Here is a 72,089-nt window from a genome sequence, read left to right as displayed (position 1 = left end):
GGAGTGTGGCTTCTGAGATTAAGGTATATGGCTTTGACTTGATCTCTCTGTCTCTCTGTCTCTGTCCCCCTCCCCGTCTCTCCATCCCCTCCTCCCCAAAAGCAGCTTTAATAGGCAACCCTGTAAGGTCCATATGATAAAGAATCAAGGGAAGCTGAGGCCAGTAGGAAACAGAGGCCTTCTGCTCAAATGCTCATGAAGAATTGAGGCCTAACAAAAACCAAATTAGTGGGCTTGGAGCTGAAGCTAAGTGATACTGTTATTCCTAATATGCAGAAACTGTGACATAATAAATATGCGTTGTTTTGAAATACTGACTTTGGGGTAATTTTTCATGTAACTAATACAAGAATGAGATAAAGATAACAGAAATCTTAGTTAACTGAATCTTTTCTCACTTTAATGATTTAATCATTGGGTATCACAGTCCTAAAGGCAAGTTTTGGAATATTTTCTCCAGCACTGTTAAAAACAAGCTTCAAAATCACAAAATTTTAAAATTATCTCTTTTCCTCCTAAATTCATTGCTTGCCCCCACTTTAAAAACATGTCTTGGTAATGAAGGAAACCACCTGGGCACTAACTTCACTATAAAATATTTTAGACTTACCATATTTGGATGCAAGGTCTGGAATCGCTTGAAGGCATGGTGGAGTTGGTATTTTTTAGGGGTGACTCACTGTCTGGGTGAGAGTGCTTCTCTTCCCGGATGCTCCTCCCCAGCAGCTGGTCAGCTGTGGAAGACACTCAGGATTCCCTGCACATTTGCAGACATTCCATTGCTTAGTTGCAGAGCTGGAGATACGCCTGCAGAAGGCACGATAAAGTCTTATTTTATAATCACATTTAGAAAGGAAATATTTTCATATTCTTCCTCCTACTCACCCACCCAGCCGGTGATCAAGCTCAGCCTGAAAACTGGAGGCTTAGAGGCAAATAGAAATTGCTGGCTGTAGCAAGAATGGCAAATAGATGCCAGAATAATAGACTTGGTCTAAGGGTGTGAGCTGTGGAGTTTACAAAGTTAGGTTTTTTGGGAGTTTGGCAGATAAGAAAACTCTAAAATGTCACATAGCAGAAATGAAAAAGTAGCATCTCAGAAGCTGTGATCATTTGGGGTATCTATCAATGAAGACAAATAAGGGAAGCATAAGTCAAGCATTGTGACCAGGGAAGATTAATTGAATGTTGAAGGGTTTTATGATTGAAGAATCACTTGTTTATATCTGGGTACTGGGACAAAAGTCCAGCTGTTTTGGTTTTTGGTTTGTTTGTTTGTTGCTCCCATTTCAGGTTGCTAATTCCTTTTAAGAAAAGTGTGTAAGTCAACCTGTCTGAATAAATGAAAGAGGTCACTGCTTCATGAAGCATATAAAATCAGCACATTGTGGAATATTTCAGTATCTCATCTTTCTTTTGTCTAATTAGCTCTTCTTTTTCTCTCCTCTTTCTGCCCTCCCTCCCTTCCTCCTGCCCTTTCCCTTTCCTCTTCAAAAACATGGACCAGCCTTCTTCTCCAGCAGGCTTCTGTTGTATAATGGGGAAGCAATCAATATCTCAAAAAGGTGGGCTTGAAGATGGGCATGGTGGCCCATGCCTGTAACCTCAGCACTCTGAAAGGCCGAGGTAAGAAGATAGCAAATTTTAGACGAGCCTGGGCAATTTAAGGAGATCCTGTGTCAAAATTGAAAAGAGCTGGTGGTGTAGCTCAGGGCAAAAGTCCTGGGTTCAATCCCCAGTACTGAGAAAAAAAAGAAAAGAAAAGTAAAAAGGTAGGAATGTTGACCTGAGGTAGGACTGTCCCAAGAGGATGCCTTGCATCTGTCAACCTTTATACTAAGAACCATATTTGAACTATTTTTAAAAATTTAGAATCTAATTATTTCTAGACACAGACTTTTCACAATTTTATTTCCCTCTGATTAGTGTCAGACCACTAGACACATGTCCTTCATCATCAAGGAAGAGAATGTATATTTTTCAAAAGTATAACTTACTAATGACCCAGGGTAGCCTTTAAATATACACGTGCTACTGGAACCCTGCCATATGAAAGGAGTAGTCAAGATCCCTGTCCTAGCCAGCTGTAGACCTGTGATTGATTTCTGTAAAACTGAGAGAGAGAGAGAGAGAGAGAGAGAGAGAGAGAGAGAGAGAGACTAAAAGATAGTATAAGAAGTGAAATAAAATGAATACATACGTGCAATCATTATTTATAAAAGTATTCTCTGTATTACTTCATAGCACAGCTGTGTACACACAGCCCAACTCAAAAAAACTTTCCCTTTGCTTCTTCTTATTGGGATCTTATTAATTTCTGTCTAATGAAATACAAATGTTTGTGTGATTTTGAGGAGCACCATCTAGTTGGATGTTTGTTCAGCCCTAGGTGGCATGGCTCTTCCCACCTAATACAAATGTCTGTCAGCCTTTCAAAGGCCCTGACAGGGCATCTTTTGAGCATGCAAGTTGCCATGGTCACCAGTTTGCCCATTTGCAAGGAAAATTAGAAGCCATGCTCATTACGTCAAAAACTACATTCAGGGATAAAGAGAGCATGTTTGCTTCAAGAGTTGGCAGTTGGCTGTTTGTTATCCTCCCCGCCCACACACTTCCATCAAACAATGTCTCATTCAACTGCAGAAGTCAAAGTTTACAACTCCCTTCTTTCCAGCTGGAGTGGGTGGGGGGATGGGAATGCAAAATCATCACTCAGAATCACAGCACAGGGCCACAGATCAACCTGTTCTGGTGACTTGCAAGGACAATAAAGGCAGTCGGTTGGATGATGTAGGTGGAAATGATGACAATCTGTTTTCTGTGACTGTTTGGTGTGACTTAGATGGGGCTCTAACATTTTGGGTTACTTTTGGTATAAAATCAAATGCGTGAGAGAAATCATCCATGGAGTTCCTCTCATTTTCCAAATTATAAAAGGCCCTCTCTTTGCTTATTCATTTATATTGTGTATCCAAACACACGCACACACACACACACACACACACACACACCACAAAATACATACACATAGCTTTTCTTTTTAAAATATTAAATGTCTTAAGAATAAATTAAATACATTTTTAACTAAAGTGTGCATAGAGTCAACCTTTTCCCACAAAACAGTTGCTCAACCTGCAAACAGATTGGTGTAGCTACCATAATTTGAAAACTGACCTCAAAAAGCATTGATTTAACCATCTGTGATTATTTTTTCTTCACAATCACAATTGTAACCCACCCTGAGACAATCAAAATGCTTACTATTGTGCATTCTAAGGCTTATTTTTATTTCCTTTTGGTTATGTTACATGAAAAATTATGTCTGTGAGTAATTTTACAGTTTATTTTTCACAAATATACTTATGGTAATTATATACTACATACTATATATAAGTGTGTGTATGCATACATTTTATCATGTCAATAGCTGAGTATCTACTCTGTGTTGGATACTTTTCCATGATTTCTTTCATTTACCAACTCTGTGAAGTAGTATTGTCATTACTGTTTTAAAAAAGTAAAATCATGACCGGAGAAGGCTAAGGAATTCATTAATATCTCAAAGCTGAAAGGCAAAGCTTGGATTTAAATATGGATTTTTTTTTTCTGGTACTGGGAATCAAACTCAGGACCTTGCACTTGCAAGGCAGGAACGGTGCCACTGAACTAAATCCTTGGCTAAATATGGATCTTTAAATGTCAAAATGCATGCCTGCCTCTCTTCATCTTTTTGTTGTCTTCACTTAAAAAGTTGTGGAAATAGATGTGGCAACAGAAAGGATTGTTACAGAGGAGTAAATCCCGTTAAAACGTTGATGAGCTTGAATATAATTTTCCCAGAAAAACTAAAATTTTACTGATAAAAGGAGTGGGTATGTATATATATATAATGCTAGAGGGGAAGGTACCAGTCAAAAAATGCTAGAAGTTTATATTTTTGTCCTTATTTTATTGATTAAGCTACTTATATGAAACTTACTGGATTTTTAAAGTTTATATATTGTATCAGGAAATTAAACTTATCCATTGACACCTGTGATGAGAATGACCACATTATAGCTGCAAGTTTATATATTGTATCAGGAAATTAAACTTATCCATTGACACCTGTGATGAGAATGACCACATTACAGCTGCTTTAGAGGTAAAAGTAAGACTCAGGAGGCTACAACGACATTGCTTCAGATGAACTGAATGACAATTTCTTTTTTAGTATTTCTGGGGCTATTTTCCATTTTTAAGAATGAGAAGAGTTAATGGATATGAAATGAGTTGTAAAACAAAATACCTGATCAATATTAATTTCCATTAAAGAAATAGATATATATTCATTTTAATACTCACATAGGGCTTATTGTGTGCCAGAGACTTCCCTAAGAGGTATTTACTGCTATTCTCTCCATTGTGTAAATAAGGAAATTGAAGCCCACTGAATACTAATAATTGGATACAGTACAGCCCTCTCTGATCACGGTATAAAGGATAGTTACTAGCCTTTACAGATTCCTCTATGCAACTTGGAGTTGCCGTCAACAAATTTTTCAAAAGACTGACTAAATTGCACTAGTTTTATTCAATCTGCAAAATTTGTCTGGCTAGGAGAGGAAGTTTTGATTTCCATTCCTTCATTCAGATTCTAATTCCCTTCAAACATATATATTCTTCTGTATGCATTAGTCTGGTAGAGTCAGGAAATCTACTGCTTATGTGGAAAGCACCAGGATGCAGAAATACCCACCCCAAGGAGATTATAAAAAGACGGCAACAAGATAAATTTCCTTCCAGTGCTGTAACTTGGCCTAATTTAGGGTGCCTGATTTCATTCACCATTCTTAATTTCAGGTCTGGATGTTTGACAAAATGATGAATCCATGCTAACAAGGACATGATAGGAAGAGCAATCACTAATGTGTATATATTTTTACCTTTTTTGTTGTGGTAAGATTCACAAAGCCTAAAATTTATTATCTCAACCATTTTAAGTATATGGTTTGGTGGCATAAAATACATTCCTATTGTTATGAAATCACCACCACTATCTATTTCCAGAAAGTTTTTCACCCTCCAAAACTGGAACTCTGCACCAATGAAACAATAACTCTCTATTCCCTATCCTCCCCTAGCCCATGTTCACCACCTTTCTGACTTTTCTTTCCTATGAATTTGATTATGCTAAGTACATCATTTAAGTGGAATCATATAGTATTTGTCTTTTTGTGACTGGTTTATTTCATTTGGCATAACACCTTCAAGGTTCATTCCTGTCATACTATGTTCCAGAATATCCTTCCTTTTTAAGGCTGAATAATATTCATATATATATATATATATATATGTATAAATTTTGTTTATTTATCTACTGATGGATGTTCTGGTTGTATTCTTTTTGGCTAGTTCAAATAATACTGCTATAAATATTAGTATAAAATATCCATTTGAGTTCTTGCTTTTCAGTTCTTTTGGGTATATATACAGGCCATACATCATATGGCAATACATCATATGGCAATACATATGGCAATATCATATGGCAATTCTATTTTCATCTTTCATATGAACCATCAGACTATTTCCATAGTAGCTTCACTGTTATATCTTCTCACCAGAAGTGGGTAAGATTTCTGGTTCTCCATATCTTCTCTAAGATTTGTTATCTCCTATTTTTGGATAATAGCTATTCTAATAGATACCAAGTGGTCCAACATTGTTTTCCATTTCCCTAATGATTAGTATTTTTTCATGGTTTTTGGTCCTTTACATATCTTCTTTGGAGTCTGTACAAGTACTTCACCTATGTTCTAATTGGATTGTTTGTTTTGGTTATTGTCACTTAGCTATAGAAGATTTTTATATATTCTAGATATTAACTTTTAATCAGATATATGATTTGTGTCTTAGTTATTTACTTGTTGTTGGGACAAAATACCTCACACCCACAAGTTAAAGGAGGAGAAATTAATTTTGGTTCACAGTTTTTAGAGGTTTTAGTCCATAGTTGGATGGTTCCAAGGCAGGGAGACATGGCAGAAGAACATAAAAGAAGAAAAACAGTTCATGGGATGGCAGGCAGGAAGCAGAGAGTGGGATCAAGGGAGGAAGAGGGATATATATTGTTTTAGGTCATTCCCAAGGTTGGTCGGTCACTCACTTCTTCCCATCAGGCTTTACCTCCTAACATCACACCCAGTTCTAAACCCATCAGTGGACTAATCCAGTGATGAGTACAACACACCCATGATCCAGTCACTTCCCAAAAGCCCCACCTATGAGCACATGAAGATTTGGGGAGACATCTAGATATAAACATATCAATTTGCAAATATTTTCTTCAATTCCTTTGAATTGCCTTTTTTTTCTTTTTGGGGGGAGGGGTATTGGGGATCGAACTCGGGTCCTTGAGCTTGTGCAGCAGGCGGTGAAACCACTGAGCTAAAGCCCCAGCCCTGAATTGCCTTTTTACTCAATTCCCAATGAATTGCCTTTTTTTTCAATGTGGCATATTTTTTATTCCTTTATAATCCAATGAGTCCAATTTTTGATACACGTGCTTATTCTGCCTTCTTGGCTTTTACAATAACACATTTCCCTATACACCTTTGATATAAACATTCATTGTGGCTCAGATCTGGATCTTCTTACTTCTACATATCCTTTGCCACTAGACTGCCTTAAAATTACCAACATCCATTCTATAGATTGTCAGCCTCCTCATTGAATTGCCTTTTTATGCAATGTTTGCCTTTAAACTGGCTTTTTACTTTTACAGTGTTATATTATAAAATAGTTTCCTTCCTAGTCTCAAGATTTTCACTTCCAAAAGTATGTTTACTGAGACTAAATTGTGACACACAGAATTTGTGAAGTTGCTAATAGAGCTTAATGAATTAACCTTTAATCATGTGCATAGGATTCAATCAGGAGATAGAAACCACAACTTTAATAGTGGGTTTAATATAAGGAAACATTAAGCAGATGTCAAGAGGCCTGAAATAACAAAGGAGAGAGGGGTGGATAACATAGAGATAGTACCTGTAGGAAGTAGCTGCCATCCCCAGGGCTGGAAGAATAAAGGCAAGAAGTTGGGTTATCAAAATTTATAATGTGAGAAGAGGAGGTTGTGAGGTTAACTCAGGCAACTGCTATTGTGTCAGAGGTGGAAGTGAGATTGGATCTACAAGTGTTTACTGCAAGCAAATCACTGCTGCCAGGATGAAGCCTTTGTGGTGGTGATGATGACATTACATGAAGTAAGCAGAAACAAGAGCTTTTATCTCTTCTCCTTCCTTCACCCTTCCAGTCTCTCACTAGCATATCCATTGGCTGAGACTAGTAGGAGGCAACTGGCAAAGAACAGCACTTTTCTGGATGTCATTCCCAGTATCACCAGGTAGAATATAAAAGGATGGGTTTGCAGCTTAAAGACAATAACTTAATAACAAGTACAGCCACCAGGCCCTTTCAACTTCTTATACTCAGAAGCAAGGAAACTGCTCAGTTTTGTAACCTCAGCAACTAGCACAGGGCCAACATGTAGGGAACAGGGAAAGGAGACGTTACTAGAACCTCTGCAGTGAGTCCTAGTCTCCTGCGAGCCACAGCAGCACAGGTGAATTAACTTATTATATAGGAAAGGTAGAAAAATGAGACTTGGAGAAGAAGCTGAGCTTTGGGTCTGATCAGCGGTGCTCTGGGTGGCAAAAAAAAAGCCCCTGAGTTTGCCACACATTTTATTCAGCACATTGGGAGAAACAAATGTAACAAATGACTCAGGATGGAGAGTTCAGTACATTGGGATAAACAAAGTATAACAAATGACTGGGGGGCTGAGAAAATCCAAGAACAAGGAGGAACTGAGTAGATGATTTTGTTCCTCCCAGGATGTCTTCAGCTGGTGTAATCTTGTCCTGGAGCATCACAGAATCACCAGATCATTGAGGACTCAGTTGTGACCGGGGGCCAAAATGGAATTATGTCTCGAAATGCCACAGCTGGCCTGTAGGCAGGAGAACTAGGATTTTTCCCTAAAATTATGTAGCGTTGCTCCAGTAACCTCAAGTGCTCAAAATCCTTCACATAGTATTGATCTCCACTGGTAAAGACACTGAATAAAAACACCCTTTAGCTTTTTTTTCTCTCTTAACTGCTCTGTCAGAAAGCTCTCTCCAATCCCACAGGCCCGTGCATATAGAGCCTTTGCCCTAGAGTCTGTCTACGTACTTAATAATCTAGATTTACTTTCTCCCTTTCTTTTTCCCTCCATTTCCCCACCTCCCTCCTCCCTCCTCCCTCCCCTCCCTTCTCTCTCCTCCTCTTTCCCTCTTTTTTTCCCCCTTAACAGTTTCCATTAATGATTCACCGACAGGAACATTTAAGATGAAAAAAGAATTATTCACTGTGAAAAGCAACTAAACCTGCTATCTTGTAGCTCTTTATGTAGGAAGTTTGTGCCACCTTTTACTGAGAGTGACTCAGATCTGTAGGGTGCATTGTGAACCATTCTGAACCTCTAAAACAAGCTTTTGCAGTGCTGAATTTCATTCTCCCCTATGAGAAGGGTCTTAGAGTTCATACCTCAAGTCAGAAACTTGACCCTGGGGGGGCACTTGTTGTAAGTAATGCTTTATTAGGGCCCAACCTCACTCACCCGTCACTCACCTCTGCCAGCCATGCATATAGATTTCCTAATGTTTCGTTCTTCTAGTGTAAAGGGATGTCCATGTCAACTTTCTATCCATCTTTCATACAACCAAATTTCTGAATAGTTTTCGTGTATTTCTTGGCCATTTTTATTCATTTCCTTTTACCTTTTGCTTGTTTGACTGTGCTTGCCTTTTTCTTTTCAAATTGAAGTATTTACACATTACAGGAAAACGTTCAGTACGTACTTTCCAAGAATCAATATTTATCTATTAACTTTGGTGCATTTTTCCTACCATTATTTAAATTCCTTTATATTTTCATATCTGTTTTTCTTTGTTTTGCTTTTTACTTTATAGCTTTCATTTTAAGATTAATTTTATTGGTACATTTTAGGTATACAGTATAATGGCATTCATCATTGGAGATCTGTACCTTTATGTAATACACCTTGATTCTTATTTTTTCCCCATTCACCTGCCAACTTTATAGCTTTCTTTTTAGGAACTTGTCTCCAACCCTCATAAGCTCTTAATGAAGTGTAACCTCCTAAATAATTTTGTATTTATATTGTATTTTTTATTTAACTGCAACTGTTAAAAATATCCTTATGTGAATAACATTAACACTATTGTCTGTTTGCTTTTTTCCATCTACACATTCAGTTAATTAAATACTCTATTATTTTATGGATATATAGAATTACTAACCTGCAGCCATTAGAGTTAACTGGTTGCAGCAGGGTCTCTGTGGTCAACAAAGCCCAATATATTTCCTATCTGGCCCATTATAGGTAATTTAGTGGCTGCTGGTACATACAGACTGAGGATCTAATTGATTTCCAAACCACCTCATCAGTGTTTGCAACTGCTTCATCTGGGTGCTTTGGGATGGAAGATTTCTCTTCAGTCATCACACACATAAGGAAAACAGGGCTGCAAAACACACTAAATACAAACCCTAAACTTTGAAGCCTGAGTGTGGCTTCCTGTGTTAATCTTAGCATAGCCTTTCTCTCTCCAAGAAATATATACTCCTTGGGCAAGTGGAAGGTGTTGCCTGATCTTTTAAAGAATCTAAGTTGATTATTTATGTTATTTTAGAGTTTCTTTAAACATCACAAAAAGAGCAAGAGCCAAAGTCTTTGATTTCAAAGAGGATCATTCACACAGGAAAACAATGAAGTTTCTAAATGCTCTTGCACACACACACACAACAAATAGTTTCTAACACTGCTCTTTCATTGGTTCATTGATTGCATTCTTTTTCTTCCAGAGGATCTAATAACACAAATGTGTCTGTATACTACTATTTTTGTTCCAAAGTCTTAAAAATCTCATGTCTAAATGTCCCTGCTAATTCCATAATGACAAGCAATTTTAAGTAATATTAAAGAAATTGCTTTGGATATCTTCAGACAAAATAAATACTGCTTAAATTCACTTAATTGAGAAGAGTTACTCATGGAATTGTGTGGAAAGTAAACATCTGCATGTGAGATCATGATTTGAAGTGTTAGATAAAAAAATTTAAGGTCAAATATATAAAAAATAACAATAATACACTAAAAAACATACTATGTTTGATGATTAATATGCATGGTACATTTGACTCTCCTGTGGAAACACTAGAAGAAAAATGTAGAAAATAGACAAAGAACAATGAATTACTCTGCTTTTGCATTCTTGTTTAATTCATACCTTATTTAAATACCAGATTAATGCTTACTTTATTCTGGTCTCAACTGACAATACTATTTTTTATGATATTAATTGGGAAAGCACTGACCAAATATGAAATCATTTAAAACATACTGTAATTGTAGCTGTAGGAATTTTTTTACATTTTTATTTATGTATTTATACATTTTTTTATTCATTAGTTTTATTGAGACATTTTAGGTATACAATATGATGACATTCATCATTGGGAATTTGTACCTTTACATTACATATCTTGGTGCTTATTTTTTCCCCTTTCCCCTGCCCTCCCTCCCACCCCTGTACCCCTACCTATTTATAATAACTTTGTTTCCATTTTTTCCTTTTCTCATATTTATTACTTTTCCTTCTTTCCCCACCCCTCCAACTTCCCCTTCCACTTTGGACTTTTTCTTCCTATTTCACATTATCTATTATACATTTTGATCCTATTTACACTTTCAGTTTCTCACACCAAAGAAACTATTCGGTATTTATACATGTGTGTCTTATTTATTTCACTTAAGAGTATGGCCTCAACATGCATCCATTTAGCTATAAATGTCTCTAGTTTCTCATTCTTTATGGCTCCATTGTATAAAAAAAACCCAAAAACCCACATTTTCTTTATCCAGGCTCCAGTTGATGGGCAATTGGCCTGTTTCCAAGTTTCAGCTATTACAAATTGTGCCACTATGAACATGGGTGCACATATATTACTGTGGTATGAGGCTTTTATTTCTTTTGGGAAAGTATCCAGCAGGGAACAGCTGGGTCAAATGGGATATCCAGTCCTAGTTCTTTGAGCTGTCTCAATAATGATTTCCATAGTGGTTGTACCAGTCTACACTCCCACCAGCAGTGGAGCAGTGTTCCTCTTTCCCCACAACCCCGGCAGCATTTGTTCTTGGTTGATTTCATGATAGCAGCCATTTCTTCTGGGGTGAGGTGGAATCTCAGCATGGTTTTCATTTGCATCTCTCGAATGACCAGGGATGTTGAACATTTTTTCATTTGTTTAGTTGCTATTTCTACTTCTTTGTCTGAGAAATGTCTGTTCAATTCAGATTTTTGGATTAGGGCTTTAAATTTGGGAGGTCTGATTTTTGTAAGTTCTTTATATATTCGAAATAGTAGACCTTTGTCTGAGGAACAGCTGGTAAAAATGTTTTCCTGTATTGTGGGTTGTCTCTTCATGCTGCTAGTGGTTTTTCTTGCTGTTCAGACATTTTTTGATAAGATGAGACTCCAGTTGTTGATTCTTTGTGCTAGTTCATGTGCAACTGAAGGTTTGTTCATGAAATATTTTCCTCCACCAATGTCTTCAAGAGCTCTGCCTAACGTCTCTTTCAGCTGGTTTAGTGTTTCTGTTTTAATATTTAGATCTTTGATCCATTTTGATTTCAGTTTAGTGCTTGGTGAAAGACATAGGTCTAGTTTTAATCTTTGGAAAGTTGAAACCCAATTTTTCCAGCACCATTTATTAAAGAGGCTATTTTTTCTCCAGTGAGGATGTTTGGCTCCTTTGTCAAAAATGAGGTGACTGAGTGCTTCTAGAGTTGTTTCTGAGTCATCTAATTGGTTATACTGATTCTCGGGTCTGTTTCTTTGCCAGTACCATGCTATTTCTATAACAGTAACTTTGTAGTACAGTTTCAAGTTGGGGATTGTGATACCCCCTACCTTGTCTTTGTTGCCTAGAATTGCTTTTACTATTCTAGGTCTCTTCTGGTTCCAAGTGAATTTTTGGAGTTTTTTTCTCAAGCTCTCTGAAGTATGTTGCTGGAATTTCAATTGGGTTCACATTGAGTCTATATAGCAGTTTTGGAAGTATGGTCATTTTCACTATATTGGTTTTTCCTACACAGGGCCAAGGGATGTCTTTCCATCTTCTGATATCCCCTTCAATATCTTTTTTCAGACTGCTGTAGTTTTAAGAGTAGTGTTTTTTTATTTCTTTCATTAGGATTATTCCTAGGTATTTCATTTTTCTGGATGCTATTGTGAAAGGAGTTGTTTGTCCAGTTCCTCTTTCAGTGAGTCTGTTGTGCGTGTGCAGGAAGGCTATTGATTTTTGTGTGTTGACTTGTATCCAGATACTCTACTGAATTTTGTTATTAAGTCTAGAAAACTTTTGGTGGAGTTCTTGGGGTCTTCTATATAGAGCATCATGTCATCTGCAAATAATGATGATTTGACTTCTTTATTTCCTATCTTTATTCCTTTTATTTCTTTCTCTTGTCTAATTGCTGTGGCTAATGTTTCCAAAACTATATTGAACAGGAGTGGTGATAGTGGACATCCTTGTCTTTTTCTTGATTTTAGTGTGAAGCATTTCAGTTTTTGACCATTTAGTGTGATGTTGGTGGTTGGTTATTTATAGGTAGTTTTTATCAGGTTGAGGTAGAGATTGTCTATTCCAATTTCCTGTAGGATTTTTATCATGAATACATGTTGAATTTTATTGAATGCTTTATCTGCATCTATTGAGACAATCATATTCTTTTTGTCCTTCGCTCTGTTCATATAGTGTATTACGTTTATTGATCTGCATATGTTGAACCATACCTGCATGCCTGGGACGAATCCCACTTGGTCAGGGTGTATGATCTTCTTAAAGATATTCTGCATTGTGTTTGCTGGTATCTTATTGAAGATTTTTGCATCTATGTCCCTTAGGCAGATTGGCCTATAGTTATCTTTTTTTTGGTTGGATCTTTCTCTGCTTCAGGAATCAAGATCATGCTTCCTCCCAGGAATTAATTTGGGAGTATTGCTTCCCTTTCAATTTCATTCAAGAGTTTAAACAGTAGTGGCAATAGCTCATCTCTAAATTCAGCAGTGAAGCCATCAGGACCCGGGATTTTCATGGTTGGTAAAATTTTATTACATTTTCAATTTCATTGATTGATATTGGGTTGTTCAGGATTTTCAGGTCTTCTTCGTTCAACTTTGATAATTCATACTTATTTAGGAATCTGTCCATTTCTTCGGTGTTTCCTATTTTACTGGCGTATAGGTTCTTGAAGTAGGTATTGATGATCCTCTGCATTTCTACTGGGTCCATTGTAATTTCAACCTTTACATTCCTAATTACATGGTTTGAGCCTTTTCTTTCCTTTTTTTTTTTTGATAAGGTTGATAAGGATTTGTCAATTTTCTTTCTTCTTTCCAAGATCCAATTATTTACTTCATTAATTTTTTTGTATCATTCTCTTAGTCTCCATTTCATTGATTTCTGCTCTGATCTTTATAATTTCTTCCCTTGTGTGAGCTTTGGGTTTGTTCTGCTCTTCTTTTTTTAGAAACTTGAGGTTCAGCATCAGATTATTTATTTGAACTCATTCTGTTTTCCTAATATGAGTATTCATTGCTATGCATTTTCATCATAACACTGCTTTCATTGTGTCCCATAGATTCTGATACGTTGTACTAGGATTGTCATTTAATTGTAGAAACTGTCTGATTTCTTCTTTAATTTTCTCTGTACTATTGGTTGTTCACAAGTGTGTTTAATTTCCATGTGTTTATGAAATTCTTGTGTTTTCTTTTGCTATTTATCTCCAATTTCATCACACTATGGTCTGATAATATACATTTCTCTTCCATTTACTTAAACATGTTTTCTCAGCAAGTATGTGGTCTATTTAGGAGAATGACCCATGTGCAGCTGAAAAGAATGTGTATTCTGATTTTTGTGGGGCAGAACACTCTGTAAACATCTTTTCAGTCCATTTGTTGAAGTGTTTGGTTGAGTTCTAGTATTTTGTTGTTTTTTGTCAAGTTGATTGATCTATTTGGGACAATGGGGTATTGAGGTCCCCCACTACTACTGTATTAGTGCTTATTTGATTTTTCATGTCCACTAGTATTTGTTGTATACATTTGGGTCACTATTATTTGGTACATAAATATTTATGATTGTCATCTCTTTCTCTTGGATCATTCCCCTTACAAGGCTGTAGTGGCCTTCTTTGTCTCTCTTAGTGTTGGTTTGAAATCCATATTATCTGCAAATAAGATCGCTACCCCTCCTTTTTTTGGGTTCCTGTCACATGGAATATTGTTTTCCACCCTTTAACTTTTAGTCTATGAGTTTCTTTTTGATTTAAGTGTTTTCTTGCATGCAGCGTATTGTTGTGTCTTGCTTCTTGACCCATTCTGCCAGTATTTTTTTTTTTTTTGTACTGGGTATCGAACTCGGGTCCTTCTGCTTGTGAGGCAGGTGACAGCACCACAGAGCTAAATCCCTGGCCCCTCTGCCAGTATTTTTATTGGTGAATTGAGATCATTAACATTGATGTTTATAACTGATATGTATTGACTTATTCTAGTCATGAAATTTTACTGTGGTTGGATTTTCCCCCTTTGCATTTACTTTTTTGTCTTGCCTGATGTATTCATTCTGCTGGGATTCATGGGGTTGTGACTCTCATTGTCTTTTCCTAGGACATTATTTAAAATTATTTGGAGTGCTTGTTTGGTATTCATGAAGTTCCTTTATGTATTCTTTGTCATGAAGGTATCTTATTTTTCCATCAATTTTGAAAGATAGTTTTGCAGGGTACATTAGTCTGAGTTGGAGGTTGTTTTCCTTTAGGGCTTGAAATATGTCACTCCAATCTCTTCTTGCTTGATGGCTTGTGCTGAAAAATCTGCTGTGATTCTGATGTGCTTTCCTTTGTATGTGATTTTTTTCGTTTCCCTAACTGTTTGTAGTATTTTGTTTTTCTATTGGGTTCCTGGAATCTTAACTATTATATGACTAGGTGTAGATTTTTTTTTAATCATGGCTATTTGGACTCCTATATGCCTCACTTACCTGTATGTCGAATTCTTTTCCCCTGATGGGGAAGTTTTCTGTCATTACTTCCGTGAAGAGTTTTTTATGCCCATTTGCACACTCTCCTATTTCTTCATTGACTCTGATCAGTCTTATGTTATTCTTCTTTGCATCATCTAGCAGCTGCTTGATTGATTTCCCATGGTCCTCTACATTTATTGATTTGCGTATGTTGAACCATCTCTGCATCCCTCGGATGAATCCTACTTGGTCAGGGTGTATGATATTCTTGATGATGCATTCTGTTTGCCAGTATCTTATTAAGGATTTTTGCATCTATGTTGATTATGGAGATTGGCCTATAGTTGTCTTTTTCAGTTGTGTCTTTCTCTGCTTTGGGGATCAAGGTGATCCTTGCTTCCAGGAATGAATTTGGGAGTAATGCTTCCATTTCAATTTCATTGAAGAGTTTAAACAGTAGTGGCAGTAGTTCCTCTCTAAATGTCTTGTAGAATTCAGCAGTGAAGCCATCAGGACCCGGACTTTTCTTAGTTGATGTTTTTAATTACATTTTCAATTTCATTGATATTGGGTTGTGCAGAAGTTTTAGGTCTTCTTCATTCAGCTTTTGTAATTCATATGTATCTAGGAATCTGTCCATTTCTTCTGCATTTTCCATCTTATTGGTGCATAGGTTCTCAAAGTAGATACCGATGATCCTCTGGATTTCTGCTGGGTCTGTTGTAATTTTACCCTTTTTATTCCTAATTGCATGGACTTGGGCCTTTTCTTTCCTTTTTCTGGTAAGATTGGCTAAGGGTTTGTCAATTTTGTTTATTTTTTTGAAGAACCAACTCTTGGCTTCATTGATCTTTTGTATCATTCTCTTAGTCTCCATTACATTGATTTCTGCTCTGATCTTTATAATTTCCTCCCTTGTATGAGCTTTGGATTTGTCCTGCTCTTCTTTTTCTAGAAGCTTAAGGTTCAGCATCAGATTGTTTAATTGAGCTCATTCTGTTTACCTGATATGCGTATTCACTGCTATGTATTTCCCTCATAAGACTGCTTTCATTGTGTCCCACAGATTGTGATATGTTGTATTGTCATGGTCATTTAATTGTAGGAACTGTCTGATGTCTTCTTTAATTTCCTCTGTGGTCCATTGGTTATTCAGAAATGTGTTGTTCAGTCTTCATGTGTTTATGAAATTCTTTTGATTTCTTTTGCTATTGATCTCCAATTTCATTGTCCTATGGTCTGATAATATACAGGGGATAACTTCAATTCCTTTGCAGTTACTTAAACATGTTCTGTGAGCGAGTATGTGGTCTATTTTGGAGAGCGACCCGTGTACAGCTGAAAAGAATGTGTATTCTGATTTTGTGGGGTGGAACACTTTGTAAACATCTGTTAAGTTCATTTGTTCAAGAGTTTGATTGAGTTCTAGTATTTCATTGCTCATTTTTTGTCTAGTTGATGTATTCGTGACAGCAGGGTATTGAGGTGCCCCATGACTACTGTATTATTGCTTATTTGATTTTTAATGTCCACTAGTATTTGTTTTATATAGTTGTGGCACTAGTGTTTGGTGCATATATATTTATGATTGTCATCTCTTCCTCTTGGATTGTTCCCTTTACAAGGATGTAGTGTCCTTCTTTGTCTCTTAACCAGTGTTGGTTTGAAATCCACTTGATCTGCAAAGAGGATAGCTACTCCTGCTTTTGGGGGGGGGGTTACTTTTGCATGGAGTATTGTTTTCTACCTTTTAACTTTCAGTCTGTGAGTTTCTTTTTGAATTAATTGTGTTTCTTGTATCCGTATATTGTTGGATCTTGCTTCTTGACCCGTTCTGCCAGTTTATTTCTTTTGATTGGTGAATTGAGACCATTAACATTGATAGTTATAACTGATATGTATTGACTTATCATTGTTATGACCTCTTCTTTTAGTTTGATTCTCCCCCTTTGGGTTTAGTTTCTTGTCCTGCTTGATGGATTCATTCTGCAGGGCTTCCTGGGCTTGTGATCCTCATTGTCTTTTCCTAGGATATTGTCTAAAACATTTTGGAGTGCTGGTTTGGTATTCATGAAGTTCCTCAGGTGCTCTTTGTCATGAAAGTGTCTTATTTCTCCATCAATTTTGAAAGATAGTTTTGCAGGGTACATCAATCTGGGTTGGAGGTTGTTTTCCTTTAGGGCTTGAAATACGCTACACCAAGCTCTTCTTGCCTTGAGGATTTGTGTTGAGAAGTCTGCTGTGAATCTGATGGGCTTTTCTTTCTACATGTGATTTATTTCTTTTCTCTAACTGCTCATAGAATTTTGTTCTTCTGTTGAGTTTCTGGAATCTTAACTATTATATGACTATATGTAGATTTTTTTTGATCAAGTCTAGTTGGAGTATTATATGCCTCACTTATCTGTATGTCAAGGTCTTTTCCCCATCTTGGAAAGTTTTCTGCCATCACTTCTGTGAAAAGTTTTTTATGTCATCTGCATTCTCTCTTGTTTCTTCATTGACTCCAATCAGGCTTATGTTATTTTTCTTTGCATCATCTAGCAGCTGCTGGATTGATTTCTCATGTTCCCTTATAATTTTGAAGCAATTTTTCTTTTCCTGGACACTAATTGCAATCCTGACTTCTGTATTTGATATTCTGTCCTCACATTGGCTCGTTCTGCTGTGTAAACTTTTAGTGGAAGTTTTAAACTCCTGGAAATTTGTTTGCAACTGTTTTATGGATTCTATGTTTTCTGTGCTGGGACTCCATCATGTACCTCAACTCCTCTATTTTTCTATTTGTGTATGCTCTAGAGTTATTAATCATGTCTTTCTCTATGGATACAATCTCTTGTTATAGAAGAAATTATTTCTGATTTCATTTTTACCAGATCCTCTTTGGTTGCCAGTTCAGGGAGTCCAGTAACAGATTGAGTGTCAGATTGTTCCATCTTGTTGCCTTCAGTGATCTGGAAGTGTGGTTTTGAGTCTTGTTTGTGTGTCTTCTCATATCAACACATGCAGTCTGCTACACCTTTGTTGAGGTGACTTGCTTTTCCATGGGGCTTCAATACTCAGCAAGCCTCAGAGATGCCCTCTCTCTGATGCTCACCACTGTGGCAATTCCTTTGTTCAAAATGATGGTCTCCTGGATCCCTGGGCTACCCTTTTGTCTATGTGGGGTTCTGGCTTGTCCTGCACACATGTAGTGGTGATTTTTGGGCAGTTCTCTTGCTGGGGCCTGTCCTTCTGGGTAGCTTGGGCCTTTGGCTGGGGGCTGTGCACCTGAGTCCCTCCAGTCTAAGTGGGCTTCTGTCTGGGGCCTGTGTGCACTTACCAGTTGCTTGTTGGCAGGTCTCTGGCTGGGGTCTGTGTGCCTGCATAGCTGTTTTCTTGGCAGGCCTTTTGTTGAGGCCTGTACACCCAAGCTGCTGGTGTCTGGGCAGGGGTCTGCACACCCATGCTGCTGCTGTCCATGCAGGCTTCTGGCTGGGGTCTCAGCTATAGGAAATTTTTAAAAGTTCAAAATTCATTCTTTGCTCTTAGGAAGCTTATAATTGATAGGTCTAACCAGCACTCCCATCTCACCCCACCCGGCCACCTCTCCCCTCAGATGCCTAAGTTCCTGAGCTCTGAGAACAATCACAGCTGGTTCCTACACTCTTTGGCCCCCTGCCTGAGCCCAGAAACAATGCCTACTTTGCTAGCATGTGACACACCCACCCCACCTGCCGTGCTGCTTGCTATAGCCACATACACAGCCATTCTTGCTGTCCCAATCTCACCCCCCTTTTCTCGCCTCAGCTAAACCTGTCCCACCAACCCTCCTAACCCATCCATGAAAGACCCAGCTAAATAAACTGGACTTGGACTTTCCTTTTGAGTTACTCCAGGTCCTACCCAGAACCCCCAAATTCAGGCTGGCTGTTTTCTTTACTGGGTCATCACCATTTACCTAACATTTGGTGCTGAATACCCTGCAGGTGGCAGAGAATCCCACCCCCATCCAGGTTGCAGCTTTTCCACCTCACTCCCTTCTAGGCAATAAGAACTAGTGGCCTCATTGCCTCCAGCTCACTAGCATCTCTTCTCAGCATTTTCTCCACTTAATCCCACCACTGAAGACTGTGGAATAAGTTCTCCCAGGGAGTGACTGAAGGTGTCTGCCCCTCTCGTCAGACAATCAAGTCCTAATTAGGCCTAGTCTCTGGCTTTGGCTCTGATACAACAAATCTACCTGGAAATAGATGGCTCCATTTGTCCCTTGCTCTTGCTTTTGGTGTTCATCTGGGAGATGCTTTTTTGATCCTGATCATCCTTCTTTCCAGTGGACACTCTTGACCCTGACCACCTGGGGATGAACTATCTCTGCTTCTCCTAAAGACACCCACTGTGGGCTGCTTCCTCAATAACCTGTCTCCAATCCTATCTCAAGTCAAAATGCCACATCCTTTTTTGTATTGTGCCCAGGCTACATTACAAGCTAGATAATGGCTCTCTTTGGCCAAAATATGGTTCATTCAATTTTCAGAATCTCTCAAAACTTGACCGCTTTCTCCAGAGCTCAGGTAAATGGGAGGAGGTCCCTGATAATAAGGCCTTTTTTACCCTCCACTCTTATCTTTCCTTCTATTCATTCTGCTGCACCTCACACCAGAGAATAATCTGTTTTCATCCCCAAACTCTACCTCACACATAAACTTCCTGCAAACAAATCTCTCCCTGTACACCTTGCCATCCATTACGCAGTCTTCCTTCCAACAAACAACCCCTGCTGAGTCCACCAAACCTCCCAATCCCAAAACCTTGTATTCTTTAGAAGTTACCACCACTCATGGCTCTACTGACATCCACATTCCATTCTCTCTCTCCAATCTCTTCCAACTAAAAACTTGCCTTGGTTCCTTTTCATTAAACCTCTTACATAACACTGAGAAACACACTCATCTTACTTGGTTCTTTGACTCATCTGGCATGATATTCATGTCATTTTCACCACCACTCTCCTTCCTGATGAGGCACAATGAGTTTGGACTATGGCTGCTGTATAGCCCATGAGGCCCACATCCGAAATAATCACAGACACTGGGACAGTTGCTGTTCCTAGACAAGACCCTAGGTGGAGCCATGAGCCCTGTCAGAGACTGAAAAAGATGCCACAACTTTATTAAATATATACTCATTGGTCTAGACAGGGACTCCATTAAGTCCATCTACTTTAAAAACTCCAAAATGTCTACCAAGATCCCCAAGAAAGTCCAGCCCAATTTATGGCCCAGCTCACAGAGACTCTAAAAGCCCACACCCACTTAGATCCCTCCCCAGCTGAAGGACAACTTTTTCTTGAGACTTATTTCATTTCCCAGGCAGCCCCTGACATCAGGGAAAAGCTCAAAAAATTCAAAGATGATCTTCAAACTCCTGTGGTTGATCTTGTGACCACTGCCTTTATGGTCTACCAAAACCAGAAAGCTGACAGAAAGGTTTCCAATAAATCTGCCCTGCAGCTTCTCAAAAAATATCCCAGCCAGGCCAATTACCCAAACAAAAGTCTAAATCACTTGGGCCTTAACTTCGTTGCAGCAAAACAGAGCAAGGAGCAAAGCAATGCTCAAATACATGGCCACTCACAAAACTTTGCCCTCTATGTGGCTTAAAAGGCCAGACTGTCCCTGCTCTAAAATGAGAGTGGGGCCATCTACTTTCTCACCCTGTCCTCCTGACATAATAAGACCTGTTCTTCTAGTTGAAGGCTGACATGGCTCATGGCTCTTGCATCCCTAGCACATCACTACACAAGAGCTTATGGTAACTCTTCTGGTTGATGGTAAATCTGTCTAACTTCTTCTCACATAGGGTCCACTTATTCCTCTTTGTCAACATTTTTGGGACCTACAGTTAAATCTTCAATATAAGCAGTAGGAATTGATGGCCAGCTTTTTCATCCCTACATGACAGCACCCTTAAATTGCTCCATAAAACATATTCTGTCATTCACTTCTGGTGATTCCCCAGTGACACATTATCTTCCTGGGAATGAGAACTTCTCAATCTGTGGGCAATGGTCATTTTCCAAAATACTTCTTCCCTCTCCACACATCCTACCCTTCTCCCCTTACTCTTTCCTCTGATCCCTCATCTCTAGCCCAATTCCTAAGATCTTTTTGCCTTCACTTACACTGATTCCCCCTCAGGCCATGCCACTCAGCTCACCTGGACAGTCCTCTCTCAAGGTTGTAGGGATAGTCCTCACTTATTCAGCCAGGCTGTCAGCCACAATCTCAATCTAAAGCCCCCCCCCCCCCGCAAGACCATTACTCAGGCATCTCTCTCCTCTCTTTTCTCTCCTCCTACAGATAATATGTTTTGCCTTTCAAGGCACAATTAATTCAGACTACCATTCAATACTGGGGGCTCTCTACCTTACCTCCACCTTGAGGGATATCATGACTTATCACAAAACTCTCATTCAATCAATTCCCCTCCCCACAAACAAAAAACCCTGCTCTCATTCATAAGTCTGGCTGTCTTTCTATGCCACTGGATTACCAACTTTGGCCTTATAGGCAGACCCCTTCATAATGCCTCCCTATACTCTCGTGCCCTTTTGAGATCAGGATATAATTCACAACTGCCTCCAAACCATCCACCATGATTATGGAGAAAACTCTGGGTGGAGAAGTGTTTGAAATGAATGTAAAGATGAAGGGAACCTGGGCAACAGTCTTGGGCTCCTGGAATGTATGGGTAAAGGTTAGAGCATATCTTCAGGGGCAACAGCCAAAGAGAATCAACAGTAAGTTATTTTCAGGGATGTTTGTCCTGGCCATTGTGTTAAGTTTGCTTAAACTAGGTTGGCATGTGTCGTGTAGTAAACTATCTTATTCTTTCCCTGTCCCCTGACCAAAACTCCTATATAAATGCTGTAAATGCTTTTATTCTACATCTAAATTCTTATATCCTTGAGTTACAAATAAATAGCCACAGATATTTCAGCTTGAGGCTGTTTTTCTGAGACATTCTTATGCTGAGAGTTGTTGACAAATCAGTCTGTCTTGGCCACTTGGTGTTCAGACCAAGTATCATCTCTGAGTAATCACTCATCCTCTGCACCACCACAGTCACACATTGCAACAAGTGATGCCTCATGTGAGGACTGAAACTTACCATGTAAGGGCAAACAGAACAGTGAGGAAGAAACTGTGATATATAAAACTACAAGGCAATTTGCAGTTACAAATCAGTGTAGAGGACTGGCCTCCCAATGCCTGTAAGGGAAAAGGAGATCTAATTCTTCATCTTAGTCCTGGTGAAAGGGAAATAGATGGCCACAGAATAGCCTGGTAAATCTACAGTGAGGTCTAAGGTTATGTATATCAGCTCAGAGATCTTTTAGCTGTCCAATTGCCAAGTGAATGGAGACAGTTTGCTTTACTTTTTACTCTTTTACTTTTGTTTCAGAGATTATGAAAACTTCAATCATGAGAACCAACCAAAAGTAAAAAATGGAAAATTCAATGTTCAGGAAAACAAAGATAAGGGTAAAAAAAAGAAATTCTTCCTGGGACATTGTCCCAGATGATCTGCTGGACATAAATGCCATTTCCTAAATTTACAAGAGCTCATTGCTACAAACCTTGACTGATTTATAAATTTATTTTTAGTTTCTAATTTGAGTTGGTATTTTTATTTAATTGATGTACTTAAAACATATTAGACTACAATTACAGGATTAATTGCTCTTCTGATGGCTTAATAAAGATAAGAAAACTATTAAAGGTTAATTGAAGATTTGTTGGCAGCCAGCCAAATTTAAAATGTAACAATCTGAGTCCAAAGGGGGAAAAAAAAGAGAGAAATAAAAAGACACTTTAAAATTCAAATGGCCATTGCCAGGTTTGTTATAGAAAGATTGAGGTACATAGAATAAAGAAGAAAATATGAAGAAAGCTATAAGTGTAGATATGTATTTTTGATATGAGAAGATTTTGTATGATAAAGTTTTGCCCTACCAGGATAGGAAAAAAAAGAGAGAGAAAAATAACAACAAAACTAAAAGGTTCAACTATGTTGAGAAAAAGTTTGTAGAGGATAAAGATTATAGGAAAAATATGTATGTTTAATTATTTTGAGCTTTTGCTTTTGTTGATTTGGTTAAGCCTAAGTAGTTCCTTTTAAAATCTCCTTGTTGCTTTAAGAAGATTAGGGGGGCTATAGCCCTGACTCTCATCAGTCACTCCTTCCCAGGTTTCAACTCTCTTCTCCAGTATAACTGATGCTTTCAAACAAAAGCTATAACTCTCATTTCTGAGATTAATACTAAATATGAACTTTGCTGCATGACTAGAAAAACACCTAGACTGGTAACTGACTGAAAACAAGGCAAAGCTACTTCCTTGGACAACTCTGATGTGGTTTGTGACACTCATTATTGCTGACTTCATGGTGTATTAAATATATTTATATTTCCCAAATGTACAGATCTTCAAAGACAAAAAACTAAAAAATACCTTGTCACACTGGTGACCTATAGGCTAAAATTATGTTGATAAACTTATAAATTCAAATATCTGGCCTTTCCTTATTTTTTTCCAGCAGTTTGTAATAAAATATACATGATAATCCAATGTGAGACAGCTAGCCAAAGAACACAAATACTTCTTCACGATTTATGCTGATGTAATTGCTATGTATATGTCATACATGTGTTTCAACACTTAAAAATGCTCAAACATTGTATGGTCCAGTTATGTCACATAAAATATATCTATAAACAGATACATTCTTTGATGACACTCTATTAAAAATAACAAATTTTAGCCCTTCCAAACATCTCTTGCTTCCTTTCACTCCTCCTTGCTTATTGAGCTCTCTGCTGTTATGGACTTCTAGACTTCCTGTCAGTCTCCCTTCAGCACCCCAACCTCTCTGGGACCTGGCAGTGAAGCTCAGCCAGTCCCACCACCCAGAAAGAAGCTCCCTCACTGCCATCCCAGGCTCCTAGGGCAGTGAAGCTCAGCCAGTCCCAGCACCCAGAAGGAAGCTCCCCCACTGCCATACCAAGCTCCTAGGGCAGAGAAGGTGAGCCGCGTGGGTGCCAGAAGCACCCCCCCTTGGAAATGAGAAGACACATAAACAAGCCTCAAAAACAGACTTCCAGATCACCTACAGCAACTCCAAAGAGAAACGAGATGGAATACTCTGATACTCAACCACCTGAACTCTCTGAACTGGCAACAAAAGAGGATCTGGGAAAAATGAAATCAGAAATAATTACTCAGATAACAGTAAAGATTTTGCTCATGGTGCAAGACATGATTAATAAATCTAGAGAGGACACAGATAAAAAAAATAGAGGATCTGAGGAACATGATGGAATCCCAACATAGGAAACAAATGGAATCCATAAAACAGATACAAACAGATTTCCAAGAGATTAAAAACTCCATTGAAAGTCTGCACAGCAGAATGAACCAATGTGAGGATAGAATTTCACATATAGAAGATAAGATTGCAATTAGTGAGGAGGAAAAGAAAAATGGCTTTAAAACTGTAAGAAATTGAGAAATAAGAAATCAATCCAGCAGCTGCTAGATGATGCAAAGAACAATAACAGACTGATTGGAGTCAATGAAGAAAGAGGAGAGAGTGCAGATGACATAAAAGAACTGTTCACAGAAGTGATCGCAGAAAACTTCCCAAGCAGGGGAAAAGAACTTGACATACAGATAACTGAGGCATATAGGACTCCAGCTAGCCTTAATCAAAAAAATCTACACATAGGCATATAGTAGTTAGGATTCCAGAAATCCAACAGAAGAATAAAATTCTACAAGCAGTGAGAGAAAAGAAACAAATCACATACAAAGGAAAGCCCATCAGAATCACAGCAGACTTCTCAATGCAAACCCTCAAGGCAAGAAGAGCTTGGGGTGATGTATTTCAAATCCTAAAGAAAAACAGCCTCCAACCCAGATTGATGTACCCTGCAAAACTATCTTTCAAAATTGATGGAGAAATAAGATACTTTCATGATAAAGAGCACCTCAGGAACTTCATGAATACCTAACTGGCACTCCAAAAAATTTTAGACATTACCCTAGGAAAAGACAATGAGGATCACAATCCCAGGAAACCCAGCAGAATGAATCCACTGGGCATGACAAATTAAATGCAAAGGAGGAGAATCCAGCAAAAAGAAAAAGTCATGACAAGGCTTTTAAAACTTTTGACTTCATCTCCCTAATGAGTGTATGATTCAATCTTATTATTGTACTGATTAGTATTTTTCTGATTCTAGAATTGCACATCATTCCTTGTGCTATACTGGCTATTTATCATCTTCTTATGTCTTTTAATTGGGTTGTCTATTAATGAGCTCTAATTCTTTATATATTCTGGTCATAGGTTATATGCTTTGTAAATATGGTCTGTTTAAGTACTACTTTTCATTTTAATGATGTCATTTAAAGTTTTAAATTTTGATGGAATCTCATTTATCAATTTTTTTCTTTTATACATCATGTTTTTTGTATACTAGGTAGTTCTTGACTACCTTGAAATCATAAATGTTTTCCCTTAAAATTTCTTCTTAAAGTTTTATACTTTTAAGCTTTCTTATTTAGGTTCATAGATCCCTTCAAGTTATTTTCATGTATGGAAAAAAAAGGGTTGAGGTTAATTTTTTATATACGGATATCAGGTGTTCTAGTGGTGTTTGCTGAAGACACTATCTCTTCCTCGGCTCTTGAATCAAGTTTATAGTCTATAAAATGCTAATGTTAAATAATCTTTCAAAACTCAGTGGACTGTATATGTGTGGTTCTATTTCTAGATTCTCTGTTTTATTCAAATGATCTATATGTCTTTCCTTACACCAACACTGCCTTGATTACTGTAGCTTTAGAAGAAGTCTTAAAATTAGGTAATAAATGTCTTCCAACACGGTTTTTGTTTTTGGCTTTTCTGGGTCCTTTGTACTCCTACATAACTTTTAAATTTCAATATCCAATTCTTCATTTATAGCAAGTATACACAGACCTGAATTTTTATATATTCCTTGTGTTTTCTAATCCTGCTAAATTCAAGTACAAGTTCTAGGGGCTCCTAGAGATTTCTTAGTATTTTCTCTGTAGATGATCATTTCATCTACATATAAAGATTTTGCTTCTGCTGTGCCAATCTTATGCTAGTTGTGTCATTTTATTGCTAGACTATTTTGGTTTAGACTTATGTTTCAAACTCTAATGGACAGATGAAGAGTAGGCATATATGCCCTTCTTCCCCACTTTAGGGAGAAAACATTGTATCTTCTCCATTCATAGAAGGAGTTTTTGTTGGAAGTATGGAGCACATGTCTTTGATCTGTTGAGAAGGTTCTGTTCTACTTCTAGTCTCCTGATAGCTTTTACCATGAACAGCTGTAGAATTTAGTCCAATACTTTTTCTCCAACTACTGACAGGATCATATGGCTTTTACCTTTCCTCTGTTAAAATGATGACTTTTGGGAGTGGATCTTCCAATGCTGAACCAACACTGCCATCCCTATAATAAAACCACTTTCTACTTACTGCCAGATCTGACTTCTAATAGTTTGTTTTGTTAAACAAATTTCTATCTATGTTCATACATTTTTCTTCTATTATCTTTATCCAGTTTTAGGATTAGCACAATGTCGATTTCCTAAAATGAGGGGAAAAGTGTTCCTTCTTTTTTCTGCTTTAATTGTTTGATATAATTTATCAGTTAAAATGTTTATGAGCCTGCTGTTGTCATATAGGTGGGTTTTCAAGCTAGGAATATACTTTCTTTAATAGGTGCTATTCAAATTTTTTATTTCCTCCAGAGTTAGTTTCCTTAATTTGTCTTCTAAGTTACTTCTTAGAAGTTGTCAAATTTATTTTTAAAAGGATTTTTGTAATATGCTTTCTATATCCTTTTAAATTCTGTAAAATTTGTGGTAATATCTCCTAGATCTTAATATTGTAATTTAAAAAATGTATAATTGATATTGTGTAACAGGAAGAAAAGGTCTAAAAGAGCAGGGGAATTGGGAGGGGTATGGGAAGGGAAAAAGGGAAAAGAAAAAATATGAGAAGAGGAAAAAATGGAAACAAGGTCTTTGCAAATAGGGAAGGGTGGAGGGGGTGAAGGGAGGGCAAGCGAAGGGGAAAAAAAAAATAAGAACCAAGAGACTCATGTAATGGTACAAGATCCCAATGATGAATGTAACTGTATTTTATACCTAAAGTGCACCCATAAAGTTAATGGAGAACAAAAATAACAAATTTAGATAAATATTTATTTCTCATTTGATATAATGATGTCATAATGATTTTTATGCTAATATGTTATGTTTCCCTTTATCTCAAGTTTTCTGTATGGAACTAATTGTTGTCTGTTAACATTCTACAGGGATTCAACTTCTAAGACAATCATGTTTGATAAACAATAACAGTTCTTTGATTAACCCCTCAATATTTTTGCTGATTTGGACTATGTCATGGTGCCTTTTCAAATGATTAAAATTGCCATTATTTATAATGCAAATGATGAGACCCTCCTTCATATGTTCAGATGTCTACAAAACTTGTGAGGAAGTGCAACTCACCTTTTTATGTTACACATATACACCTTCACTTTAATTTCCCTGGCACCCTAGTAGAGAGCAGCCCTTGTCCTGACACTCACTCTGGTTTATGTTTTCTACCTCTTTAAAGGAAGCTCTTCCTTCATACCAATTTTTTCACTGAGGAACTAAAGTACTCATTTATTCTTTTCATCTTAAATGTAAACAAGCTAAGAAAATTGTCATACATGACCCAACTGACAAAAACATTTATAATCTATCCCTCAAACAGATGTCAATCCCCACAGATTAAAAAGCAATAAATTTTTGCAAATGGACATAACTCATTACAACAATTTTGACAAACTTAAATATATTCATGCATTTTTAGATACCTACTCTGATTACATGTATGACTGCTTACAATCATGTGGAACTCAAACAAGATGCCTTGCCTGCAGTTCCAATTTTCTTCTAACTTTTTTCCAACTCTGGCATATTAAACATGTCACAGGTATATCTTATAGCCCTACAGGTCAAGCAATAGTAGAATGAGCTAATGGGCTCCTCAAGACCCAATTATTAAAACAATAAAGAGGAAATATGAGGGAAAGATTTCCTCTGCAGGAACAATTATAAAAGCACTCTTTACTTTAAATTTTGTAAATTGTAATTCAGAAAGTTTCACAACAACAGGGAGACAATTTATTCCCACAAAAGACAGGCCAAAACCACTGGTCCTTCACTGTCACCCACTGTTGGACCCACAATGGTTAGATCCAAAAGAACTATTAACCTGGGGGAGGGGATATGCATCTGCTTTGTCACCCATAGGCCCTATTTGGGTTACTCCAAAGGCTGTGCATCCCTGCCATGTGGCACCAATCAAGACACTGCACAGAATGATAATTTTTTTCACTTCTAAAAACCTATTTCTTACAATGATCATGCAAGTCACTTACAACTTCAAAATTACAAAGGTAAAAAGGTTCCTTATCTTTCTGAGTTTACTGACATATACAATAATCCTCAAGTAAGTGACATGGTTTATTGGACTCATTTTTACCTCACCTATTTTTGACATAGTAACCTGGTGAGATCCAAAACTACCTCTTTCCTCTAATGACACCTCATATACAGGTAGAGCTTGACTGACACCTCCTGGCCTTTTAAGGGACTGTGGGAGGGATTATGGCTTCTATGACTATTCCTATGTTTGGCACCTGTTATCCCACACATCATATTTCCTGGCAGAAGAATTTGCATTATGCAAAGTCACCAATGCCTCCAATAATACTTATTGTATTCCTTTCCAGCCTCAATGGTATATAAATAATTTTTAATATCTCTCAAATATTACACACAATGTGGTACTCAGACAGTGAGCCAAAGCATGGCTCCCCACCAATTCCATTTGAGAATGGATAGGAAATTCCACTCATGAACAAATCACCTCAGCACTTGAACATATTTTCTAGGCATTTTGATTGAAACTATTATTGCAGCTACTACATTGGCCATTACAGTGGTGACTGCAGTAGTTACTTTGACTCATTCTATTCAAACTGCTCAGATTATGACTAGTTATTACCAAAATCCTACCTCAGAATTACTAATGCAAACTAATATTGATAAAGAAATTCTACAAAGACTTGCTGCCCTTGGGGCTGTTGTCAGCTGGTTTGGCAAATACCAACAAGCCCTAAGGACATGTAGTTAGCTTGGTGTGATGCTGGGTATTGCTTGATATGTGTTACTCTTATTCCTTTAATCATTATGACTCTTGGAAGGAGGTCCAACTTCTTCTCCATGGTGCCTCTTATTCAAATCTGTTTGCAGATATTACTAATCTCCAAGTCTGACTTCAATCCCAACTTTATAAACTCTAAATGGAGGCTTGCAACATTACTTTGAATCATCTCAGTTATATTATCTACTGGGTCAACCTTGAAAACTAGTTCTGTGGTTTCAATCTTCATATTTGGATTCTTATAGCTATTGGAATAATATTTTTTCTGCTCTTTGTTTCAGCCCTAACAGTGCCCTGAATGCTGTTCCAATGGATCCTCTGTGCGGAAGCCATGATGACCTTCCTACACCAAGCCTAATACTCCTTTACTCTGTACTCTCCCCTCTCTGCTTACTCTGGATTATAAATCAAAAAGGGGGAAAATGTGGGGGAACTCTGGCTGGATGAGTGACTAAAATGAATATAAAGATGAAGAGGTCCCTGGGCAACAGTTCAGGACTCCTAGTTAAAATTAGAGCAGATCTGCAAAGGCAACAGCCAAGCAGAATCAGCAATAAGTTATTCTCAGAGATGTTTGCTCTGGCCATTGTGTACCTCCTGCTTGATAAGCTTGCTTAAACTAGATCAACATCTGTCACATAACAAACTATCCTACTCCTTCTCTGTCCCTTGAGTAAAACTCCTAAACAAATGTTGCAAATATTTTTCTTCTGTGTCTTTCTTCCCAAGTCCTTGAGTTACAAATAAATAGCCATAGAGGTTTTAGTTCAGGACTGCTTTCCTGAGACTTTCTCATGCTGAATACTCTCTGTGATCAGCCTCTCTGGGCCTCTTGGGGATCACACTGAATCTTGACTCTGAATAATCTTTTCATCCTCTGTGCCACTTTGGTTGCACACTGCAACACATTATCTCAACCACTTTCCCAATATACATTAATACCCCATCCCATAGACAGCCAATACCATAGACAAAAGTTCTTTCAAACCACTGGTGGGTTCTTGGTACCCTGACTCCAGACCTGTAATCAAGACCCAATCTCTCCCTAGCCACAGACAAAACTTATAGCCCTAACCCAAATACTTATTCTGGCTTCCTTTGGCTTTCTCACTCTCACCAAACTATGAAATATCCTAATCACCTTTCTCCACTTTTTTCCTTATTCCTAGACCTCATAGCTGGCCAGATTCCTTACTCTTGGCCTCCCTCCATATATAAGCTAATATATGGTTACTTCTTTCTTCTGGGCTCTATTCTATCCACTAATTCCCTACAAAGTATTTTCAGGCACTTCAGGTCATTCAAGCCTGTCTATAAGGACCCACTAATTCTTTCCTTTCCTGGCCTTCACACTCACTATTCCTCTCCCCCTTCACCCCTGGCCAACAAGTCCTGCTCAAAATCCTTAAAAAGGCTATTCTTCAGTCATCATGGGATCAATCATCATTATTTCAATACTCCTACATGACCTTCTTATTTACTAACTTACATGAGAAAACGAAAAAATGGAAAAAAAGTCTTTGTAAATAGGAAAAGGTGGAGGTGGTGAAGGGAGGGCAGGGGAATGGGAAAAAAAATAAGAACCAAAATACATCATGTAAAGGTACAAGATCCCAATGATGAATGTAACTGTATTGTATACCTAATATGTATCAATAGACTTAATAAAAAAAAACCCAAGAATTTCAGGCTGTTCTGTGCCTCCTCTCCAAAGGTTTCTTACAGAAAGCTACCTGTTTTTCTCATGACTCTCTCATCCTTCTCACTGAACTTGCATCACTTTACCCTTTCCAATTTCACTCTGGCTCCATCCTTACCCAATTTCACCTCTCGCTCCAGGGCACCTTCATCAAATTCTCTCTAACTCAGATCACCTTCTTCACCTTCTACCATCCAGGCAACATGTTACCAGTTAATTCTTCTCCTGACAGTAATCAGAATAGCCACTACTGTTGGCACCAGGCTAGTCAAACTAAAAGTTTCTATTCACTGTTCCTCAGCTCTCCCTCAAACAAATACCCATCAAACTCTCCAACCTTCAAGCTGCCCCAGTCCTTACCCAATGACTGCCCATGCTGAGAACCTCAGTTCCTAATTGAAAACAAACAAAATTCACTGCTCTGCTGCACACAGACCTCCTTCTGCCCAGAACTTGAATTTCCCCTTGACCACCCTGCCGTTCATCTCCCCTGACTAAACTCCTCCTCCCCTCCACCATTTCTCTACCCTCTCTGAACATGTATTTCTGCAACTCACTAACCTACAAGATAAAATCAACTCATTGGTGGTTATTGTGTTCCAACACTGCTGAGACCTAGATTTGCTTGCTGTAGAGGAAGGTGGGTTCTGTCCCTTTCTCTAAGAAACCTACTGTTTCTTCACTAACAAATCCATAATCATATGACATAGCATCAAATGGCTACTGGTCAAGCTGCCATCCTACAAAATCAGGAGCTTTGCTGGTTGGCTGACTGACCACTTCCTAGACCTCTTGGCTCATACTCCTTCTTGGGCCCATTGTTTCAATACTCCTCCTAATCAAATTTGTCCCTTGTCTCTCTCAGACTTTGTCTAGCAAATGTCTTTGTTTGCTTCTCAAGTGCTCACCAGTTGGCCCTACTGGCCACACAACTCCTTCTGCCCCAGTCTGAAGCAACACAACAAAGACCCACAGCCTTATACTTGACCCTTTATCTCATTTTCTTCCCTGCTCTCCATAACATCCAGGAAATCATAGGTCTAACCACTCCCTGCCCCAGCTGCTAAAGCTCTGAGGTCCAAGGGCAATCACAGCTCATTCCTATATCCTGCAGCACCCCTACTTGAGCCTGGAAACAATGCCTACTCTGCTAGGACAAAACACACCCCCTCTTCCTGCTAGGTCATTGTGCCCATTGCTATAGTCACATACTTAGCCATTCTCACTTCCCTAATCTCATACCCTCCTTCACATTACCCCACCCAAGCCCATCCCTGTAATCCTCCTAATGCCATCCACTAAAGACCTAGCTCAAAATCTCGACTCAGACTCTCCTTTGTAGTTACTCTAAGAGGTCCCACCTGAAACCCCCAAATTTCAGCTGGCTTTGTTCTTTACTGAGTCACCACCATTTACCTAACAATAATCTTGCTGGGAAACATGAGTGACACAGGAAAAGTGTAAATGTTGATATACACACAAACTAGATTTTACTGAGCTTTTGGATTGAAACAGTTACTTTCAAGTATATTTGTTCATAAAACTCCCCTGGTGAGTAGGAGAACTTGATGATTTGCACATTTTTGAGGCTCATATTTTAAGAAATTCTGATTTTTAGTTCTGGATGAAGGTCAATCATCTAGATATTTTCCACCTAGGGTTGTCTGATTTAGGTGGATCATAAGCCATTATCTTTAGAATAGATGTTCTAAGTGTTTTAAAGAACAATGTAAATGGACCTAAAACTGGCATTTAATAGTAGGATTAGCCATCATTTTTCAGGGGAAAGTTTAGGAGAACTATGAAAGAAACTTTTCCCTTGCTAAATCTTCCAAATAATGTTCTAACTCTTATATTTATAAAATAAAATAATCCTACAACTAGAGATGCAGTTCTTTGGTTTGGAACATTGTCCATAATAAAGTACAAATGCATTGATGGGAGAAGGTTTGGATTCTAGTTATCATCTATACCTCAGTTTGGCTGGCTTCATTAGGTATTTCCTGAGAGAGATATGATGAGGGAACAAGGGGTACTAAGAATACGGTTGCCCAGGATGCAGAGAGGGGAAGAACCCAAAGTGCAGAAGGATATTCTAAGTGTTCACATGACTTCAGGAAGAATTGAGGATGTAAGGAAGATACAGAAAGAAAAAAATGTGGTATATTGAATGGTTACAGCTTATGTGTGGGTAAGGTACAAAAAAGTTGGGATGTCCATTTATTCACAAGATCAAAGTACAGTGGCACTATATGTTTTCAATAGAATTGATACATTTTTGCTCTGGCTTATGTATTCCTATCTATAAAAGTTCTTAAATTGAAATCTTATAGATTGATGAACTTCTGTACTTGGGACTATTCCTTTATATAGGTATGCTTTAGAACCACAGAGGTCAGAGATTAGCTACAAGAAGACTTAGGACCTCCTTGTTTAAGGACTGCAATAGATTTCAACTCATGTGCAACCTTGAATTGGTTGGTAGTTACTGCCTGTATACTGTGTGACAAAGATTTTCTATGACTAGTGATGTCTATTCTGTCATAGGAGTAGACAGAACTCCCTAACTCTAATATCCTAACTTTACACACATCAAGAAACTAAAATTCAGATTTAGTCACAGAAAAATCTCAGACAAGATTGAGAAATTATTCCAATTTGACAAAAGTATGGGGTATCAATGTAATACAGTCTAATGATTAGAAGGCAGTATTTTAGAATGCTCAATCCTCTAAAGAAGTTCTGTAAGCGATCTTTTCTTTTGCCAACAACAGAGTACCACGAGGATCTTTAAGATGACTGATTTTTCCAACATATTATTAAGCATTACAACAGTGGTTTTCCAAAATGACACATACTTTAAAAAGAAGTGCTAAAATTATTCTTTTCTTCATCATTCTCTCAAACAATTCTTCCCTTTCCCTCCTAAGCTCAACTGATTTTGGAAACTCAGTATTAAACGGGTTAGACATGGCTATAAGGCATTATGGGGAAGCTAAGTGTGGCATGACTGGTTCTGAAGCTCACCAGTTAGGTTCTATGGCTGTGAGATTACCTGTGGGAAGGATCTGATACCAAACAGCACTTCTAAAGTGTAATCCATGGACATCGTCACCCCCAAATCACTCTCCATGAATTTTCCTTAAGAGCTACTCTGCCCAACTTCAGAGAGCGCAAATGACAGAGTTCTGCCTTTTTGCCCTCTCAGTTCAGAGTGCATCACTTCCAACTTTATTTCACATATTCTGCTACAGGTCAATTTAGCTAAAAATGTTTGCCATACCAGTAGCTTTCAGGTTTTCTAATTTGGACATTATTTTCAGTATGAAAACTGACTGTTAAATTACAACAGTGAAAGTAAGAGTACTCATGTCCACTTTCCAATCATCTGTGAGTGTAAACTGCTTGTCAATGTGTGCTGCAGAATACTAAGCCAAGACAGACTAATACACTATTAGCTTTCCAGGCTCAGACTTACATTCAATTGTCACGTATTTTGCCTAAGGCCCATGGAAGATCTAGAAGTGGGTCTTCAGAAAGTTAATTTTACTAGGCGCTCTCTCTCTACTCCTCCCATGCCCTTAGTTCATAGCCACATAATCCCTCCCTTTCCTACATTCATCCCAGCCTCCCCACCACTTTAAAGCTGTATCAGAGACTCCTGGTGAGAAAGACCCCTACCCACAGTCACATGGTCACCCACCTGTCTCTGGTCCTGATCACAGACTAACACTGGGGAATCAAGACAGGGGAAAGGGCAGCCCCATTTTAGTGGCATACAGATACAAAGTAACTCTGCTTTAAATTAGAAAAGAAATTAATGTTATAGAATGTTTCTCTATAAAAGATATGTAATAAAGTAATGATATCAATAAAATAGCTATTACTAAAGCAAAGCTTTCATCAATAAGCTTCAAGAACTTTGAAGGAGGAGAATGGCTTCACAAAATGGTAGTTCAGGTTCCCGCAGTGTGGACACTGCTGGACGTTGCTGTACTCAGAGAAGTACTGCATCCCAATCCTCACGTCGATCACAGGCTTTCCACAGTTCTTGCAGTTCAGGTGGGCCTGACAACAGGGAGAGGCAGCCAGGATGTTGTAGGTATACATTGTGCCCAACTGATGCCAGCTGCCATCCCATGGTGACTTACACTTGATGCAGATGAACTTGTGAACTCCTTTAGGCAGTCCACACACACTGCATACAGATGCATGAGCCTCCCTTGAAGGTGACAAGGGACATCATATTCAATCTCAACATGTCTTGAGGGATTTATGAACAAAGTTCTGTCCACCAGTGGTAACTGTTCAAAGACAGGGAGTGCCCGGTGGCACAGAGCACAGTTTACAACCTTTCTGTAGCTGGCAATGAGGGCTGCGAGAATGAACTTCAGCAGATCCTTGCCCTGGCCCATGTGGGCATCATCTTCTATCCACACATAGAAAGTGTTCAGCTTATGCCTGGGGATGTGAGTGAGGAGCTCAGAGAGGTCCAGTCATCATAGGAACTGTACAGGGGTATCAAAGTGTCCCCCTCTATGAACAGATAACCAAGCAGGACTGTTATCAAAGTGGGGATTTCTGAACACATGGCCCCTAACCATGGCCTTTTTGTGAGGCTCAAGATGGATGGCGTTCTTTAAGAATTCCCCAAGGTATCCAGAGGAGCAGGGACCGCTGAAGTGGGCAGGAGAGAGGATGGAGTAGCCAGTGGGTGGAGACTGGCCAGGGGAACCACAAGGAGAGCGGCCACCATAGGCAGTGCCGCTGACTGCCTTCTCCTGGGAGTTCTGCCGGTTCATGGAATGCTGTCGGGGGAGGTCATGGTTCAGGCTTTTCTGGGGCTTGTTCAGGAGCTTGCATTTTTTTTTGCCTCCTCTGCAGCCTCCTCGGGGGGCCTCCCTGTGTTTTTCTCCAACCCAGACTTCTTTTTTGTCTCATCCTGCATCCGCTTCACCTGGTACCAATATGTGTCCTTCTTTAATTGGCCCTGTCCCCAGGGGCAGGAGCAGAAGCGGAAAGCCAGGTCGTACTCCTTCTTGGTCCACATGTTCTGATGGCACTGCTTCTTGTTCCAGCTGCGGGCCAGGCCAGTGCAGTTGAACTGCGCCAGGATGCTACTCTCCCACTCATAGAAGCACTGCAGGTGCATCCAGGTGCTGCAGGGGCACTGCTCGTTGTTGCGCACCACCTTCTGGTAGTTGTCCTTCTCCAGGTCCACTGGTCTGCCAAAGCTGCAGATCAGAAGTGTGGCACAAGTGGCTTTGTTCTTGGCGTCTCCCGCGGCGGCAGCCCCGGCGGAGTCCGCGGCTCCGGTTCCCGCGCCTCCTTATTCCTTATTGGAATAAGATTTTCACAAATGAATTTGACAATTTCAAGTATGATATGCGTATATGCTAAAAGATTACTAAAAATCATTCTATGAATAGCCAAATTTGGCATTGATGTGAATATTTTATATTATTCATTTGGCTTATAACTTGTTTCTCAGTGTAACATTTCCTTTTAGGCATTATTGTACTTGAGTTCATTTTTACCATGTGAGATATTTTATATTATGTTTGAAACAACATAGCATTGAAAAATCAATGCATCAACTAATATTCGTCACCTTTCACTTTGGATGATTGTTATTTGGTTTGCTGCAGCTGATTTGGTATTTGAGCTGAAAAATATTCCACAGTGAAGGGGGAGCTCAGAATGCCTATGTGAAACAGGAAGTCATTATTGGTGAGACAGCGTTTAATGCACCTACAAGAGGTCTATAGCATATAGCCCTTGGAAGTTTGTCATTGAAACACAGACCTGTAATTGTGAATTAACAATTTCCCTATTGATTCTCTTATGTACCCAAGTTTATAAATTGGTAAGTTTCTCTTGTTTTCAGAGAACCATTTGGATTTTATTTCTGAATTTAATATTAGTAGTAAAATATTTGTAATGTTGTTCTTCAGTCCACCTACATATTTTTAGTGAAATCTGCTTATTGTTCGGAAGCTTACAGTTGACCTATACATTGCATTTAACAAGCTCTTCAGTGTAAAATCATTGTGGGTTTAATGTATGCTGCATTCCATATTTTTTCCTTAGATTGTTTTCTACCCCCTTGAAAAGTAAGTATGGTGAGGTTTCTCTATAATTGAGTAAAATTTGCTTTTGGGTGTTATTTTGATGATACAGTGAAGATTCTATAGATATATGCAGTTATATAAAAAGAGGCATGAGTATCATACTCAAAATCTTTTGACTTTAAGGCATTACATTTTTATCTAAAAGGGACAGTTTGGCTGATTTGAGAATAAAATACAATTAAATATGCAACACTATAAAGATAAAGTGCCGACCTTCATATTTTCTCCAAGCTTGCACCAAGCACCTTGATCATAATTGGAATTTGTCAAGAAAGATTATTATTTTTGTTGTAGTTAGGATATTAAAGGATAGCAGTCATCCAGGAGATTCAGTTTCTGTTTTTCTGATGAATAGTGTTCAATAACATGAAGCAGTCTTAATTGTGACTAATAATTTCATTGGTTTTTCATCTACTCTAACATTATTCAGTCATTTATTTGTAAGAGTTCCATACCTTGAACAAATATAATTACCTGCTGTAGTGTGTGGAGAGAAGACAGTTTATGACAGACCATTTTTTTCTTCAGGCCATCTCAGTTCTCTCACTTTCTTCTGGTTACATCTGAAGCACGGATACAGTATGTTTATACCTTAAAACACAGACATTGTGCCATGAAATTGAGAGGTGGTTCAGTTGTCCCGTTACATTTACAAAGGAGCTTCCCCAAACATCCTTTAAATTTCAGTTTTTATGAGAGAATATTTCCAGAATAAAATAAATTTTCATACTTGTTCGGCAAAATTTAGCCCATTAAGAAAAAAAAAACATTATTAGGTGTTTAAATGAAACTAACAAAATTAATATGCTGCAATTTTTTCATTTGGTACTGCCAGACCAGTGCTTAACTATGCAGTCTATTCTCTTGTGCCCAGGTTAATAACCCCAGTTTGCTTTTTTGTTTAGTCTCCTGAGTAATTTTAGTTGGAGGTTGGAGAAGAGGTGAGAAGAAAGCTCCCTTTAGTGTTTTGGTTCTTACATAGGATGCTGCCTAGCCAAGATCATTTCCATGTCCTGTTAACTTTATTATTATCCCAGGTGATTGAAAGAAAATAAAATGGACGGGCACCATTAAAACCAGCTCAAAAATATATTGTTATTGGTAAAGATTTCTTGTTAAGATGTCTTGAATTGCACTTTTGCTGAGGGAAGACAGTGTAAATAGTTGAAGAATATTGATAAAATTGAAACATTTGGTTATGGAATTATATGTGGGGTTAGAGGCTTTCTGTTTGTGAAATGTATGTATTAAAAATAAAGTTTCAGAAGCAAAAAAAGATTGAGAAATTAAATTTATGGTTTATAAATCTTTGTGTGGACATGAATTTAAAAAGATTTGCTTTCCATTATTGAAAAGTTTCCTATAGGACTCCAGATATTGAAAGAACCATTTACTTTTACATATATGCTTTGGGCTTGCTGTGTGTACTGCTTTAGCTGCCATCCTTTTTGTATTTGTGTATCATTAGAATGGTACATACCAAGGGATCAATAAATGAAAGCCTAAACAATGCAGGAAAAAACATGCAAGCATATATTTGGAATAAAAGTCTTCATGTATTTTCAAGGTTTTAGGGTATCATTTTAAAAATTTTGAACATGTAATAATGTTCAGTTGACATATTTAGGTTAAAAAGCTATTTTAATTGTTCCATGGTACAGTCAGAATAATTATGGAGATATTTATTTCAAAAAAATAAAAACAAAACACCCAAACCAGATGTGATTTATATTAATTAAATGTTCCAAGATATATTGTTTCAGGTAGGTGTTATTTCTATTATATCTTCAGTCCATTTATTAAATAAAAAACTTTAAGCAAGTTCAAAGTAGATAATGGAAGCCTACAAGAGAGGGAACTAGAACTTTACCTACCTCATAGGCAACAAGCAACACACCATTATATCAGGAGACTAAAGCAGGGAATCATTTAAATTACTGAGTGGGCTGATTTCCATATTCCTGTGAGAACTAAGGAAATGGAACAGAAATCAGTGTGCTTGCGGCTCTCAATTACAAGATTCACTTCTTTGTATACCTCTCTCCCCATCCCATATCATTAACTCATTGCTGGCTTTATTAACATTCTATCATAATCATTTCTTTGGGAGGCTTCATATGCCTCAAGGAATAATATATAGGCATTATATACCTAAGAATTTGGACAAAAGAGACTAGGTAGACTTGGGCTATGCTAATGAGAATGTGAAAATTCCCAAGGATCTACCATATTCCAAGTTTTAGTCCCTTTGGGGTTGTAAAATGTAGTAGAAAAGAAACATTCCCTAGACACTATAACAGAGACTTTGCCACAAAGTTTTTTAATATTCTCCTGAGCTCCTCTAATCTACCTGCTTTTTAAAAAACATAAGTCATATCTGGTCCACCAGCACACCTATATGAATCTCTAGAAGTTTATTTTTTAAATTCTATTAAACAAATCAATCTTAGGAACAAGTATGCAACATCTATGACCTTTGCATCTCTCACCATTTCTTCTTCATCTGAGATTTGGATCAAGATTTTGCCTCTGTCTGGATAGTATTCCCCATCATCTCCATTCTGTATCTGAGTGTTAAAGTCTCTCCCTTCATTCATTCATGGATTCATCTACTACTTAATTCTATTCTACAAATATTCAACAAATATTTGTTGAATGCCTATAACGTTACTGTCAGAAACAAGTCATAGCAATTTATGTCCAGATCACATCAATTTTTTAAGGGAGACCATAATGAAATTTCCATAAGAAATGATGTAATTACAATCTTCTGTCCCAAAGAAGAAAGAAGGAAAGGCAACACAGCCTAAGAAGTCAGAGAAGAATTTAATGCAGAAAGCAGCTTTCAATTTGAGCCATGAATAAGCAGGATTGGTTAGTGCAATGGGTGGGGTTCAGGGGAGCAGAGAGAGGAAATAAGGGAAGAAGGCATTACAATGGGTAAAGCCATGAAGTAAGAACATGAGATAGAAAAGAGGTCAGTTTGATGAATGTCTGCATGTGTCTCTTTCAAAACTCACATTAAAATTAAGTTGCCATTGCAACAGTATTAAGAATTAGGGCCTTTCAGAAGTGTTAAGGCCATGAGAGTTCTGCCTCCATGAATGAATTAATGCTGCTATGACTGGAATTTTTCCATTCTGTCTCTATTGTGTGCTACTGTCACCCTCTCACCTTCCAGCATAGAATACTCCAGCAAGAAGGTCCTTGCTGAATGCAGCTTCTCAGTCTTGAACTTCCCAGAAATAAATCTCTATTCTTCATAAATTAATCAGTCTGTGGTATTTTATATAACTAAAGACAACAGGATCAAACAATGCCCAAGACAAGAATAGGGTCAGATAACACAGGAATTTCGACCATGTTATGGATATGGGAATTGAACTTATGAACCTGGGAAGTAACCAAATTGGTTTAGGTAGGACACACTAAAGATCTCAGTCATCACTTCTTCCAATAAACTTTCTCATTTTCCTCCAACTTGTTATTTGAAAATCTGTAATAGTCATTAAATGTATCAGAAACATGTTAAGTATGGATTTGTTCCACTATACTATGAGCTCCTTGTAGGGACAAATTATGTCTTTTTCATCTTTGTATAATTCGCAGCATTACTAGAGGATAGTGTGGAAACAGTTAACTGGCATGGAGAGAGCTTTAGAATCAAGCAAATCTGGCTTTGATTCTTATTACTATGCTTTTCCAATTCCACAACACTAACCATGTTCCAAGAGAGTGTAATAGGAGGGCCCACCCTGGATGCAGGCAATGAGTGTATGCATGCTATTGAGAATTCAAAAACAATAATAAACTTGGCTGATAGCCGATCTGCTTTTTATTATCATCATGTGCCAGCAATTCTAAACAATCTGTGATAAAATACTCCTCTACTAAAGAATCTTTGTGGGTCCAGGGTCTAAACAATTAAGTGGTGAGTGTGGAAGTTTTTCCAAAATTTTATGATGAAAAATTTCAGATATATAGAAAAGTTGAAATAATTTTCCAGTGAAAAGTAAAGATTCTACCATTAACATGTTATATTATTTCAATTAAATGTACACCTATTTATCAGTCCTATACATCTCTCAATCAATTTCTAGGATACCCTGAAGTAAGATGCATTTATGAATACACTGCACCCTAATATTTCAGTATGCTTTCCATTAACTGAAGTTCTTACATATTTATAGGCATGCAATACTCATTTAAGGTTAATTTTTTTCTTTTGTGGTAAAATTTGCAAAGCATGAAATGCATAAGTCCTACAGGCACCATTCAATGAACTATGACAAATGCATACACCTGTGTGATCTAAACTACCATCCAATACAGAAAGTTACCATTATTCCAACAAGTTCTCAATGCCTCTTCCTAGGTAATCACCCCCTTTCCTCCAAAAGAAACTACTGTTCTGATTTTTATCACCACGGAATAGTTTGCCTATTCCAGAACTTACATCAATGAAATCATATATGTGGACTCTGGAGTAGGGCTTCTTTTTTCAGTATAATGTGCTTCAGATTCAACCACATTGTTGCTTTTATGAGAATGTTTTATCAATGTCCCAGTAGTGTTCTTTGTATGAAAATACTGCAGTCTATCTGTTCTTCTATTGGTGGACATTTAGGCTGTTTCCTGGGTTTGGGTGTTATATGTGAAGTTGTGATTAACTTTTGTGTACAGGCTATTTTGTGAATTTATATTTCATTTCTGTTGGGAAATCACCTACAACTAGAATTGCTGGGTTCTAATGCAGGTATCTGTTTTGGTGCATCAGAAACTACAAAATCATTCTTTAGAGTGGTTTTATTTTCTAACCCTCTCATCAAGAAAGTATGAGAGTACTACTGATTGCTTCATATTCTTGCCAACATTTTTTGTCTTCAATCTTTTTAGAGTTTTTGTCTTTGTAATGAATTTATAGTGGTAATTGTAGTTTAATTTCAATTTCTCTAGTGACTAAGGATGAGGTTAAACAGTTTTTCATGTACTTATGACCCTTCATATATCTTCCTTTATATGGTACCTGCTCAGATCCTTTACCCATTTTTTTCATTAAGTTTATTGATACATTTTAGATATAAAATACAGCTATATTCATCATTGGGATCTTGTACCTTTACATGATGTATCTTGGTTCTTATTTTTTTCCCCTTCCCCTACCCTCCCTTCACCCCCTCCACCCTTCTCTATTTGCAAATACTTTTCTCATTTTTTCTTTTCCCATCTTTCATTTCCTCTACCCCTCCCACTTCCCCTACTCCTTTAGACCTTTTCTTCCTATTACATAATATCAATTATACATTTTTAAAATTACAATATCAAAATTGAGAGGACATTACCACAGATTTTACAGAATTTAAAAGGCTATAGAAAGCATATTAAAAAAATCATTTTTGAAATAAATTAGACAACTTCTAAGAAGTACCTTGGAAGACAATGAAACTGACTCTGGAGGAAATATAAAATTTGAATAGCACCTATTAAAGAAAGCTTTAAAACCTACCTATAGGGGCCAGGGATTTAGCTCAGTGGTTCTCCTGCCTGCCTCGCAAGTGCAAGGACCTGAGCTCAATCCCTGGTAACAATAAAATAAAATAAAATAAAATAAAATAAAATAAAATAAAATAAAATAAAATAAAACCAAACCTACCTATAGCTTGAAAACCTACCTATATGACAACACCAGGCTTATATACATTAATCTGGGTTGGAGGTTGTTTTCCTTTAGGGCTTGAAATCCATCACTCCAAGCTCTTCTTGCCTTGAGGGTTTGTGTTGAGAAGTCTGCTGTGATGCTGATGGGCTTTCCTTTGTACGTTATTTGTTTCTTTGCTCTAGCTGCTTGTAGATTTTTATTCTTCTGTTGGTTTTCTGGAATCTTAACTATTATATGACTGGCTATAGTTTTTTTTTAATCATGGCTAGTTGGAGTCTTATATGCCTCACTTATCTGCATTTCAAGTTCTTTTTCTATTCTTGGGAAGTTTTCTGGCATTACTTCTTTGAACAATTTTTATGTCATTTGCACACTCTCCTATTTCTTCATTGACTCCAATTAGTCTTACGTTATTCTTCTTTGCATCACCTAGTAGCTGCTGGATTAATTTCTCCTGGTCCTTTACTATTTTTAAGAAATTTTTCTTTTCCTGCTCACTAATTGCAATCCTGTTTTCTAAATCTGAAATTCTGCCCTCACATATGCTGATTGTGCTGTGTAAACTTTCAGTGGAGTTCTTAATCTCCTGGATGTCTGTTTGCATCTGTTTTATGGATTCCATTTGTTTCCTATGTTGGGAGTCCATCATGTACCTCAGCTCCATTTTTAAAAATCTGTGTCTGCTCTAGATTTATTAATCATGTCTTTCACTATGGACACAATCTCTGTTGTTATCTTAGAAATTATTTCTTGGTTCATTTTTTCCAGATCCTCTTTTGTTGTCAGATTAGGAAGTCCAGGTGTTTGAGTATCAGAATGTTCCATCTTGTTGCCTTTTGTCATTGCCTTAGGTGATCTGGAAGTCTGGTTTTGAAACTTGTTTATGTGTCTTCTCATTTCAACAGATCCAGCCTGCTGTGCCTTTGTTGAGGTGACTTTTTGCTCAGTCAGTGGTCTTTAATTCTCAGCAAGCCACGGAATGACCTTTTCTCTGCTGCTCACCACTGCTCCAATTCCTGGGTTCAGAGTGGAGGCCTTCTGGATCCCTTCATTTTCCTCTTGTCTGGGCAGGGTTCTGGGTAGGGCTGTGCAAACTTGTGATGATATCTAAACATGCCTCTGGCTAGGACCTGCCCTCTTATGTAGCTGTTGTCTGGGATAGGCTTTGGCTGGGGGCTGAGTACCCCAGCCACTGGTGTCTGGGCAGGTTTCTGGCTGGGGTCTGCACATATTTACCAGTGATATTGGGACATCCCTCTGGCTCTTGCTTGTGCACCTGTGCAGCTCTTTTCCTGTCAGGTCTTTGGCTGAGGCTTTTGGGCCCAAGTGGCTAGGGTCAAGGCAGGGACCTGGCTGGAAGTGCCTACAGCCTCCCTGTTCTGGTCCACATTGGCTTCTTACTGGGATCTGCATGCATTTTATGGGTATATTTTAAATAACAACTTTACTTTTTAATAATTTTTATGTATGATATCGGATAATTCAAATTTCAGCTTCACTTGTGTCAGCTTTAGTAAACTGTATTTTTTTTATAGAAATTTGTGCACTTCACCTGAGTTGCTAAAATTTTGGCATATATTTTTCCTTATTATCCATTTAATTTCTATAAATATCTGTGGCTTTTACTATTTATAGTGATAACCTTTCCTTCATTCTTTTTGTTTTTGCTTGTTTTTTTGAGACAGGGTCTTACTACATAGCCCAGGCCATTTTCAAACTCTTTATGTAGCCTAGGTGGGCCTTGAACTTGTGATTCTCCTTCCTCAGCCTCCTAAGTGCTGGAATTACCATGTGCCACCACCCCCTGTGCCTCCCTTTTTTTTGGTGTTGTTTTTTTGAGACAAGATCTCATGTAGTCCAGACTGGCTTGGAACTCCCTATGTAGACCCAGCTGGCCTTTAATTCACAGCAATCCTCCTGCCTCAGCCTCCCAAATGCTGGGATTGCAGGCTTGCACCACCACCCTTGACCCCCTCCTTCTTTCTTTTTTCTTTCTTTCTTTCTTTCTTTCTTTCTTTCTTTCTTTCTTGCTTGCTTGCTTGCTTGCTTGCTTGCTTGCTTGCTTGCTTGCTTGCTTGCTTTTTTATTTATTCATTTTTTTCCCCTCCTTCATTCTTGATAATAATAATTTGTGTTCAGGCAAGTGTCATGGTACATGTCTGTAATTCCAGCACCTGGGAAGCTGAGTCAGGAGGATCCCTGTGAGAGTTCAAGGTCAGCCTAAACTACATAGCAAGACCATGTCTGCAAAAAAAATTATGTTTTCTCTTTTTCTTCCTCTCTCCTTTTTATTTAGCTAGGATTAATTAATTTTATTGTTTATTTCAGTGTTTGACTTTGTTAAATTTCTCTATTATTTCTTTTTATTTATTTATATTCTTCAACAGTTTTTTTGTGTATTTTGGTATTATTCTGCTCTTCTGTCTTGTTGTAGACTCTAGGTCATCAAATTTAGATCATTTTCTTAAATATAAATGTTTACATCCACAATTTTTCCTCTAAGGATTGCTTTTATCATTTTCAAAGCTTTAAATGTATCTTTAATTTCACTGTTTCTGATATTTTCTAATTTTTATTGCAAATTTTTTGACCCATAAATTATTTAGAAATTGATGATTTGATTTCTAAATATCTTGATGTTTTTTCATTATCTTATTGCTTTGGATTGCTCATTTATTTTTGTAGTAATAAAATAATACATTTTGCACAATTTTAATATTGCTTAATTTATTGACACTTGCTTTATAAACAATCATATAATCTCTCTTGATCAACATGTGCTCTTGAAAAGAATATTTATCCTGCTGTGGTTTGAAGAAGTATTATATAAATACCACTTAGATAAAAGTGGTGGATAGTGCCATTCATATCTTTTATGCCTACCCTTAGTTTTTGAACTAATTGTTATACCAATATTTCAGAAAGAATATTAAATTCTCCAAGTATTGTCTTTTTAAAAAAATTATGTTAATATTTCCTCCAGGTATTTTGAAGATCTGTTATTAGACACATACACAGAATACTAAAACTATTTTATCATTATGAAAGGTACTTCTTTACTTTGGTAATTCTCTTTGTCTTCTAATCCCTTTATCTGCTATTAATACAGTCACTCTAACTTTTTTAGGTTTACTGTTTGAGTGGTATATATTTTCCTATCCACTTACTACCACTTAATTGTCTTCATAATTGAAGTTTTTCTGTTTTAGATAGGGTTATGATACTTTTTATATTTATCCTGCTTGGAATCTGTTAATTTGTAAAAATATATCTTTCATCAAATTTTAGACATTTTTGCAATTATTTCTTCAAATGTTTTTTCTACCTCATTATCTCCTTTTTAGAATTATTACTTATAATTTACTAATTTTAAGTATTAAGTATAAGTAATATAATTATAGTTTACTAATAACTGCTACTAATAAATCTAATAAGTACTACTATTTTATCTAATAATTAGTTTTAAATTAAAGAAATTAACTCAGTGAAATCATCCTCCCATTAGAGGTTTAACCTATCCTTTTGAATTTTGTATGTTACTATAAACAAATTTTTTACAAATAATAAAGTAATTGAGATATCATAGAGTTCACTAAGATATTGAAGCTTAGAAAATGAAGTCCCAAAGTATGTTTCTCTGACGTGCTGAACTATAGAAGTAGCCTCAAGTTCTATCTGGCCTCCCCTCACTCCCACACCCTCAATCTTTCCCTCTCTTTTTTTTTTTTGTTAAATTCTTTTATTGGTACATTTTAGGTATACAACACAATTACATTTCTCATTGGGAATTGTACCTTTACGTAATGCATCTTGGTTCTTATTTTTTCCCCATTCCTAGCCCTCCCTTCCCTATTTACAAAGACTTTATTTCCATTTTTTCCATTTCTCAGCATTTTTCCTTTCCCTTCTTTCCTTTCCCCTGCCCCTCCCACTACCCCTACCCCTTTGGACCTTTTCTTCCTATTTTACATTATCGATTATTCATTCTAATCATTGGTACATTTTAGGTATACAATATAATGACATTCATCATTGGAAATTTGCACCTTTACATAGTCTCTCTTGGCTCTTATTTTTCACCCTTCCCAGCCCTCCCTTCAACCCCTCCAGTCCTCCCTATTTACAAAGATTTTGTTCTTATTTTTCCATTTTCTCATATTAATCCCATTCCCTTCTATCCTTTCCCCTAGCCCTCCCACTTCCTTCCCCTTTGCCCCTTTTCTTCCTATTTCAAATTACCTATTATAGATTTTAGTCCTTATTTACACTTTCAGTTTCTCACAGGAGAGAATCTATTCAGTATTTATACATGAGTGTCCTATTTATTTCACTTAAGAGTATCACCTCAATGTGCATCCACTAAGCTATAAATGTCTCTAATTTCTCATTTTTTATGGCTGAGTAGTACTCTGTTTTATAAAAAAACTCACATTTTCTTTATCCAGTCTCCAGTTGATGGGCATTTGGGCTGTTTCCAAGTTTTAGCTATCACAAACTGTGCTGCTATGAATATAGGTGCACATATATCACTGTGGTATGATACCTTTAATTCTTTGGGGAAGATCCTCAGCAGTGGAATAGCAGGGTCAAGTGGGATTTCCAGTCCTAGTTCTTTGAGGTATCTCCATACTGATTTCCACAGTGCTTGCACTAGTCTACACTCCCACCAGCAGTGGAGAAGGGTTCCTCTTTCCCCACAGCCCTGCCAGCATTTGTTATTGGTTGATTTCATGATAGCAGCCATTTTTTCTGGAGTGAGGTGAAATCTCAACATTGTTTTCATTAGCATCTCTCAAATGACCTGTGATGTTGAACATTTTTTCACGTATTTATTTGCTATTTCTATTTCCTTGTCTGACAAATGTCTGTCAATTTCAGATGCCCATTTTCAGATTGTGTCTTTAAATTTGGGAGGTCTGATCTTTTTAAGTTCTTTATAGATTCGAGATAGTAGACCTTTGTGTGAGGAAAAGCAGGTGAAGATTTTTTTCCCACATTGTGAGTTGTCTCTTCACACTGCTGGTGGTTTCTCTTGCTGTGCAGAAGCTTTTTAATAAGAAGAGATCCCACTTGTTGATTGTTTGTGCTAGTTCACAGGCAACTGAGGTTTTGTTCATAAAATCTTTTCCTACATCGATGTCTCCAAGAGTCCTACCTAACCTCCGTTCCAACTGGTTCAGAGTTTCTATTTTAATATTTAGATCTTTAATCCATTTTGATTTTAGTTTAGTGCATGGTGAGGGATACAGGTCTAGTTTTAATCTTTGGCAAGTTGAAAGCTAATTTTTCCAGCACCATTTATTAAAGAGGCTATCTTTCCTCCAGTGAGGGTGTTTGGCTCCTTTATCGAAGATGAGATGGCTGAGTGTGTCTGGCATTGTTTCTGCATCTTCTAATCTGTTCCACTGGTACTCAGGTCTGTTCCATTGCCAGTACCATGCTGTTTTTTTTACTGTAGCTTTGTGTTATAGTTGCAGGTTGGGAATTGTGATACCCCCTGCCATATCTCTGTTACCTAGAATTTCTTTTGCTATTCTGGGTCTCTTCTTGCTTCAAATGAATTTTTGGATTGTTTTCTCAAGGTCCATGAAGTATGCTGCTGGGATCTCAATTGGAATTGCATTAAATCTATATAGCAGTTTTGGAAGCATGGCCATTTTCACTCTGTTGATTCTTCCTACTCAGGAGCAGGGGATGTCTGTCCATTTTCTGACGTCATCTTCAATCTCTCTTTTCAGAGTGCCATAGTTTTCAGAGAAGAGGTCTTTGATTTCTTTCCTTAGGATGATTCCTAGGTATTTCAGTTTTTTGGATGCTATTGTGAAAGGAATTATTTGCCTTATTCCTCTCTCAGTGAGTCTGTCATTGGTGTAGAGGAAAGCTATTGATTTTTGTGTGTTGACCTTGTAACCAGCTACTTGACTGAATTTGGTAATTAAGTCTAGAAGACTTTTGGTGGAGTTCTTGGGGTCTTCTATATAGAGTATCATGTCATCTGCAAATAATGACAATTTGACTTCTTCATTTCCTATCTTTATTCCTTTTATTTCTTTCTCTTGTCTAATTGCCATGGCTAATGTTTCCAGAACTCTATTGAACAAGAGTGGTGATAGTGGACTTCCTTGACTTGTTCCTGATTTTAGTATGAAGGATTTCAGTTTTTGAGCATTTAGTATGATATTGGCTGTTGGTTTTTCATAGATGGCTCTTATCAGATTGAGGTAGAGATCATCTATTCTGATTTTTTGTAAGGTTTTAATCATAAATGCATGTTGGATTTTGTCAAATGCTTTTTCTGCATCTATGGAGATCATCATATGGTTTTTGTCCTTGGCTCTATTGATATAGTGTATTACATTGATTGATTTGTCTATGTTGAACCATCAGTGCATCCCTTGGATGAATCCCACTTGATCAGGGTGTATGATCTTCTTGATGATCTTCTGCATTCTATTTTCCAGTATCTTATGAAGGAGTTTTGCATTTATGTTGATTAGTCAGATTGGCCTATAGTTCTCCTTTTCGATTGGGTCTGTCTCTGCTTTGGGGATCAAGGTGATGCTTGCTTCCAGGAATAAATTTGGGAGTATTGCTTCCCTTTCAATTTCATTGAAGAGTTTAAACAGTAGTGGCAGCAGTTCCCCTCTAAATGTCTTGTAGAATTCAGCAGTGAAGCCACCAGGGCCTGGGCTTTTCTTAGTTGATAAGTTTTTAATTAATTTTTCAATTTCATTGGTTGATATTGGGTTGTTCAGATTTTTTAGGTCTTCTTCATTCAACTTTGGTAATTCATATGTATCTAGGAATCTGTCCATTTCTTCTGTGTGTTCCATCTTATTGGCGTATAGGTTCTGGAAGTAGGTATTGATGATCCTCTGAATTTCTGCTGGGTCTTTTGCAATTTCACCCTTTTCATTCCTAATTGCATGGATTAGGGCCTTTCCTTTCCTTTTTCTGATAAGGTTGGCTAAGCATTTATCAATTTTGTTGATTCTTTCAAAGAAATAACTCTTGACTTCATTGATTTGTTTGTATCGTTCTCTTAGTCTCCATTGCATTGATTTCTGCTCTGATCTTTATAATTTCCTCCCTTGTATGAGCTTTGGGGTTGTCCTGCTCTTTTTTTCTAGAAGCTTGAGGTGCAGCATCAGGTTGTTTAATTGGACTCATTCCGTTTTCCTAATATGCATATTCACTGCTATGAATTTACCTCGTGAGACTGCTTTCATTGTGTCCCATAGATTCTAATATGTTGTATTGTCATTGTCATTTAATTGAAGGAACTGTCTTATTTCTTCTTTAATTTCCTCTGTGACCCATTGGTTATTCAGAAATGTGTTGTTTAATTTCCACGTGTTTATAAAATTTTTGCAGTTTCTTTTGCTATGGATCTCCAATTTCATCCCATTATGGTTTAATAATATACAAGGGATAACTTCAATTCCTTTGCACTTACTTAAACATGTTCTATGTGTGAGTATGTGGTCTAATTTGGAGAATCACCCATGTGCAGCTGAGAAGAATGTGTATTCGGAGTTTGTGGGGTGGAACTCTCTGTAAACATCTATTAAGTTCATTTGTTCAAGAGTTTGATTGAGTTCTAGTATTTCACTACTTATTTTTTGTCTAGTTGAGCTATCTATTTGTAACACTGGGTTATTGGGGTCCCCCACTACAATTGTATTAGTGCATATATGACTTTTCATGTCTATTATTATTTGTTTTATATAGTTGGGCGCACTAGTGTTTGGTGCATAGGTATTTATGATTGTCATCTCTTCCTCTTTGATTCTTCCCTTTACAAGGATGTAGTGTCCTTCTTTGTCTCTCTTAATCAGTGTTGGTTTGAAATCTACTTGATCTGCCGAGAGAATAGCTACTCCTGCTTTTTTTCAGGTTCCTGTCGCATGGAGTATTGATTTCCACCCTTTAAGTTTCAGTCTATCAGTTTCCTTTTGAATTAAGTGTGTTTCTTGTATGCAGCATATTGTTGGATTTTGCTTCTTGACCCATTCTGCCAGTCTGTTTCTTTTGATTGGTGAATTGAGACCATTAATATTGATGGTTATAACTGAAACGTATTGACTTGTCATTGCCATGACTTTTTCTTTTTGTTGGGTTCTCCCCCTTTACATTTAATTTCTTATCATGCCAGATGGGTTCATTCTGCTTTGCTTCCTGGGGTTGTGATCCTCAATGTCTGTTCCTAGGATAGTGTGTAAAATTCTTTGGAGTGCTGGTTTGGTATTCATGAAGTTCCTAAGGTTCTCTTTGTCATGAAAGTATCTTATTTCTCCATCCATTTTGAAAGACAGTTTTGCAGGGTACATCAATCTGGGTTGGAGGCTGTTTTCCTTTAAGGCTTGGAATATGTCACTCCAAGCTCTTCTTGCCTTGATGGTTTGTGTTGAGAAGTCTGCTGTGATTCTGATGGGCTTTCCTTTGTATGTGATTTGCTTCTTTTCTCTGACTGCTTATAGAACTTTGTTCTTCTGTTGTGTTTCTGGAATCTTAACAATTACATGCCTATGTGTAGATTTTTTTTTTGATCAAGGCTATTTGGAGTCCTATATGCCTCAGTTATCTGTATGTCAAGTTCTTTTCCCCTGCTTGGGAAGTTTTCTCCCATTCCTTCTGTAAATAGTTTTTTTTATGTCATCTGCACTCTCTCCTGTTTCTTCTTTGACTCCAGTCAGTCTTATGTTATTCTTCTTTGCATCATCTAGCAGCTGCTGGATTGATTTCTCATGTTCCCTTATAATTTTGAAGCAGTTTTTCTTTTCCTTGTCATTAATTCCAATCTTATCTTCTATATCTGAAATTCTGTCCTCACATTGGCTCATTCTGCTGTGTAGACTTTCAATGGAGTTTTTCATGTCCTGGAAATCTATTTGCATCTGTTTTATGGATTCCATTGTTTCCTATGTTGGGATTCCATCATGTTCCTGAGCTCCTCTCTAGATTTATTAATCATGTCTTGCACTAGGAGCACAATTTCTCCTGTTATCTGAGAAATTATTTCTGATTTCATTTTTTCCAGATCCCCTTTTTTTGCCAGTTCAGTGGGTCCAGGTGGTTGAGTATCAGAGTGTTCCATCTCATTTCCCTTTGGGGTTGCTGTAGGTGATCTGGAAGTCTGGTTTTGAGACTTATTTACGTGCTTTCTCATTTTGACCTTGGTGGCGGGGGGGGGGTGCTGTTGGCGCCCATGAGTATCACCTTGTCTCCTTTGGGAGAGGTGGGACAGGGGCTGGGAGTGGCAGTAAGGATGGTGGCCCAGAAACCCCTTCCTCTGGGCCAGGAGCAGCGGGACAGAAGGTGGCCCAAAAGCCCTTTCCTCTGGGCTGGGGGCAGTGGGAGGGATGGTGGCCAGAAAGCCCCTTCCTCTGGACCAGGAGCAGTAGGACGGTGGCTCAGAAGCCCCTCCCTCGGGCCGGGAGCAGCAGGACCCAGAACCATGGTCTGCTGGTCTGGTGTCCTCTGTGTCTTTGTAGTGTGGAACCAGGTGGCTGTACAGAGGAGCAGGGGAAGGGGTGGGGGTGTAGGGGTGTGTCCAGTGGATTGCTGCCTGGGTGTGGGCTGATTCCGCGTGTTCTGGGAGACTTGCGACTTCAGTAGGGTCCGCAGACCTGCCTGTCTGTGGCGGGCTGATTCGGTGTGTTCTGCGCAACTCCAATCTTTCCCTCTTAAAACAGAGGAAAGGGCTTTCTTGGAAGTTGTCTTGTCTACCTAAAGACTGGATCCATTGAAGAAGAACATAATTTCCTTTAATCTTCTGCCTGAAATTTTCTTAAGCAAGAAAGATAAAACATATCACAGAGGAAAAGTCTGAAAATCAAGCACCATACCTAGAGTCCTCAGAAACTTTGTTCCAGGCCATGCATATAGCAACATAAATAAATTTGTATGCCTTTTCCTTGGTTAATCTATTGTTTGTCTATGTCAGCAAACTCAATTATTAAATCTTCAGAGGGAAAATTTGAACTTCCCTATCACATACATGGTGTATTATTTTAAAAACTTACCTTAATATTGTGAAAATTGTACTTATGGTATTTTCCTGAATTAGTATTATATTTAGATTTAACAATTGCTATGTTGCAGCCAGACATAGTGGTGTATATCTGTAATCCCCAGCACTCTGGGAGACTCAAGCAAGAGGATCACAGGTTTAAACCCAGACCAGGCAACTTTGTTACTTAATTAGACCCTGTCTCAAAATGAAAAATAATTTAAAAGGGCAGAAGTCTTAGCTCAGCCTGAAAGCCCTGGTATCTATAAATACATATATAATACTGCTGTGTTGTAAACACTTGTGTGACAGAAAAGAAAATTGTTTAAAAATCAAAAAGGACTTCTGGTGATGGTAAAGTTGCAGACAGCCAAAGATGCATGTGACACATGTGAACCAAATTGTTTCATGAAATGTCACAAAAGAGTAAGGCAATACTTCCAAATTAATGAGTGTATATAACTTTCTTTTCAGCTTTATGCAACTAATATATATAGATATAAATTATAACTTAAATACTACAAGTAGATTCTCAACTATTTCACTAAAATGCCTAAAAGTGTATGTGTTTAAACTAGCAAAAAATGTGTTCTTTTGATTTTTTTTTGTTTCAGAAAATGGCAGTGGCTTTTGTAACTGGGGGGAGCTTTGTATTTAGGTCTGTGGGAAAATGTAAGGAAAGGCACTAAGTAGAAAGAAAAGACAGGCATAATTCATCTTCCTTTCTTTTACTCATGTTTCTTGACAATTATCATCGCAATGTTTTAGAATAAGTTAAGTTCTAATAAGCCACTGAATTGTGGACTTTTTCCTGGGCCAGTGAGATTTTTAAAAGAAAGCTCACTACTGCAGTAGCCATAGAAATACTACAGGCTCTCCTCTGCCAGGTTTGATCTCCAACAAATTCAGGGAGTGGGAAAGGAGGGTGTGGAGGGGGTGATATGCTACCATAATAAAGGTTTGTTTTCCCACTTTTACTATTTTTTAAGTCTGATATTTACTGTTCATTAATTGATAAATGTACCCATCTCCAATTCCAGAACCCACAACCTGTGAAACACACACATGCATACACTCACACATACATACACAGATGCACATCTTCATTTACTTCATCTCTTTGATCTAATCTTTCCCATCACACCTAACAGAATTTGGTTAATACAATGCCAACATTGTACGGATTGGAAGATTCCACTTTGCCTATGGCTAGTGACTTGCAAAATGCCTCTCCCTGCCTGCTTGCAACAGAACACAGAAATCCCGGTCTCATGCCTCACTCTGAACGCAAAAAGAAGACTCTCATGGAACATTTTGACTCTGTTGTGGAAAGAAATTCTTGCCAGGATGCAAACCCTTCAACATAAACTGGAGAAAGCATTTGCTTTCTAGGTCCACTGGCCTTATATTTTTCTTGCTACCTCTTCAAATTCTTCAATCTCAAAGAGAAATTCTTAGGTTTAATCAGACATGTTTAACCAAGCCAGTCTGCTGAACTTTTCTTATTAGGGGTTGAGGGGCAATAAGAAAAATGTGTTCCTTTCATCATTATAAATGTCTTTTTTATCCTAATCCTTCTCCTTACATAATAAGGAGGGGACAGTGAGCAAGGAATATCTGTCAATCTTGATGTGATATAGAGATGAACAGATGACATGATGTTTGTATTCAAGACAACATTTGAGAGAAATATGTGACATTAGTAAATGTACCCTATATATCAATGGCCAGGTGTTTATGGACATCTGAACATACTTTAAAAATAACTAAATTAATTATAAATGAATCTGAGAGAATAAATACTTTTCCATATTGTAATATTTGAGGTAGGCAAAGGAAGAACTAAGAATGTTGGTGAAGTTGACTCCGGTGTGTGCTTGTGCTGTCGTTTCCCAGGAAGCATTCCATGGAGCTTTAGTCCTATTAGCCTCTTGAAAAAAATAGATGGGGGAATTCCTTGGAAATTAGTTTTGGGGAATGTTGCATAGTTCATGTCCTTCTTGGAACGTTTTAATGAACATTAGCTTATTAAAGCCTCTAAAAAAAACCCTATTAAACTTTGTTTAACCCAGTGTTTAGAGTCTAGATTCTAGTACACATTTCAGTATAGGAATCCCTTTTGCACACAACTCCTATTAACTTTACAAAGGACCAATATTTCCTGGAATATATCTAGGGAATTGCAATTTTAGTCTATTACATTTCTTGTTTATCTTTAACTAGTTGCTTATCTGTAATTCCAAAGAGCCGCAGTCAACTCCCATCCACCCCAACAAAACCTGACCTACTGAAATTCATTTCCATACTGAGGATAGCTCCTTCTACCTCCTGAAGGAGCTCCTGTGGCTGGGCTGGACCTAGAGGCCACCAGGCTGATCTTACTGAGTGTGTTCAGCAGTAGCCTCTGGTGCACTTTGAAGTCTTGCTAAGTGTGGTCTGATCCCAGTTACATCCATGTCTATAGGAAAGGTGTTAGAAATGCAGACTTTCAGGTCCCACTCAAGTGTGACCAAAGGAGAGTCTTCTTTGTAAACGATTCCTGGATGATTTACATGCACTGAGATAGAGTCTACAAGGGGCATGAAGCAAGGAGAAGATAGTTGGTTCTACAAGATGGTGGAAGGTGGCAGTGGACATCTGGCTTCACTTTGTGTTCACACAGAATAACTAAAGTTCAGGCTAGTGTAAGGCTCTGTATGTTTGTCACAGTAGAGGTAGAGAATCAGGGTAGAGGCAGAGAAAAGCCAGGAGGATAACTCTGAATATTCTTCAGGGAAGTGAAAGAGGACTGTCCAGGCAACTGAGACAAATAGGCAGAGGAGACTAGGGATTTCAAGAGTCCAGGCCTGGGGGGATGTATCTTCTTGTGAGTGTCAGGCAAGGGTGATAAAAGTAGCCCATCATAAGTATGGGTCCAAGAGGAGCAGTCAGTGACTCCACCAGCCAGATGAATTCCTCAATGGGAAAGAACATACAGTGACTCCATGCAGGTATCAAATCAGTGCTTGTTTTCATTTACCTTAAAACTAATTTTAAAAATTAGTATTTAGTTGAAGCTTTTGTTAATTTTTCAGCTTTTATCAACAAATGCATACATATATACTTAATAGAGAAAAAATACCTACATCTCATGCTTCATACATTCACAAACCCTCGTGCCCTCGTACACATGCACACACATGTATGAATGTGTACATACAACTTATTATTCTTCATTGGGTAACAGTTAGCACATAGTAAAAACTTAGGGGCAAAAAATTCCATACAAAGCATTATAGTCTTAAGCAAATTTCTGGTTCCAATGCTTCCTTCTATAGCTCAGAGGTGGAGCTCTGTATGCTGAGAATTTGCCCCCCATTGCTGGACACCCACAGCAGATATACAGAGCAGATAGTGCTGGAAACCCTACTTTGCAAAATGTAGTTCAGTGTTAAAATTTGCCCGCAAAAGTAAAGATATAGATAATTCTACCTCCCTCATCCCTTCCTCCCAACTACCACACTCTACTTACAAGAAAAAGATTAATTAGCCAGACATGTGTCATCCATGAATCTATTGAAATCTTAGATATGCAATCTCCAGGTTCTGGTATAGGCTAAGCTGGTGCCATCCTTATTTTCTGAGACCCAAGAAGTTAGGGATCTGTTCAAGGCCAAAATCCTAATTAGGAACTACTGACAGCACTGCCAGCTACTCAGCCCACTCCCAGGGCATACTGCCCCTGCCTGGAGAAATCAAAGCTACAGCCAGCATACCCTTGGCTTGATGGCATCCACACACGAAAGGAGCTCACATATGAGCCATGCATCTAGCTCAGATGGGAAAGACTGACTCTTGCTCTCAGAAAGCCTCTTGACCTATTTTTTAAACATTTTCAATTTTGGCAGAAACATTTGTGATTTGAAAAATGCAGTTTTTACCCTTAATTTAAACCCTTGTGTATTTTGAAGAGAAATTTAAGTGAAAAAACATGTCTTTCTGGGTAAGTGGAAGACTGTACTACATACAAAGAAGGAGAGGGGGAGTCTTGAGGCTGTTGCTGGCTGATTCCCAGAAAGATTTGGGTAAAAGCTGTTGGAGGAGTAGTTGTCAGCGGAGGAGGCCTGAGTGGGGTGTGAGAGAAGCAGAGCAGAGGGTGGGTGTGCTGCCCTGGGAGCAAGAAAGGAAGGCAAATAAAAGGAAGTCAGAGTGGTTGGGAGGGTGGGCTGCAGACTTCACAAGTGTAACAGCACCCAGGAGGTCAGAAGGGCCTTGTCACCTAATTCCATCCCAAGGCCACAGGACAGGAGCAGGAAAGTAGCTGTGTAGTTAGATAACTCTTCTTTTCACCACTTACTTCTTTCTAAGATAGGGATGGGTGCCTTGAGACAAAAATCACTCTGTATGAATCTTTGCATCCTTAAGGCCTAATACAATGCTTACCACAAAGTGGATGCTGGATGTATCAGTCAGAGTTTACTAGAGAAATATATATAGGGTATACAAACACATAAGAATTTATAAGATTGGCTTACAATGGCCACCCGGAGTTGGATGAGGAAGAGTGCAGAGGGTCTGCACACTCGAGATCAGAGGGATTCAGTCAAAGGTCTGGAGTTCACTTCAGTGTCCCTTGCAAGTCTATATCAGGAAGCCAATGCATCTTTGATGGAAGACTGAAGAGTCTACGATCTGTGACGGAACAATCTGTGCCGGAAGCTGAAGACTCTGGTGGAAGCCAGGAAATGACATCCAACGTGAAGGCAGACAGGAGCTCCTCCAAAGAAACAGAAGCAGATCTATCCTTCATTTCCCCTTTATAATATCCAAGTCACAAGCGCCCTAGGGTGGATCTTACACACCCTAGGGTGTGGAATTGCTGAGCCAATTTAGTTGAGCTTCTTTTACTCAAGTTGACACTATCAATCAATCATCACACTGGGAAATGCTTCCAATATATAGAATAAATAAATGAGAGGAAGAAGCCATTTTCAATCCCAACCAGCCAAAACTAACCAAGTTTAGACTGAAACTTTAGTGATTAGTGTTACTTGTTATATTCCTACACTTCATCTCAACTGGAAAAATAATTGTCTGACTTGGTGAAATAATAAAAAGTATCTACTGATCAGTGTAGTAAAGGAAAAAATTAAATGAGTTAAACTCTTTTACATTTAGTTGTCCAGTCAGATCAATGCAGCAGCTGAACCCTCCCTAGACAAAGCAGCCTCCTTCCTGCTCCTTCTGATCTCTGCCTGATTCCCAGCTTTCTTTACATTGTGCTCTTAAATCTACTAGCCTTCAACAAGAACAGCCCTTCTGAATCTCACAGGTGGCTAATTCTTTTGTATGCACAGTCTTAGAGGTGGCATAGCCACAGCTTGGGCTCAGGCTGAGATACTGAGAGCAGGAGCTCTCTGTACACAGAGCCTGTCTTGCCTAAAGGAAGGAAAACCAAAAGCCCAAATCTCATGTAGTGTATGGCCTCTTGCCCTCCCTGGAGTCAACCTACCCATCCCCTAGGATCAAATAGATGAGAGCAGGAGGAGATGTGGATCTTTCCTTACTCGGTGAGGAAGTTGCACCCTATGACAACGTGGCTGTGGTTGAGAGTGGGACCCAGATTCCCCTCTCTGGGTCAGCAGGCTTCCATTCACATAGATGGTGTACTTGGGGCCAGTGGAAGCAGGTGGCCCATTCTGGCACCAGGTAGAGACTCAAGGAGGTTTCAAACGCATCATGTTTAATGGACTTGGGCTTAATATACATGCAGTCAGCCCAGATCATGTCTGTTGTAGGTATTAGTTTTGTTCAGAAACAATTTCCAGATCTTCTCCTTTTTAGACCTATGGTAGGGTGACTTTCTGTCCTTTTTTTGTTGACTTTTTGAGTGGGTCATATAAAAAGTTCTAGGCAACAGGTTATAAGTAGAAATGATGCCTGTCATTTCTATACCAGAGTATATAACTTCTGGTCTGAGGCCCTCCAGAGTGTCTCTCTTTTTTTCTTCTAGCACAGCAACCAGTAATGTTTGAGACAGTGGCTGATCCTCCACTTTAGGTTCCTGGGTGATTACAATAAGCAGAGTGTATCTCAAGTGGGCAGATGGTATGCATGAGTGAGGAATAAATTAGTAGGACTTGGGACATAGTTGTTACTGCTGCAATAACTTACATATCATTTTCAAAGTGGTAAATCTTCTACATCTGTCTTTCTTACACTAAATCAGCCTTCCCCCCAATGTACTTTTATCTTCTTAGGGTAATCCTTTATGATTTTTTTTCCTGCCAGATTTCATCAGCAGGAGAATAGAAATAGCTGTGACATTGTATGTCCTATTTCCCCCTCCCATGGCTTCCTTTTTTTTTTTTGGTACCAGGGATCAAACTTGGGTCCTTGTGCTTGTGCAGCAGGTGGCGAAACCACTGAACTAAATCCCCAGCCCTATGGCTTCTTAATAATAACTGAAACTAATGAAAGGATTCCATTCCAGCTTTGCCTTGGAGATTAGGAGTAACATGAAAAAGGAAGTATGCATTCAGAAAAATCATAAATAATTTTACAATACAAATTCGTAAATAGGATACTAGTGGAAAAGAGATTAAAGTTTTGATGTTTATTTTGAAAATGAATGAGTAGAGATCATAATAGCAACTATCATTATGTATACAGTAAAATTTCATTAGTTTTATATTAATTTATTTATAAGAATGTATAATTTAAAGCTGTTTTCTCAATTTATAATGTGTTCTATGCCATCCAACCTTTTCTATTAAACATGCCAACCATTTGTCTTTCATAAATTATATCACCCCTTTCTTTAAAAAATTTAATTTTTTTTTTTTTTTTTTTGGTACCGGGGATCGAACTCAGGTCCTTGTGCTTGCACAGCAGGCAGTGAAACTACTGAGCTAAATCTCTGGAAAAATTTAATATTTTACAAATGAAAGTACTAGATAGTATATGCTCAGTAAATACAACTTGGAAAACAGAAATGCAAAGAAAGAAGTTCTAGAATTTCTGCAATTCTTCCACCCATAAATTACTGTTGAAGAGTTTTCTTCTTAACTTTAGAGACTTTCAAATAAATATGTATATATGTTACCATAGACTGAATTATACCTCCCACACTAAAATTTGTGTGCTGACTCTTTAAACCCCAGTGTGATGGTATTTGAAGATGGGAGTCTGGGAGATAATTAAATACAGATGAGGTCATGAAGGCAAGGTCCTCATGATGGGATAAGAGCACCTATAAACAGAGACAGTAGAGAACTGGTTCTCCTTCCTCTATTCTGACATGAAGACACAGTGAGAAGGTGCCATCTACAGACCAGGAAGAGAGCCCTGAGCAGAACTCAAAGTCTAATTGACCTCAGACTTCGGTCTCCAGAGCTATGAGAAAAACATTTCTGTTATTTAAGCCAAAAAGTCACTTTGTTATGGCAGCTTAACATAACTAGTGTGTGTGTATAAAGTAATGATTATTGTTTAAAGGTAGTGAAAGATGGTATGTTGCACAATGGTAGCTAATAGATACCAAAGTCAAGAATAGTTTTAAACTGAGGATATTAATGTGGGTTGGGGAGAATTATTAAAGTCTGATTATTAAATAATATTTTCCTGCTACATTGCACTTATTTAATAAGGATTAAAAAAAATTATTAGAAATAGGTAAAGCCTTTTTCATAATATTTCAACATGAAGGAATTTAATCAATAAAACAAATGTATACCATAATAGTTATATTAAAATTTTATAGAACTTTTATTATAATAAAAACTAAAAGCATATTAATGCCCAAAAATATGATATTGTTTTTAAAATTTTGCATAATAATTGATACAATAGAATAATCTATAGCCTTTAAAGTTATATTCCAATTGAGTACAAATAAAACTCAGGAGATCAGTGTACAATCAATAGATTGATTCTGTCAATACCATAAATGCTATATATGTTAGCTATTACTGTGACAAAATACTTGAGAAAAACACCATAAAGGAGGAAAGATTTATTTTGCCACATGGTTTTAGAGGTTTAAGTCCAAGTTTAGTTGGCTCCATTGCTTTTAGGCCTGTGGTGAGTTAGAAACATCATGGCAGAAGGGAATGGAGGAGAAAAGCTGTTTGCCTCATGGCAGCTGGGGTAGAAGGTGAGCAGGCAAATGATATACTTTTTCAGAGAATGTCTCCTACTCTCTCTAATGAGGCCCTACTTCTACAGTTTCCACAACATCCCCATAGCCCACTCAATTCTTAACCACTAAGTCCATTGATTGATTGATTGATCTATGAAATCATAGCCCTCATGATCTAATCATTTCCCAAATCTTCCACCTCTGAACATTACCATTTTGGGGACCAAATCTTCAACACATGGATCTTTAAGGGATATTTCATATACAAACCATAATGCCATATTATACTGTGTACAAAATGATACCACAAAAAAAAATGGTATCATTGGAGGAAATTGGGTAAAAAGTACACAAAATCCTTATGAAGGATAATGGTACTTTGAGATGAATTCTTATTCCAAGATTCTAAAGTAATGGATCAACATTGTAAAGAATTCTCTGAAGGTGGCCCAGTGTGCTGATGAGCATACTTTGAGTAGATGAAATTATATTTTAGAAAAATAATTCCACCACCTAATCCATTCTGCATTAGGGCATTTCTTATTTCATAGAAGATACTCTTTTATTTAATATAAATAAGCAAAAAATCATATAGCAGAAATGTAATTTGTTTTTTATTTCATAGAAGCATAGTAATATGGAAGAATCTCAAAAAACACATTGCAGAAGAATATTTATTGACTTGGGGATTTGTTAACAAAATTTTCACAGCAGATTATAACATGTCTTAGTGTGATAGACAACATTTTTATGGCTATCTCAGTGTTCTCACTGAGTCCTCCTCCTGGGACAGTAGGTAGGTCCTGGCATGTTCTCACAGTGACGACAGAAACAGAAGAGCTCAAGCCTATGTCTAGGCTTGGAGCCAGCACATCATCACTTCTAATTTATCCTTTAAGCCAAAGCTTTTCCCAGGACTTAACACAGCTTGCTAAGGGTGGGTGGTTGTGGTGGCTCCACCCATGTTGGAAAGACATTGAAAAGTTAAAAGAAAAAGGTTAAAGATACAGAGAATGATAAAGAAATGGGTCATTCTCCAGTTACTATCACTTTTCTCTGAAAGAAAAATCTATAGGCCTTTACAGCAAAACTCATCAAAATGGTTGTCTTTACTTGCTATTTCTATTCGTCTCTTCTTTTTCTTGAACTCACTGTCTTAATTACATTTCTCATTGCTGAGACAAAATACCTGACACCCAAAGTTAAAGGAGGAAAGGTTTATTTGGCTTACAATTTGTAGAGGTTTCAGTTCATAGTTGGCTGGCTCCAAGGCAGGTTGGCATGAGAGAGGGGCATCACAGAGAGAAATAGTCCACAAAAAACAGGCAGGCAAGAGTGCTTTAGTCCTCTTTCTGTCCCATATATTTTACACAAACTACACAACCAAGGGTGAGTGTAGCACTCACATCCATAATTCTAGCCAGAACTGTGCCAAACGAATCAGTGGACTGATTTAGTAATTACACACCCTTGATCCCAGCACCACACACTCTAGATCCAGCCACCTCTGGAAAGCCCCCCATAACTGCATGAAGCATTAGGGGAACATCTAGACACAAGCCATAATACCTACAGAGATCAGGTTCTTTCCTCACCCCAACACAGAATTTGCTCTTAAAATGACCCCACTTAGTTCAACCTGGTGGCCAAGTTCTGGTTCCCTTTTTTCTCTTACCTTAATAATGTTTCATTCTCTCTATCTCAAAACGCTGTCTTTACTTTGTTGTCAGAACACCATATTCTCCAGGTGTTTCTTTCCTGACTGGCTCTACTGTCACCCTTGATTCTCTCTCTGCTCCTTTGCAGTCTTCTCAGCTGTATCCTAACATATCCCTGACTGTGGAAACTAAGTGCTTTAGTGCTCATGAGTTCAGACTTTGATTCAACCTCACTCACAAGGAAATTCCATCCAATCAAATAGCTCAAACTAAGCCTCTTCTGCTGGCAATGAGCAAATTGATTTGTCCACTTCTGGACAACCTTCTGCATCTCATACTTCCTAGCCCTCATTCCTTCTTAGACCTCTTATACTTAGTAAATCCAAAACCAGTGCTTGATTCTGAATCCCCAAGTACAATCCAGAAAATTCCTCTCTACAATCTTCCTGTCTTCATATAGGCAGTGCCATTCTTCCAGTTGTTCAGGCTCCAAATCTTATAGTAATTATCTTTGACCTTAATCTGTTTTCCCACACAACATCAAATCTACCAGCAAATTTTACTGGCTCAACCATTAAACAATACCCAGAACCTGGCCACTTCTTACCTCCTCTATACCCTTTACTATGGTCTTTTGCCTGAATTATTCCAATAGTCTCCAAACTGGTCTCTCTGCTCTTTGCACACTTTCCAAAGTCCATGCCCCACACAGGAGTCAGTAATCCTTGTCAAATATAGTTTGGATTCCATCATTTTTCACCCAAAACATTGATTATTTCTGGTCTAGCTCAATATAAAAAACAAAGACTTTGTTATGGCCTTCAAGGCTGTCTGTGACCTTGGACACCTCTCAGGTTTTGTATCCTATTGCTCTCTTTCTCATTCTTATGGATTCAGGAATATGGGCATGCTGTTCTAAGACAAACTAAGCCATTACTCCTCTGAGAGTCTTTGCACCTGTTCCTCCTTCTGACCAGACCACTCTTGTCTCCAAGAGCTGAGGCTGAGCTTCCACTGCCCCAGGTCTCACTTGCACAGTAAAAGAGGCCTTCAGGATCACAGCACAAGAGGTAGAACATCCACACCTTACTTACCTAGTATCTGTAACTTCCTGAAAAAAGATCTACTCATTTGTTTTCTGTCTTCTCCCTTTCAATATAAGCTGTACCTTTATCTGTTCTCATTCATTAAAGCCTGCTCTGGAATAGGATCACTCACACTTTGGCAAAAATGCCTGATCATGGTCTTCTGTATTTCCATCATCTTGGATCTCCATCATTGTCCTAGATCAATCCTCTCTGACTCATCCTCCATTAGATCTCAGGACTTGGTCACATTGCACATTGTTATACAGAAAGGGATGAGGATATGCTTTAGTGCCAAACAGGAAAACTCAAGAAGGCAAGAGTGAAAGAAAAAGGAAGGCCTGGATCCCATAGATCTAGTTCCCTTACCCCACTGAGAGGCCATCCTGTATAGACCTTGAAGGGGTTCACTTGCTTCTTGTTAGCATTTCTTTTGTGGGAACTGGGGCTCAGATTTTTCAACTTTGCTGATTTTTTTATCTGTTCTCCATATTTTGAGAAAGATTTGATTTTCCTTGCCCATTGTTTCTTCTATTCTTTTCATAATTTTGTATTATTTTTATTCATTTAATCTCATTTTAGGGGCATTTTGGTAGAAACATAAATATCATAACAAATAATATAATACATAACATATTGTATTCATCATATAAATTATGAATATTATTTCCCATTTGTCATCAGCATTTGTTTCTTCTATTGTGCTCTGTAACATATAAATGTTTTACATTTACATATAGCCAAATCTATGAACCTTTTCTTTAAGGTTCGTGCTTTGGGCATTATATTACTTAGAAAGGGCTTTTTTTTTTTTTACCCAGGTTCATATAATTATATGTTCACTTTTCCTAGTAATTTTATGAAGTTACTTTTCTTTATCTTAAAAAATTCATTGTGTCACATTAAGTGGGTTTCATTATCAAGAGAGGACTGTGACCAGGTCTTCTTCTTCTTAAAGAGTGAATGAAAAACTGCTCTTACAGGTCCATAGGATAGATTTAAGGTGGATATGAATCAGAACTTAGTTTAAGAATTTGTTAATTCATTAAGTAAACTCAATAGCTCCAGTCTATGAGAATAAAGCAAAAACAAATAGTCTGGTATGGTTTGGTGCCATTCTTATGAAAATGGTGCTGCATATCTTTCATACAGAGAGCCTGCTACAGTTCAGTGGTGCTCTCAAACATATCATCACATCCCCTCCTGGGCAGCAGGAGGCAAAGTACATGACCTGATTCACTCAAAGAATCTTTCCAGCCCTGTCTTTCCCTCCCCTTGACATTCAGTTCACAAAAGTTCCATTTTTAATGACCTTAACAAGTTTGGCTAATGCATAAAGTAGGAAGGTACTGTGGTTTGAATATAGTTTATCCCCTAAAGATTCGTGTGTTGGAAACTTGGTCCTCAGTGGAGAGATGCTGATGTGGAAAAACCTGTAAGAGGAGGACTTAGTAAAAGGTGATTAGGTCATACAGGCTCCTCTCTCCTGAATGGATTAATGCTATTTTGTGGGAGTAAGTGAGGTCTTATAGGAGTGGATTAATTCCCTTGAGAGTGGAGTGTTATAAAGCCATGAGTCTGTCCCTTCCCTAGTCTTTTATTTCTTGTCTTGTCACATGGTCTCTCTCTCTCTGTCTCTCTCCTCATTTCTCTCTCTCCCTCTTCATCTTCCTCTCCCTTTCTCATGCTCCCACCATGTCACCACATGAAGTCTTTCAACATGTTGTGATATAACCAGAGGCCTTCATCAGAACATAAATTAGTGAAGTCACCTGAACTTGGACTTTCAGACTCTGAAACTATAAGCTAAATAAATCTCCTCTCTTTATACATTACTTTACATCAGGTATTTTATTATAGCAACAAAAAATAGACCAAGACAGAAGGGAAGAATGGCAAAAAGAAAACATGCAAAAAGACACTTGAGGCTAATACTTTGAATACTGTACAAAGTTAGAATTAGAAGAATAATTTTCTGGTCTGCTTGTTCTACCATACTTCTCTAGGTTTGTCATCAGCTCTAAAGGAACACAGAAAATATAAAAGATATTTTAATTCAAGTTACTATTCAATTCATTCCATTATCCTTATAAAACTGTCTGCTGAAAAGTCATTCTAATATGAAACAGTTTTAACTTGCTACCAAACCACACATTAGTTCCTACTAACATTGAACTACAGTGGCATATTCACCTAGTTGTTCTAACACATGAAAATTTACAAGCATGACTCAGGTTCAAAATGGCTGCCACTAGATCCTCAAAGAGAGAAAAGATGTAAATAAAGACTTGTTTTCTGCTATTTAGGCTGGGACTCAAATAATCATTTCCACATAACAGCTGCCTTATCCTCAAAATTTGCCAACACAGAATTCAATCTTTCATCTAGTTTATGTACCTAAAAGTGTTACTCCATTAAGAATTTCTTAATGGAGACAGGCAGCCACCTGATTCCACACTACAAAGACACAGAGGACACCAGACCACCAGACCAAGGTACTGAGTCCCACTGTTCCCGGCCCAGAAGTAGGGGCTTCTGAGCCATCGTCCCACTGCTTCTGGTCCAGAGGAAGGGGCTTCCCGGTCACCATCTCTCCCGCTGCTCCCAGCCCAGAGGAAAGGGCTTTTGGTCCACCTTCTGTCCTGCTCCTCCTGGCCCAGAGGAAGGGGCTTCCCGGTCACCATCCCTCCCACTGCTCCTGGTCCAGAGGAAGGGGTTTCCCAGCTACCATCCCTCTGGCTGCTCCCAGCCCACAGGAAAGGGCTTTTGGGTCACCATCCCTACTGCTGCTACCGGCCCCTGTCCCACCTCTCCCAGCTCAGAGGAGGTAATCCGTGCATGCACTAACAGCCCCCCGCCCCAGTCGAAATGAGAAAACACATAAATAAGTCTCAAAACTAGACTTCCAGATCACCTACAGCAACCCCAAAGGGAAATGAGATGGAACACTCTGATACTCAACCACCTGGACCCACTGAACTGGCAACAAAAGGGGATCTGGAAAACATGAAATCAGAAATAATTTCTCAGATAACAGGAGAAATTGTGCCCCTAGTGCAAGACATGATTAATAAATCTAGAGAGAAGCTCAGGAACATGATGGAATCCCAACATAGGAAACAAATGGAATCCATAAAACAGATGCAAATAGATTTCCAGGACATGAAAAACTCCATTGAAAGTCTACACAGCAGAATGAGCCAATGTGAGGATAGAATTTCAGATATAGAAGATAAGATTGCAATTAGTGACCAGGAAAAGAAAAATTGCTTCAAAATTATAAGGGAACATGAGAAATCAATGCAGCAGCTGCTAGATGATGCAAAAAAAGAATAACATAAGACTGATTGGGCTCAATGAAGAAACAGGAGAGAGTGGAGATGACATAAAAAATCTCTTCACAGAAATAATGGCAGAAAACTTCCCAAGCAAGGGAAAAGAGCTTGACATACCAATAAGTGAGGCATATAGGACTCCAAATAGCCTTGATCAAAAAAAATCTACACATAGGCATATAATTGTTAAGATTCCAGAAACACAACAGAAGAACAAAGTTCTCCAAGCAGTCAGAGAAAAGAAACAAATCACATACAAAGGAAAGCCCATCAGAATCACAGCAGACTTCTCAACACAAACCATCAAGGCAAGAAGAGCTTGGAGTGACATATTCCAAGCCCTAAAAGAAAATAGCCTCCAACCCAGATTGATGTACCCTGCAAAACTATCTTTCAAAATGGATGGAGAAATAAGATACTTTCATGACAAAGAGCACCTTAGGAACTTTGTGAATACCAAACCAGCACTCCAAAGAATTTTACACACTATCCTAGGAACAGACATTGAGGATCACAACCCCAGGAAGCAAAGCAGAATAAACCCATCTGGCATGACAAGAAATTAAATGTAAAGAGGGAGAACCCAACAAAAAGAAAAAGTCATGGCAATGACAAGTCAATACGTTTCAGTTATAACCATCAATGTTAATGGTCTCAATTCACCAATCAAAAGAAATAGACTGGCAGAATGGGGCAAGAAGCAAAATCCAACAATGTGCTGCATACAAGAAACACACTTAATTCAAAAGGAAACTCATAGACTGAAAGTTAAAGGGTGAAAAACAATACTCCATGTGACAGGAACCCGAAAAAAAGCAGGAGTAGCTATCCTCTTGGCAGATCAAGTAGATTTCAAACCAACACTGATGAAGAGAGATGAAGAAGGACACTACATCTTTGTAAAGGGAAAATCCAAGAGGAAGAGATGACAATCATAAATATCTATGCACCAAACACTAGTGCACCCAATTATATAAAACAAATACTAACAGACATGAAAAGTCATACATGCACTAATACAATTGTAGTGGGGGACCTCAACACCCCACTATCACAAATAGATAGATCAACTAGACTAAATATAAGTAATGAAATACTAGAAGTCAATCGAACTCTTGAACAAATGAACTTAACAGATATTTACAGAGTCTTCCACCCCACAAAATCAGAATACACATTCTTCTCAGCTGCACATGGGTCATTCTCCAAAATAGACCACATACTCACACATAGAACATGTTTAAGTAAGTGCAAAGGAATTGAAGTGATCCCCTGTATATTATCAGACCATAGTGCAATGAAATTGGAGATCCATAGCAAAAGAAACTCAAAAAATTTCATAAACATGTGGAAAGTGAACAACACACTTCTGAATAACCAATGGGTCACAGAGGAAATTAAAGAAGAAACCAGACAGTTCCTTCAATTAAATGACAATGACAGTACAACATATCGGAATCTATGGGACACAATGAAAGCAGTCTCACGAGGTAAATTCATAGCAGCGAATATACATATTAGGAAAACAGAATGAGCCCAATTAAAGAACCTGATGCTGAACCTCAAGCTTCTAGAAAAAGAAGAGCAGGACAACCCCAAAGCTCATACAATGGAGGAAATTATAAAGATCAGAGCAGAAATCAATGCAATGGAGACTAAGAGAACGATACAAAAAAATCAATGAAGCCAAGAGTTAGTTCTTCGAAAGAATCAACAAAATTGACAAACCCTTAGCCAACCTTGTCAGAAAAAGGAAAGAAAAGGCCCAAATCCATGCAATTAGGAATGAAAAGGGTGAAATTACAACAGACTCAGCAGAAATCCAGAGGATCATCAATACCTACTTCCAGAACCTATACGCCAATAAGATGGACAACACAGAAGAAATGGACAGATTCCTAGATACATATGAATTACCAAAGTTGAACGAAGAAGACCTAAAAATTCTGAACAACCCAATATCAACCAATGAAATTGAAAATGTAATTAAAAACTTAGCAACTAAGAAAAGCCTGGGCCCTGATGGCTTCACTGATGAATTCTACAAGACATTTAGAGAGGAACAGCTGCCACTACTGTTTAAACTCTTCAATGAAATTGAAAGGGAAGCAATACTCCCAAATTCATTCCTGGAAGCAAGCATCACCTTGATCCCCAAAGCAGAGAAAGACCCAACTGAAAGAGAGAACTATAGGCCAATCTCACTAATGAACATAGATGCAAAAATCCTTAATAAGATAATGGTAAACAGAATGCAGAAGATCATCAAGAAGATCATACACCCTGATCAAGTGGGATTCATCCCAGGGATGCAGGGATAGTTCAATATACGAAAATCAATTAATGTAATACACTATATCAATAGAGCCAAGGACAAAAACCATATGATGATCTCCATAGATGCAGAAAAAGCATTTGACAAAATCCAACATGCATTTATGATAAAAACCCTACAAATAATTGGAATAGATGGTCTCTACCTCAAACTGATAGAAGCCGTCTATGAAAAACCAACAGCCAATATCATACTAAATGCTCAAAAACTGAAATCCTTCACACTAAATTCAGGAACAAGACAAGGATGTCCACTATCACCACTCTTGTTCAATAGAGTTCTGGAAACATTAGCCATGGCAATTAGACAAGAGAAAGAAATAAAAGGAATAAAGATAGATAATGAAGAAGTCAAATTGTCATTATTTGCAGATGACATGATACTCTATATAGAAGACCCCAAGAACTTCACCAAAAGTCTTCTAGACTTAATTACCAAATTCAGTCAAGTAGCTGGTTACAAGGTCAACACACAAAAATCAATAGCTTTCCTCTACACAAATGACAGACTCACTGAGAGAGGAATAGGGCAAATAATTCCTTTCACAATAGCATCCAAAAAACTGAAATACCTAGGAATCAACCTAACAAAAGAAATCAAAGACCTCTTCTCTGAAAACTATAGCACTCTGAAAAGAGAGATTGAAGATGATATTAGAAAATGGACAGACATCCCGTGCTCCTGGGTAGGAAGGATTAATATAGTGAAAATGGCCATACTTCCAAAACTGCTATATAGATGTAATGCAATTCCAATTGAGATCCCAGCAGCATACTTCATAGACCTCAAGAAAACAATCCAAAAATTCATTTGAAGCAAGAAGAGTCTCAGAATAGCAAAAGCAATTCTAGGTAACAGAGACATGGCAGGGGGTATCACAATCCCCAGTCTGCAACTATACTACAAAGCTACTGTGATAAAAACAGCATGGTTCTGGCAAAGAAACAGACCTGAGTACCAGTGGAACAGATTAGAAGATGCAGAAACAACGCCAGACGCACTCAGCCATCTCATCTTCGACACAGGAGCCAAACACCCTCACTGGAGGAAAGATAGCCTCTTTAATAAATGGTGCTGGAAAAATTGGGCTTCAACTTGCCAAAGATGAAAACTAGACCTATATCTCTCACCATGCACTAAACTAAAATCAAAATGGATTAAAGATCTAAATATTAAAATAGAAACTCTGAACCAGTTGGAACAGAGGTTAGGTAGAACCCTTGAAGACATCGGTGTAGGAAAAGATTTTATGAACAAAACTTCAGATGCCCGTGAACTAGCACAAACAATCAACAAGTGGGATCTCTTCTTATTAAAAGGCTTCTGCACAGCAAGAGAAACCACCAGCAGTGTGAAGAGAGAACCTACAATATGGGAAAAAATCTTCACCTCCTTTTCCTCAGACAAAGGTCTACTATCTCGAATCTATAAAGAACTTAAAAAGATCAGACCTCCCAAATTTAAAGACCCAATCCAAAAATGGGCATCTGAAATGAACAGACATTTCTCAGACAAAGAAGTAGAAATAGCAAATAAATACGTGATAAAATGTTCAACATCACTGGTCGTTCGAGAGTTGCAAATGAAAACAATGCTGAGATTCCACTTCCCTCCAGCAAGAATGGCTGCTATCATGAAATCAACCAATAACAAATGCTGGCAGGGCTGTGGGGAAAGAGGAACCCTGCTCCACTGCTGGTGGGAGTGTAGACTGGTGCAAGCACTGTGGAAATCAGTATGGAGATACCTCAAAGAACTAGGACTGGAAGTCCCATTTGATCCCACTATTCCACTGCTGGGGATCTTCCCCAAAGAGTTAAAAGTATCATACCACAGTGATATATGTCCACCCATGTTCATAGCAGTGCAGTTTGTAATAGCTAAAACTTGGAAACAGCCCAAATGCCCATCAATTGGAGACTGGATGAAGAAAATGTGGTTTTTAAAAATAAAATGGAGTACTACTCAGCCATAAAAAATGAGAAATTAGAGACATTTATAGCTAAGTGGATGCACATTGAGGCAATACTTTTAAGTGAAATAAATAGGACACACATGTGTAAAGACTGAATAGTTTCTCTGGTGTGAGAAACTGAAAGTGTAAATAAGGACTAAATGTATAATAGGTAATGTGAAATAGGAAGAAAAGGGGCAAAGGGGAAGGAAGTGGGAGGGCTAGCGAAAGGATAGAAGGGAAAGGGATTAATATGAAAAAATGGAAAACTAGGAATAATATTTGTGTAAATAGGGAGGACTGGAGGGGTTGAAGGGAGGGCTGGGCAAGGGTGAAAAATAAGAACCAAGAGAGACTATGTAAAGGTGCAAATTTCCAATGATGAATGTCATTATATTGTGTACTTAAAATGTACCAATGATTATAATGAATAATCTATAATGTAAAATAGGAAGAAAAGGTCCAAAGAGGTAGGGATAGTGGGAGGGGCAGGGGAAAGGGAAGAAGGGAAAGGAAAAAATGATGAGAAATGGAAAAAAATGGAAATAAAGTCTTTGTAAATAGGGAAGGGTGGAGGGTGTGAAGGGAGGGCTAGGAATGGGGAAAAAATAAGAACCAAGATGCATTATATAAAGGTACAATTCCCAGTGAGAAATG

At 37.9% G+C, this 72,089-nt stretch overlaps 1 pseudogene; it reads right to left on the bottom strand.

The window, feature by feature from the left end:
- Positions 1-35,047: 35,047 nt before the first annotated feature.
- On the bottom strand, positions 35,048-63,424 carry LOC101696474 (headcase protein homolog pseudogene; annotated as a pseudogene).
- Positions 63,425-72,089: the final 8,665 nt, after the last annotated feature.

Source organism: Heterocephalus glaber, unplaced genomic scaffold (genome assembly GCF_053883595.1).
Source record: "Heterocephalus glaber isolate CG9 unplaced genomic scaffold, H.glaber_assembly_v1.0 deba00001666, whole genome shotgun sequence".
Taxonomy (NCBI): domain Eukaryota; kingdom Metazoa; phylum Chordata; class Mammalia; order Rodentia; family Bathyergidae; genus Heterocephalus; species Heterocephalus glaber.
Note: the sequence above shows the minus strand (reverse complement) of the source record. Positions and strands in the feature narration are given on the sequence as shown.